Source organism: Grampus griseus (assembly GCF_964374135.1).
Source record: "Grampus griseus genome assembly, chromosome: 13".
NCBI classification, from domain to species: Eukaryota; Metazoa; Chordata; class Mammalia; order Artiodactyla; family Delphinidae; genus Grampus; species Grampus griseus.
In genome coordinates, this window is record NC_139007.1 from 21,058,422 (window position 1) to 21,130,510 (window position 72,089).

The 72,089-nt window shown below is 38.9% G+C and overlaps 1 protein-coding gene across 1 annotated transcript; it reads left to right on the forward strand.

Moving 5' to 3' along the window:
* Positions 1-40,701: 40,701 nt before the first annotated feature.
* SPACA1 (sperm acrosome associated 1) lies at positions 40,702-56,977 on the forward strand (the record flags this gene model as incomplete). Its single annotated transcript, XM_082669276.1, has 7 exons — positions 40,702-40,945; positions 43,453-43,509; positions 48,299-48,400; positions 49,150-49,256; positions 50,226-50,361; positions 56,168-56,288; positions 56,818-56,977. The coding sequence occupies 7 exons, from the start codon at positions 40,702-40,704 to the stop codon at positions 56,975-56,977; spliced, it is 927 nt and encodes a 308-aa protein (XP_082525402.1).
* Between the last annotated feature and the right edge of the window lie 15,112 nt (positions 56,978-72,089).

A 72,089-nucleotide genomic window follows, 5' to 3' on the forward strand; every position in this document is an offset into this window, starting at 1 on the left:
AAATGACCCTTATTTAACGCCCATAAAGGAATGAAGCTTTCCACAGAGAGCTTTGTGTGCACACTTGGTTGATAATCAGATCATCTGATTCCCTTTTCTCCTCTTCCCTGAGTTTTCTTTTCTTTTATCGCAGCCTGGCAAGTGGCAAAGAACTGCTGTTTTTCAGCTCACTGCAGTGGAATAATGGGCAAGAGGAACGTACCCTATCAACAGATCAAACAGACAGTCATCTTTGGTCCTTCACTGGATGGGTAGAGCAGATGTTGCAAAGGAGACCCTGCTCTCTTTGTGTCATCAAGCCTGTGCTCAGATGGCCCAGACTCTGGGATAACTTAATTTGGAGTCTGTTTCCCGAGTTATAGTTGCCTGTAGGTACAAAGTTCTCTAAAGGGCAAACCTGGAAGGTGAAGCCTGGAATAAGGTCTTTGTTTTGGGGCTTTTAAATCTCTAAGTCATTAATACTTCATTGACTACCTGTGGAATAAGAAATGTTTGGGTAGGCTGGTTCTAGCAAAAAGTATCTTTTCCCTTCAGATTGGTCTCAGTGGCGTTGCCATTTCCTGCTGACTCGGAGAGACAAGACAGAGTGCCAGACTGTCATTTAGTTTAACTCCATGGAAATGAGGCGAGGGAATCTGACCATGACTAAACCTTTGTATCCAGCAAAAGAACACAGGGCAATCAAGGCAGCCTGCTGCTGTCCTAGGAGGACGGACTGTTGCTGGGTTCGCAAGGTGTGCTAGGCAGGCAGAGAGGGAGTATACAGACACACGGAGGTGACCAAAACTCTTATAATTCATTCATTTAGGCCTTTCCTTATGCCAGCATTGAAGCACTTCCTTGAAGGAGGCTGCCCTAAAGACAGCTGTGGCTAGCTTTCATCACCAAGAAAAGGTAAACAGAAAAACTGACCCACCAGCCAGTGGACAAATGACTACAACTCTCCAGGGAGGACTAGCTCAATTGACTATTCCAGCTGCTTTCCTTTCCCAGTTTCTGTGTGGGTGTTGTCCACACACATACACACACCTTCGTCCCCATAGGTATTGCAATTCTTCTGCTAAGTTGCCCTGTACAGGACTTAGAGGAAAAACACAAACTAGCGTCCAAATAAACTGAGCACTCTTGCTCTCTTTCCCCACCCGCCCCTCCCTCCCTCTAGTTAATTCTTAAATTGCCTAGTTTAAATGAACTTATTTAAAAAGGTATCAATAAATTTATTTCGAGTAATAATGGTAACACTTTTTATTTTCATTTCTAAAACAGATTCTCAAGTCCATTATAAAGGCACATTTCATATGTCAGTCTTGCAGATAGATGGTAGAATTTCCTGGGCTAACAAAAAACATTTTTGTTAGTCTTCTCACATTTACTATAGTATGAGTAACATGTGTCACAATGTGGACCAGTCATCACGTGCACGCAGCCCTGAAGGTGTAGAATATGGCTCTGGTTTCATGGGCTAGATTTGAAATTCCCAGAAATCTCCTTGCTCACAGTCCAATTTGTATCAAGCACCAATTTAATTTCTTTCAGGTCTCAGGCCTGTGGCTTCACGCTAATTTGCCAGGCTGCTGGTGTTGTATTGATCAAGTAGTTATATTCTTAAGGACTTTTCAACTAATAGCAAATTTATACTTATTAGTTAGCTCCATGGGGTAAGAATACTCAGCGTGTTGCTCAAGTTTCAGTTTAGCACTTCATTTTGCAAACTCTTTTACGGTGCTATCTTTAGAAATTACTTCTCACAACAGTCCTGGGAGATGGGCTAATGCTGTTGGCCGGCAGCTATTTAGGTTTTAGAAAGGGTCCATGATGTGTCCCGAGACAGCGTCAGCGCCAAGGTTAGAACTCGCAGTTCCTGGGGCTCAGGCAGCCAGGCCTTGTCACCCGTCGGACATATACACCCCCTTCCTTTTTTTTTTTTTTTTAACATCTTTATTGTAGTATAATTGCTTTACAATGGTGTGTTAGTTTCTGCTTTATAACAAAGTGAATCAGTTATACATATACACATGTTCCCATATCTCTTCCTTCTTGCGTCTCCCTCCCTCCCACCCTCCCTATCCCACCCCTCTAGGTGGTCACAAAGCACAGAGCTAATCTCCCTGTGCTACGCGGCTGCTTCTCATTAGCTATTCACTTTACGCTTAGTAGTGTATATATGTCCATGCCACTCTCTCACCTTGTCACAGCCTCCCCCTCCCCCTCCCCATATCCTCAAGTCCATGCTCTAGTAGGTCTGTATTCCCATCTTACCCCTATGTTCTTCATGACCTTTTTTTTTTTTCTTAGATTACATATATATGTGTTAGCATACGGTATTTGTTTTTCTCTTTCTGACTTACTTCGCTCTGTGTGACAGACTCTAGGTCCATCCACCTCACTACAAATAACTCAATTTCATTTCTTTTTATGGCTGAGTAATATTCCATTGTATATATGTGCCACATCTTCTTTATCCATTCATCTGTTGATGGACACTTAGGTTGCTTCCATGTCCTGGCTATTGTAAATAGATGCAGAGAAAGCTCTCGACAAAATTCAACACCCATTTATGATAAAAACCCTCCAGAAAGTAGGCATAGAGGGAACTTTCCTCAACATAATAAAGGCCATATATGACAAACCCACAGCCAACATCGTCCTCAATGGTGAAAAACTGAAACCATTTTCACTAAGATCAGGAACAAGACAAGGTACCCCACTCTCACCACTCTTATTCAACATAGTTTTGGAAGTTTTAGCCACAGCAGTCAGAGAAGAAAAAGAAATAAAAGGAATCCAAATCGGAAAAGAAGAAGTAAAGCTGTCACTGTTTGCAGATGACATGATACTCTACATAGAGAATCCTAAAGATACTACCAGAAAACTACTAGAGCTAATCAATGAATTTGGTAAAGTAGCAGGATAAAAAATTAATGCATAGAAATCTCTGGCATTCTTATACACTAATGATGGAAAATCTGAAAGAGAAATTAAGAAAACACTCCCATTTACCATTGCAACAAAAAGAATAAAATATCTAGGAATAAACCTACCTAAGGAGACAAAAGACCTGTATGAAGAAAATTATAAGACACTGATGAAAGAAATTAAAGATGATACAAATAGATGGAGAGAGATACCATGTTCTTGGATTGGAAGAATCAACATTGTGAAAATGACTCTACTACCCAAAGCAATCTACAGATCCAGTGCAATCCCTAGCAAACTACCACTGGCATTTTTCACAGAACCCTTCCTTTAATTATGTTAAGTTCTGGTGCCATTGCAGAGTCACAGATTAAGATAAAATCACACTGTCTAAATGGAAATGGAGTCCAGTCCATAAAGGCAGCCTGGCATTCAGAGGCCTGAGTGGCACCTCATTGGGGTGGATGCTCCCATCCCTTCAGGGTCTCTGAGACAAATGGCTCTCCCAGAAGCTATTTCTAGTCGTCTTCTGAGTCTGGCTGTTTGAACTGCAAGATCATTTAGTTCAAACTCTTGTTTTGCAGAGAAGGAAAGTCAGGTCTGGAGAGGCTGACTCGTCCGGGCCTCAGGACAAAATCGGGTATCCTGATGCTGGCTTCAGCACTCCACCCCCTAGACACCCCGGTTTCTCAAGACTGGCTCCCAAGCCACTGTCCATGGAGTTAGAAAGTGAAGAGCGGTATCAGTCAAGGTCCATACAACATGAGTTTGGGATGTTTCCTGGTTCAGGTGAAACCCAGAGGTTGACATAGCTTGTTGGTGAGATTAAAGTAAATAAACTGGGGAGTAATGGTCTCTATTTCACCAAGTAATGCTACTTGTTGTGTAACTAGAACTAAGTCTACAAAACTCAAAATGAGATGGACACTTCAAATTGTTACTGTAGATAGCCAAGCCAAACCAATTGTCCAGGCCTCCAGTGGAGCTTTGTGGTCTGAATGCCAGGGATAATAATTTGTTTTCTAAGCAAATTCTGCTTTTTCGTATCGTTCATATGTAAAAATGTTGAATGAGACGACCCAAGTTAGAAAAAATAAGCCTATGCAATATACACTTTTGAAAACATATTCTGGGAACCAGGATTTCCCACACTTCAGTCATTCACATACAGCCATCACCATTTTTGTGTGTTTCCATTAAACTGATTTTGAAAAATATAAATAAATGTATGAAAAGAGGAAACTTTATAAAATTATAAAAAATGGTAAGCCAGTATCATTTGCCATAAAAATTTTAAATAAATTTGGAGTTACAAAATTTTTTAACGTTTACCTGTGCTCCCATTAGAACCATCTCATGTATGATCAACAGTGTGTCTTAGGAAACACTGAACTACATCAGCAGTTAACAATATTTGGGAGGATGGAAAGACATGACTCAGGAGCCATTTATACTCTTTAAAACAATTTAGAACTCTTAAAGAGATCTTATTTATATGAGTTATGCCTATAAATATTTGCTATATTAGAAGTTAAAACTGAGATGTTTAAAATATATATGTATTAATTCATTAAAAAAATAATAACCCATCATGTGGTAACATAAATATCATATATATTAAGAATCATAGCATTGGGACTTCCCTGGTGGTCCAGTGGTTAAGACTCCGCCTTTCAGTGCAGGGGCCGTGGGTTGGATCCCTGGTCAGGGAACTAAGATCCCACATGCCTCAGGGTGAGGCCAAAAAATTAAAAATAAATAGATAAATAAAACTAAATTGCACATCTCAAAAGAAAAAAGAATCATGGCATTGTTTTACATTTTTGTAAATTAATGTCTTGCTTAATAGACACCTGTATCTGCAATCACTGTTGTGATACGTTGTTTTGGTTGAAGTATATGACAAATATCTGACTTTACACAGATATGTAGCTGGAAAAGAGAAGTGTATTTTAATAGTGTTTTCACATAATTGTAGATATTCTTCTTTGATACCGCACCAAAGCTCAACAAGATACAGAATCTGAAATCAAATCAATAAATTCTTACTTTAAAATCTACTGGTTTACCTTCTATCTTGAATGAATTTTTTACCCATGCATGGTTTTGAAAGCATACTTTGGTCAATTGGAAAATATTATTTCACTAAGTTATGCAGATCTTCCAAATCTTGGCACATTTCCTCATATAATACTTTAAAAATTGCATTTTAAAATATCATCTCCAGTCACATCAGGAAAATCTCTCAGCCCTGAAAAGCTGTTAAGCTCATGATGGCAGATACGAGTTTTCCAAAATTCCAATTTTTCCCTGATAGTTCCAATTTTATTATTGGCAACAAATACTGAAAAACATAGTTTTTTTCCTCTTGAGTTGAGAGGTCTACTAGTTGATTTTCAAGAAAATGTCATGAAATACCAATGTCCCAATAACCATTGTTTGTCTGTAAGTCAAACTTCATCAAATCAAAGTTGGCAAGTGTGTAAGCTGGTGTTCCATGAAAATGGCCACCAGGTCAGCTCACACCTTAGCCATACAAGACAACCATCGTACTTTAGTACGAGGCATACATACTTTATGTGTGCATATCCCATTTCATCACACAAAATATTAAAAATGCATATATTCAAGATTTAACAAAATTAATAACTCTGACTTCTTCATCCAGGACATTCTTCTGAAGGTGGCAATTGTTTTTACCATGAATGCATGAAAAATACAATGACTACAAGCAAAGTTTGGTGCCACTGCCTTGACTGGTACTAATGGGCTGATGGTTTTACCTACCATTGCTTTAATACCATCAGTGCAAAAGTCAACACTGAAAAAAAGGCAAATAATGTCTCCAGTCTTAGTATTACTATGAAAATAGTTTTGATCTCACAAATGCCCTTGAAAGAACCTTGTAAACTTCAGGATCCATGGCCACACTTTGAGATCTGCTGATCTAGAACAACTCCTAATTTGTGAAGGGTAAGGGGACGGAATCTGATATTTATTAAGTACCTTATAGACACTGTGTTATGGACTGAGTTGTGTCCCCCCAAATTCATCAGTCGAAGTCCCAACTCCCAGAATGTAACTGTATTTAGAGATAAGGTCTTTAAAAAAGTGATTAAGTTAAAATGAGGCCATTAGGTTGGGGCCCTAATCCAGTATGGCTAGTGTCCTTATAAGAAGAGAAAGAGACACTGGTTGGTGATCCACATGTGCCCAGGGGAATGACCATGTCAAGAGGCAGCAAGAGGATGGCCACCTGCAAACCAAAAAGAGAGGCCTCAGAGGAATCCAGCCCTATTAGCACCATGACCTTAGACTTCCAGCCTCCAGAACTGTGAGAGGCTTCTCTTGTTTAAGCCACCCAGTCTGTGGTATTTTGTTATGGAAGCCCTAGCAAACTAATATGCGTTGCTATTTAGTTATCATAAAATCTTTGATGTACATATTGTCATCCTCATCTTATGGAAGAGACAGCAGAAGCTCAGAAAAGATGGGTAATTTCCCAAAGCTCATGCAATTAAGAGAGAAAAGAGCCAAAATTTGAATCCAGGTGTGACCAGGAAGTCAGTGGCCACAGAGCCAGTGCATGAGTGAGCATATAGGACCCATGGTCCAGGGCTCTGTCTATGACAGAGGGCTGCCCTGTAAAAGTGAGGATGTTATTTCCTACTAATGATCCTAATAAACAAGAAACCTGAATTGTAATGAACAATTTCTACTACTAGCTCAATATAAATACTGCCCTAATTAATGAGTTTGCAAAAATTTTCTCTGCTCTATGGACGCTGTAGATTTTTAAAAAATTATTATTAAAAATAGATAGAGACTAACGTGACACAAACACAGGATCTTACTACAACTAAGAACTACAAAATCAACCAAACCCTACTTCCTCTAATAAACATGTCTGTAGGAGCTAACACCGACAACCCAAAGAAATAAATAAATGATCTAACACCTCCTCCTTGAACCTGTGGCCTCTTTCTGCCTGTTCCTGTAATGTGTTATCGATTGGTGAGTTGGAAGGGAGGCTGATTCAGCAGCCTGCTGTCTACGGGAGGATGACTTCTTTCCCCACTTGGTGTCTCTGTTGACCCCTCAGGAGGTGTGGCTGAAAGTTCAGCATCAAATGGCTTTTAACACCTAGGTTTCATCCTGCAATCTCCCTCATGTCTAGCAGTAATGAAGCAATTGGGTGTCCTGCCATAATAAATCTGAGTCAAAGTAAAGCTGATGCTCCCTTCCTTCCCGTGAGCACAGAGTGCACTGGGGTTTAGATGAGGAGGAGGTTTTTGTGCCGTGCCCTGATCGGAGGACCGGAAGCTCCATCCTCTGGCAGAGAGCATCTCTAAGTGCTTTCCCTGTGCTTCTTTCCATTTGCATTAGAATTCTGACTGCCAAGGATTTTAAGCTTTGTCCGTGAATTTCTAATCCCTTCTTTCAAAATTCCTGCTTCAGTTAATGTCTTATTTTTGATGCATTTTGAATTAATTCGACAACGGTTAAAGGGGGAAGAAATGTGCACACCTACCAAGTACCAAGCATAGCATTAGACTCCAGGGGTCTTACGATAAACAGGACACGGACTTCTGCTCTCAAAGAAATTTTACTGTTTTTTTTTTGTTTTTTCTTCACACACACACACACTGCATTTTATTTTTACAAGATAAATAAACTGACACCAAGCATTGTAAATGGATGACCACAACAAAAGCAACAATGATTGCAATTACCAAACACGAAACACACTCATACTATGTCATAATATTGACATTCAGTCCTTTACTGGTTTTTTTTTTAAGGTTCTTTTAATTCAGAATACCACTGCATTGCTGTACTCTATTTTATTTATAGTATTTATGAGTATCAAATAGTATTTATTTATTTATTTATATGCTTACTGTCCATTTCCCCAGCCAGCGTGAAGCTCCACGAAGGCATGGATCTAGTCTGCTTTGCTCACCACTGTGTTACCCGACCTGAAATAGTGCCTGACACATTGTAGACATCCATAAAGACTGAGTAATCTATAGCTAACAAGCATTGGTACAGTGTACTGAATAGGTCTGAGAACATTACATCTTTTTCCTCTAAGAATACTAGTCTAATGACTGAATTCAAAAGAATGGACAAAAGCTCACCTTGTACACTTAGATTTTCTTTTCTTTTCTTTTTTTTTTTGGCTGCATTGGGTCTCCATTGCTGAGTGTGGGCTTTCTCTAGTTGTGGTGGCTACTCTTTGTTGTGGTACGTGGGCTTCTCATTGCGGTGGCTTCTCTTGTTGTGGAGCATAGGCTCTAGGCACACCGGCTTCAGTAGTTGCAGCATGTGGGCTCAGCAGTTGTGGCTCGTGGGCTCTAGAGCGCAGGCTCAGTAGTTGTGGCGCATGGGCTTAGCTGCTCTGCCGCATGTGGGATCTTCCCGGACCAGGGATCGAACCCACGTCCCCTGCATTGGCAGGTGTATTCTTAACCACTGTGCCACCAGGGAAGTCCTGCACTTTGATTTCTCTTAAAAGAGATTTTGGAATATCTGTTGAAACCCATCTGAAGCTGCAATGGTTTAATGGTTGGAGTGATTTCCACAAATTCTCAGTGGAGTAAAATGCTTTCCCAAGAATCCTTCTGACTTAGTTCATTTGGGCTGCTATCACAGAATACCACAGACGGGGTGGCTTAAACAACAAACATTTATTTCTCACAGTTCTGGAGGTTTAGAAGTCCAAGATTAAGATGTCTGCAGATTCTTTGTCTGCTGAGAGCCCACTTCCTGGTTCACAGGTTCTTTTCACTGTGGGTTCACAGTGAAAAGTTCTTTTCACAGTGGGTTCACAGCCCACTTCACAGGTTCTTTTCACTGTGTCCTCACATGGTGGAAGGAGCAAAAGAGCTCTCTGGGGCCTCTCTTATAAGGGCACTAATCCCAACCATGAGGGCTCCACCCTTATGACCTAGTCACCTCCCAAAGGCCCCATCTCCCATCATCCCAAATCACATTGGGGTTTAGGTTTCAACATATAAAATTTGGAGAGACACATTCGATTGCACCCTTTGTACCACCTCCTTGAGTTGAAAAAGTAGAAAATGTTTTCTTGTGGGTTCCATACCAACTCTTTATAACCTGGTATCCAAAAACATCTGCTATGACACTCTTACCCTGAATGACACAGAATTTAAACAATTTGTCAAGTGGTTCTTGAGGAAAACCTCTGTGGAGATTATCTTTACCATTTTGAGAAATCCTACAATCAGAATTGGCTTCCCCCTTGCCCATGACTTCTGTGGTAAAAATTCTGTCTCCTGAGGCACCTCCTCTTCCCTCTGAGGAAGATTCATCTCCCCATGATTTATGGTCTTGGACTAAGAAAAACATCTGTGTCGAGTGGCTTGATTCTACACTCCTGGACCTTTGATGTATAGCCTTGAACGCACACAGAACAGGCACGTGCACGTTCGTGTGCGTGTGCACGTTGTGCAGGTCAGTGGAGGAGTGGGGGCTGGCCCTTTGCAGAATTTGAATCTGCACTGTAGTTTTCCTGTGTTTGGCTGACCCAGGTGGCAAGAATACTTTGCATTCATGATGGCTTTGATTGCTGAGAATGTTACTGTTGAGTTTTATTAACTATGCCCTTTTCTTAGACTGTTATGTGTGTCAAATTTGGTGTAGTTAAGAGGCACTCATAGAAATTTTTTTAAGGTCTCTTCATAGAAGATGCTTCCATAGCATGTCATATAAAGATTTCCCCAAGTTTCAGTGTTGACAGATGGTGCTGCTCTGCAGTATAAGCAGCAATGTCCTCACGAGACTATTGATTTTTGTTTGTGAAATATAAATCCCTAAACAGTGACGGATGGGCTGGCGAGAAGTGCTTCTTTAATAATTCAATAATTTCATTAAAAGATCTGGTCCTAAGTGAAACAGGAGTGGTGACAGGCCTGACTGTGGACTGCATTTTAGTCTTGTATAAAAAACAAGACCATGGTTTCCTTTGTTCATGCTTAGCTATGTTGTTTGCTTGAAGATAAAGTCGTTCAGTATATGAATTCCAAGAAACAGCGCAAATAACATCAGTTCTTCAGTGTGTCTCAGGGCAGCCATTTTAAGCTCCATCTGCCCCAGTTCAAGGCAGTGGCGTGGTTCATTTGCTTACTAGGTAGACTTGAACATTGATCTATTTTGCCTGCTGCTCTTTAGTCTTCTTTTTTCTTAGCAGGCTCTCACTTCAATAGAGAATGGATTGTTTGTAGGGAGTAGAAGCCAAGATGATTCCAACACAGAGCTTCGTTACAGCCAAGAAAGACATATTAACCAACGTTGTCTTCCTCTAATGTGCCAGAAGCAAAGACCAACAGAAACTCTAAGAAACAAGTAAAGAACCTGTAACTAAATCATGGAAACTCCTAGAAACACAATTAACCCTAGAGTATCTTCCTGCATTTTTATATTTATTATCTAAGCAAGACAAAGTCCTACAAAATCAAATTGATTTATTGTACCTTTATTTACTTCAGAAGAGATTTAAACCATCAGCAAATTCATGTATTATGCTTATATTTACAAAGGAGTTACACACCTAATGTTTTGTACATGTTGTTATCTTATTAGGGACTCCCTACATCGTCGTCAAACGGATGTAATGCCTCTTAAAGTAATACAATTAAGAGTCACAGAGTAAACACATGTACAATTTATTCTTTTTGTTAAGTCTCAGAAAAAACAATTTTGATATGTTAATGGATTCTCATGGGCAAGTAGCTATTAATTAAATAACCCATGAGACTGAGCAGTGAAATGTCAATGCAAGGACAGTCTACTAACATTGTTGAAGAATGGTAATTAGCTTACAGTCTTTAGCAGTGGCATAGATATTTGTATTTCATTTTGTAGATATCTGTGTCAGCTATACCAAATTAGTTAAATTAAATCAGCAATTATTTAGTAAATCTCTACAGTTTGCACAGTGCTGGGCTAAAAATTTGGGCTAAAACAAAAAAGTGGAAGACATGCTCTAGATTCTCAGAGAAAATACAGTGTAGTTTGGAGAGGTGAGATATAAGTAAATTTAAAATATAACTGTTGTATGTGTCAACATATCAGGAGTGTTTTAAGGCATTACATCCTCAATTATTTACTATTTTTCTCATGATCCATCATGACTTATGATCATTTGTTAAGAAATATTAGGTAGGGAAAAACAGTGCTGGGGTAGGGCCTAGGGATATGAAGGTGTAAATCCTGGCTTCTACACAGGAAACCAATGATTTAATTTGGTAGGTTGATTGTTAAGTGAAATCTCTGCCAAAGCAGAAAGTCCCACGAATGGGAAAGGGAGGGAGAGAGCGCTGAGGCCTAGGATGTTCTGACAAGTTTTGTGGAGGAGGAGAACTTGAAGTACAGGTAGCATATGACTACACAAAGGAGGGGGAGGTGATGGCTCAGGTGGTGACGAGGCTGGAGCCAGCATCATCCCGTGGTGTGGAGGGCGAGGCTGGAGAAGAGGTTATGTAACTGGGACCACATCACATAGATTCTAACAGCTGAAGAATCTGGACTCAGCTGTCCTGTGGAGCATAAGAACAGGATCAGAGTAGTCTTAGGAAGACTGATCAGGTGGAAGCGCACCAGGTGGATCTATGGTAGGGAGCAGAGGCTCGAGGAGGCAAGTCTGGCTGGGAGGCCCTTATGAGGGGATAAGACACCCACATGCCTTCCCAAACCAGATCACAGACTTCATCAGGGACAGGACAGCACCTTGCTTTCGTTTGTTTGTTTTCTTGTTTGCTTTTCCTGATACATGCAGTCCATAAAGTATAATGCAATGTAATAACCCCTTGTAGGGTCATTAACTTATGAGCCATCTAAAGACAGGTGCTGTCTTTCGCCACTGAAAACTGTATTTGGCCTCCTGGAACAAGGGTGCCTCGGGCTTCCCTGGTGGTACAGTGGTTGAGAATCCGCCTGCCAATGCAGGGGACACGGGTTCGAGCCCTGGTCTGGGAAGATCCCACATGCCGCGGAGCAACTGGGCCCGTGAGCCACAACTACTGAGCCTGTGCGTCTGGAGCCTGTGCTTCGCAACAAGAGAGGCCGCGATGAAGAGTGGCCCCCCCTCGCTGCAACTAGAGAAAGCCCTTACCCAGAAACGAAGACCCAACACAGCCAAAAATAAACAAAGAAAGAAAGAAAGAAAGAAAAAGAGTGCCTCGTGAATAAGGCAAGTCAGAGAAGCCTAAGGAAATTGAGCAGAGGTCACTCACTAGTGAGGCGATAAATTCTGTGACTATCAGGGCCTAGTCACAAGCAATCATTATTGAATTACCTGGTAATTACAACCCGGGGAGAACAAAATACACAGTCTAAGCACAATGCAAATGCAAATTACTAGCTTCCTGGAGAGCAGATCAAAGAAAACAGGTTTTAATTAAACTGTGACCAAGTTAATTGAAAGTTACTGCATTGTGTGATAGATAAAATTATCAACTAGAACGGTATTTATTTTGCTGCAGTATTCTGACTTCTTTATCTCCTTTTCCTTTTCAGAAAATGTACAAGTCCTTTTAACCTTTTAGTTACAGTCAGGCCAAAAAATTATGTTAGCAGAATGTATTAAACATTCATTTAATTAAAGCACAATTGGGGAAGGCTGAATTCTTTTTTCTCTAACTATATTTCGAATTCTCAAGATAAGTTTTACTGTGGCACATCTACTTTTTGTTTTCCACATTTTGTAAAATGTGATAATAATAGTAACTAATGATGGTAACAATAGTAACGATAGCTGTCATTTCTCTCCATCGTCTCAGGATCATTTTGTGCTGAGTGTTCACAACTGAGTCATAACTGTCTATGCGAAAGGATTGTTCCTAGGTTTTATTTATCTTGTTCAGCAAATAAAGAAGCCTTTTAATTCAGTTGGGTTCTTGGCTGATCTGTCTCTCAGTGTGACTAATCAATGGGAACTAGGGGCCCGATTTGCATTTTCATTTAAGTCGATAGAAATGTTGAGCACAACTGTGGTTGTTTAGAAGGGGTTAAAATGGGGTCACTGACTTAAAGATTATTTCTTCTTGTTTTTGTCCCTTAACTTTATTTTCCCCAGCAGGCTTTCTGGTAACTGATTCTCCTGGTTATGAAAGCGTACAGGGAGCAGAGAGGTAGGTAGCAATTTCTCGTCAGTGGACAGTTTCCATTAGTTTTGTTATTTCTCATCAACTACTGATGTACACCCAAAGGTGATCTGAGTGAAGGTAAACGATTAGCAATTTGTTTCACTTCATGTCTAATACTTTCTCTTGTGACCAGTATCTAATAGAAGTTTAATAGACGTCTAAAGTGGGAAGAAAATGTGGGGGCTACGCCGCTTACCTCTCAGTCCTTCCCTCCAACGCCCATCTAGCATTAGACATGATGGTACCACTTCTCTCCTTCAAGGTGTCCAAGCAGGAAGATCCTGCAACAGCCTCTAGGAAATTCATTTCAAGATTAATATCCCTCCTGGCCAAGAGAAGCCATTTGGTTCATATATAATCTGGTTCCTCCTCCTTGTGTTGAAAGCCCTTAAGGACCACACGTCTTCCTTCAGCAGGGCTGACAGTATTCTGGCAAGATGCCATGATGGATGATACACTTGGTGACCTTCTGGGACTTTTCGCAAGGCAGAGAAAGTAGAATGAATGGATGGCAAGGAGGCACGGAATACCTCTATTTGCCACGCCTGCGGTGGGAAGAAGACTCAGGGAGGAGATGCTGAGTGATGCTCCCCCCTCCTGCTTCCCCATCCCCACCCCCAGGGCCCCTTCCTCCGGGGAAGCAGCAGCCAGCTGACACTGAACTTGGGGCAGTGCTGGTAGCGGGGGACTGTATCCTCCACTTTGAAATCTTCACAGAAGGAGAAATCATTTAGGGAAAGAAGGAAAATCTCTCTCCTCTGTGCTTAGGAGTCTTTTCAGGACTCTGACCTCATTCTTGCCCATTGCCTGAGGTACCTCCTCTGACACAGACATGATACAAATTAGGGTACACTTCGTGTTAAATACTTGTGGGCATTTTTCTTATTTGTGTGTTTCCCAAAAAAGTTAAAAAAAAAAAAGAACTCACTACATTTAAAGGGATGTAGTAAGAAGCTGTGACAGGTGAGTCGGGTGCTGGCTCACCTGGAAACTGCTCAGGTGACGGGCAGTTTCTCTTCACTGTAAAGGAGCCTTGCTTACCAAAGCCACCCCCGTAACAAAGGCCACTTTCAGTTTGTGCAGAAGTGACCTGAGAATCACAGGCAGGGGAGGGCTGCAAGCAACACTCTGTAGCCAGAGCCCAGTCAGCATTTGTAACACATGTATCTGCAAGACACAGCGCCGCCGTCAAATCAACGAAACAGCATAATTTAAATCATTATAAAACTTTTAAGCTTCCATGTTTGTGCCATTTTACACTGATGTTCCTATCTGTGAGGCGCCCTAACTACAGTGTACTGTGCGTCCTATCTTCCCTTCTAGGCTGAAAGCCAGATCACGCCACTCCTCAGAACCCCCAGCCCCCGATAGGGTGTGTGGAAATGACAAGGCACTGGTTAAACAACTGAAGAAGGAATAACAGAGAAACTGCCTCTTTCTAGTAGGTTTACCTAGAAAGACTAGTTGATCCTTCTTTGTAAGAGTTTTTACTCCAGTGGTTTCTTGGAGAAAAAAAATGAAGAAAAAAAAATATAGGTTTTATTGAAGACTATTTCTAATGAAAGCTATAGCAATTTTTGGACTGAGAAAGGCAAGAAGGCGGGATGAGAAATATCTCATAAGGGAAAGAACATAATGAACCTCTCTGGGGTTTCGGGGGCTTTTATACAGATTGGTTTCTGTTGGGCGCTTATGAGCCAGTGTTTGGGTGGGTTGCTGAAAGAGTCTAGAAAGAAGCTCATTTCACTGCTTAGTGTGCAGGAGATTAGGGGTGTGAGGTACAAAGTCAAACCAAGGGGAAAATGCAAATGAAAATCACGTTTCCTTGAACACATGCTATTGCTCTTCATTTTTCTGGCCGGCTTACACTTACGGCAGTTTTCTCTCTGGACCAATATGTCATTTATTTTGGTTCTACTAAGTCACACGCCACTGGAATGCGAGTGGTATTCTTACCAACTGAGAAGCATCTGCTCTCTTCTAGACAACAGCTATTCTGTTCTGTCTCTCTCCACCTCCTGCTTCTTTCAGTTTTCTCCTATATTTTCAATCGTATGCATTCTTTTCTCTGTGAATAAGAGACAGTAAACGCCTGAGGAATTATCTCTTTGGATACATTTTTTTTCTCAGGCATTGGAATTTTTTTTTAACAACTTTATTGAAGTATAATTGCTTTACATTGTTGTGTTAGTTTCTGCTGTATAACAAAGTGAATCAGCTATATGCATACGTATATCCTCATATGCCCTCCCTCTTGCATATCCCACCCACCCTCCCTATCCCACCCCTCTAGGTGGTCACAAAGCACCGAGCTGATCTCCCTGTGCTATGCAGCTGCTTCCCACTAGCTATCTATTTTACATTTGGTAGTGTATATACGTCCATGCCACTCTCTCACTTCGTCCCAGCTTACCCTTCCCCCTCCCTGTGTCCTCAAGTCCATTCTCTAGTAGGTCTGCGTCTTTATTCCTGTCCTGCCCCTAGGTTCTTCATGACCACTTTTTTTTTTTTTAGATTCCATATATATGTGTTAGCATATGGTATTTGTTTTTCTCTTTCTGACTTACTTCACTCTGTATGACAGACTGTAGGTCCATTCACCTCACTACAAATAACTCAATTTCGTTTCTTTTTATGGTTGAGTAATATTTCAGGCATTGGAATTTTAAATTGTTATTTGCTCCCTTTCAGTTTTGATCTTCTATATGTAAAATCAAATGTTTATCTGTATGCCGGCAAAGGCAAATGTAGTCTTCTGGAAAGTCTCTCCATATTCCTTAGATAAACCATGAGTCACTTTTTAACTGCTGATCATTTCCTGTCATATTCCCTTTAGTTCTCAAAAAAATCAGGTAAAAAGTGGTAAATAGTTTCCAGAGAAAGTGACAGGTAACACAGGAGAAAAACAAAGCAGTTTTAATGTAAACTTCCTGTCTCACCTCTGCTCTGAGAGCCCAAGGATAGACTCCTCAGCAAAATTCAAGGCATTTTCAGTTACAGCTTTGGAGGCGCAAATTCATTCCTGGGCTGCTGGTGTTTACTTGGAGTTTGTGGCTTTGACACCCATGTTCAAGTTTCGTTTCTCATTTATTTGTCCATATGTTTTAGAGGAAACTGTGCGGGACTTAAAGTAACAGGGTGTGGGTTCAAGTGCAACTCCATGGCAAGTTATAAACCTCCGTGAACTTGAGTCTCCTCATCTGTAAGATGCAATTGATACCTATACTACAAAGGTGTTAGGAAGATTAGCTGAGACAGCATATGGGATACCTTGGAATCAGCTGCTGTTCAATAAATGTCAGGTGAATTTTAACCTGCGATTACTAAAGCAAAGTCCAGAAATGAGACCCTAACCAGGATAATTCATCCTCGCACATCAATTTTTTGGATTCCTTGCATAAAGAGAAAGTTTCAGGATTCAATTATCTGCATAACAATTCAATTTGGCTCTGTATCTTCTAAACAAGCTTAAAATTTAACAGGCAATCACATTCTTTCTGTAGGTAATTACTCGTAGGGAAAAAGGGGTTAAGGAACTGCTTTTCCCATTTTATCCAAAGATGTTTTTTTTAATGATGCCATTAGAAGAGACAGGATCTAAAGTAACATGTCAGCCCCACATCAGAATAAACCTGCTATTATTCCAAAATTCTCTGGGCTTATTAAGATGTTATGAATTTAATTAGCAAAATTCCATCACCTCTCACTCTATTTGTAGACACCAAAGCATAAAACCGTTGTTAAAACCATCTATTAATCGATATGCTCTTCTACTTTTTGGTAATTGAGTTTCCCAGATGAAACAGTATATCAACTTTAGCCGTTTTCTATTCAATCAAAGCCTTTATTTTACTAGCTGGGACCATTTATGCCATTTTGTATTAAGACTGTTCATGCTTATAATGTTAATCATTAAAATAATTTTACAAATTTTGAATAGCATCCTTTAGTTTCCAGACTCTTTAAAGTCTGCATGCCCTAATAATTCTTGGAGTCATCTAAGGTCTTCTGTAATCTTATAATCGAGCATTTTAATTCTGATATATATATTTGCTATTAACTTATTAGTGACATAAAGGTGAATTATAAAAATGCCCCCCTCCCCTCCCAGCATCCATCATCCCTAACACATCACCAATCTTCCCGGCCTTCAGACAAGTTCCCCTTTGGCCTAATTTCATTACTTCATCAATTTTAGGTACCATGATCCATTGAAATTAAATCCGTTTGGTTGAAATCAATAAAATGCTATATAGCTGCTGTCAGATTTTCTTTTAAAATGGCATCTTTTATATTTAAAAAATTTAAGTGGTATATTTCATATCTTTGCTTTTTCCCATGTTTATTGTAAAGTCTCTTGAGGTCCAATATTGTAGTCTTTTGGAAACCCAGTAGAAAAAAATAATAACACTCAAATAAGGTAACTGAAAGAGTTTCAGTAAATGAACTCATAAAAAGGTGCAGGCAGCGTTGAGGGAGAAAAAAGATTTGGGAATGCATTCCAGGGCTAGCCACAGTGGGAGCCATCACCATCACAGGCAGGAGGACGCAAGGCAAGGAAACAACTACTGAAGCCTGAAGAGCGTAACTGTGACTAGGAGACAGGACTGACTGACGAGAGCTTGGTCTTTGTTGGGGACACATTCAATCCAAGGTGACCTTGCAGGGAGGGATTTGGGGGAGTATATACCACATTCTCCTCCTGCCCTTCCAACTCCTACCGGGAGTGGCCCCCGACCAAGCCCAGCTAGAGGCTAGAGGCAAGAATGCCTTTTGGTGCAGCTCATACAAGTCAGCCTCTGGGGCACAAACTGAAACACAGTGGCGGAGCATGACTCTGAAGGGGCCAAGGGGCAATACCAGATACAGGTGCTAAACACATAGGTCTCAAACACGTTTTGTTTGTGATCCTTTAAATTCTATTCATTTTAATGGAAAAAAACATTGGTGATCTACTAGACGAGAGCCACCCTAGCGGGTTCTGAGGATATAAAGATAAATAAACAGGGCTGGATGAGGGTGAGGCAAGCAAGGCACCTGGGACACCTGCATGAACATGAGAGTGAGTGCCTCCTTAAATTTTGCACCCGAGGCGCTTCAATTGCTTCAACCTAGTCTAAGCCCTATACATAAGACTCCATCCCTGCCTTCAGAAATTTTTCAGACTAGTCAAACAAACATGAACAAAAAGAATTATAACACAAAAGGTTCAACTCCAAGAGCCATGCTTAAAGGATAAGTATTATGAAAGCCCAGATGCCTAAACACTAGATCTCAATTCCAGGGATCTGGTATGGCTCCTCTGAAGGCTGGGTAAGCTGGATCTTGAAGGACAAGTAAGATTGTGAGAGATTTGTTTGCTCAACTTGTATTTACTGAACTTCTACTATCTGCTAAGTGCTGTTTTAGACAGTAGGGGAAAGAGCAGAGACCGAGCAGAGAAGGTCCCTGTTCTCAAGGAGCTCATGTTCTGGTGGGAGCAAAAGACAATAAAAAAGTAAACAAATAAGAGAATACTGAGAAGAGAGAGGTACTGGATGTTGGGAGGCAATTCTCCATGGGTGTTTTTCATGTTCTGCATTTCTTGTGAGCAGAGGCATATCTGCCCTCCTGTTCTGAACTGTCTTTTCAAGCATGTGTGTATAGCAAACAGCCTCGGAAGAGAGTGCCCTCTTCTGGAGCAGAGGGGATTTGCTTACTGTCCAATACAAATGCTCAGGGTTCTTCAGTTCTAACACCACCCAGCGTGTGTGCAGCATTCACTGGGGCCCCTCCGCGATGTTCTCACTGGATGCGAGAGGCAGGGAGAAGTGACACCAACATGGAGCTCATGCCATTTGCTGCGCTGTGAGTATAGTAGTCCCCCCCTTATCCGAGGTTTCACTTTCCCTGGTTTCAGCTAGCTGCAGTCAACTGCAGTCTGAAAATATTAAATGGAAAATTCCAGAAATGAACAATTCATAAGTTTTAAGTTGCATGCCATTCTGAGTAGACTGATGAAATACCGCTCCCTCAGCCTGGGACATGAATAATCCCTTTGTCCAGCGTATCTTGCCCTTTAGTTACTTAGTAGCTGTCTGGATTATCAGCACTTTTTAAATTGTTTTCGATTTCAAAAGAGGTCCTCTAATAAATTATGTTTTGCTTAGTTCCAGACTACTGCTGTTCTTTCAAGGTTAATGTCACATTCTTTTGCGTGGCTTAAAAGAAAAGTGTATTTTAGCTACATTCATTTCTATTTAATGCACTCATGTTTACTAATGTCCATCTACCAAAATACTTTGGCCAGTCACATACTTGAGGCTCTGAATACTTCTTAAATTTCCTGTGGTATCAGATCCCTGGCTTGGGTGAAAAATATTCGCTCACCACAATGAGGTGACAGTCACATTAGCTATGTGTGGCAAGGGCCATCTTAGCCTACCCCAACCTCAATGTCCCTTTGCTCCTGATCCATCAGAGAAGGCAATGTGCTTAGCTATTTCCCAGCCTCCTTGCAGCCGGGTGTCGCCATGTAACCAGTCCTGGAGGATAAGTGTCACCTCCTTGTGGGAAGTAAATGAAGAAAAACAGGTAATATTTTGTTGTTGTTGTCAGCATCTTCAGGCCTGAGACAAATGCCAATGGTCACCTTACACGTATTTAAAGGTTTACTAGATGGTATGTTTTTGTTCTTCCCTTTGTCCCTTCACCCTTCTCTCTTCTCCTTTCCTCTCCCTTCCTACCTTTCCCCTCTCTCTCTCTCCTTCTTTCTCATCTCTCTTGCCCCTTTCTCCAAAAAAAGAGCTTTATATTTTAGATGTAAGCTTTTAACGGATGGTTGGACTAGAGGTAGTCAGCCGGTCTTGAGACTGGGGGGTGACGCAGCGGAGTAGTTTCATGTTCATGGAGAAGCCTCCTTCAATTTCCATTCTAGGTTCTTTTTTATATCCTCTCTGGCACTTCACTTCACTTGCTTTTAATAATCCACTCTTCTGTGGTTTTGACTTTGCATTGCCTCCTACACATCTGTTTGGATTGATATTCTGCTCTTCATCACGCAAGCATGATTTCACTTTGAAAATGATTTCCTTTTCATGGATGCTCTGGTTGTTCAGGCAAGCGTGGTCTCATGTTCTTAACATTCGCTGTTAGCTGGTCTCAGCACTACAACCGTCGTCCCTCCGGGTCTTGGGCATTCACTCATGCTCGCTCCGGACTTCCTTGTAATTGAATGCCAAAAATGTTGTATTCCTTGGATTAATCTATATCAGGGCTTGGCAAGCTACAGCTGGTGGGCCAAATCTTAGGCCTGCGAGCTAAGACTGATTTTAACCTTGTTTAAGTATTGTAAAAGCAAAAAAACAAAGAAGAAAATGTGAGAAACTGTATGTAGCCCACAGAGCCTAAGATATATATATATATCCTATTTGGCTCTTCATTGAAAAAGCTTGCCTGTGTCTGACCTATATTAATCAAATAGTTTCTATGTGACACCCACCCCATCATGTGAAACAAGTCATATGTCCTTCCAAGGCTCTTTTAGGTATGATTTGACTTTAAGTATAAGCCATGTAGACTATATAAAATACACCCTAGGGAGACCCAGGGAAGATATCAGGAGATAGATAGTGATCTCCCAAGGCAGCCAAAGCTGAGAGTCAGTGAGAGATTGTGCATGATCGAACAAGACATACCAGACAAACAATGGTTGTAAATGTGAGCCCCAAACTGAAAATAACAAGAACCAATGCCCCAGATTATATGAAGACTGAGCTTCTTCTCATCTGGCCTTCTCTACAGCGAGCTGCATGGGGAGTTGTAGCACCAAGGGCTTGTTTACCTGATGACAGGCAATAATTTGCCCAAAAAAACTCAGAGGGAGGTCAGCCAGTATTAAACAACCCTGTCCCTCATTCACACCATTCACAAGTCACACTGCTCATTATACAGCAGAAAGGAACAAGCCTTGGTTACTTGCCTTTTGTACTATGACATTTGCAATAAACCTGAACACAATACTAGTTATTTTTACATCGAAAAACTTTGACCCTATGGTCTCCCTAATCTACACATTTCAGCAGTTTTTCTCACTCCACCCACTTCACAAACTCCTTGCCTTATGCCACGTGCTCCCTCCTGTGCCTCTGTCCAGGTAGGTCTCCACCTGGACTGGCCCTCCCCTAATTCTGCCTATTGAAATTCCGTTTACCCTTCAAGCCCCGACTCAAACACCTTACTAGGAAACCTTCCCAGATCCCCTCAGTTGGAACTCCTTCCTCTGGGCCCTAGGATTCCAATGGCCCTGGGCCAATTATAAGCTTGTTTCTTGGCCTGAGACTTCCCCATCATGCAGTTAGTATAAATCCAAGTTGTACACCCAAATGCATCACAGAACTTGGGTTTTGATTTCTGGTGACTGTTTTCCAACCCAAAGCCCAAGGAGGACAGCAACCTTCGTCAAGGTTTATTCAGACTAGTGGGGAGTTTTCCGGGCCCCTCTTCCCTAGAGCAGGCAGTGCTTCAGGGCTCTGACCTTCATGCCCAAGGTCCGGTTAGGTTCCCAGCCTCATGGGGCCCAGGCTGAACTTCCTGTCCATGAGTCAGCAGTGCCTAAGGCCTCCATCCCGTCCAGTCTCTTTGGGCTACTGCTAGAGCACACTATCCATTGCACGCTGCTCTGGTTTTGGCTCCTTTCTTTGGATATGCTTCCTATATTTTTAACCCTTCTTTTGTGCTGGGCTTGTATTGTGGTGTTGTCCTATGTTATCCAGCATTTCTGTTTGGGGAGCTGTAAGTGAGGACAGTGATGCACGTTGGAACCCTGCTCACGTCAGCTCATTCTGCATGCTGCCTGATGGTCACGGAGCAGTGTAAAGTTCTGTTTAATTATGGAAGCTGTCGTGATTATTCATTCCACTTAATTTGAGCAAACAGAAAGATCCTGAATACGCTTCTTATGTAATATCACTACTTCTCTAACATCTAGCTATCTAGGAGTCCCACACAATATTGTTTCTGACTTTTTCCAACTAAAGGAATAGCTCCTGCTGAGGAAAGGTTAAGTGGCCAGAGATGGCTGGGAGAAAAGGAGCAGGCCAAGAGAAATTTCAGACTAATGAAAATACGGGGGCTTCCCTGGTGGCGCAGTGGTTTAGAGTCTGCCTGCCAGTGCAGGGGACACGGGTTTGAGCCCTGGTCTGGGAAGATCCCACAGGCCGCGGAGCAACTGGGCCCATGAGCCACAATTACTGAGCCTGCGCGTCTGAAGCCTGTGCTCCGCAACAAGAGAGGCCACGATAGTGAAAGGCTCGTGCACAGGGAAGAAGAGTGGCCCCCACTTGCCACAACTAGAGAAAGCCCTCGCACAGAAACGAAGACCCAACACAGCCATAAATAAATAAACAAATAAATAATTAAAAAAAAGAAAATACAGTCAATTTTCAATTACCTGGGCAGATGGCACTTTGCCACATGCAGATAACCAAGGATTCACCTAGCAGCACAGTCAACTCTATGCCAAATAATGTATAAATTATAATTTAGCATTCTGAGCCCACACTTCGAGCACTTTTCATATAACTAAAGTGACCGTCACAACCAGTCAAACAAAGAATGGTTTATACTGAAAATAGTTTGCATTTTAAAGGCTGCATCTTATTTTACAGGTCAATGGACTAACTTCATGCCATTTCTATCAAGTCCACAATGGGGGAATCATATAGGACTGATGGCTAGAAGCCATATATAGCTGGACTTGATTTTATTTCTAAGTTTAGATCTATAGAAAATTAAGGCAACTTGATCAATTACTTGACAGTGCTCACTTGATAATGTTATATATATAACATATATGTATATATACATACATATACACTTAACGATTGAAAACACAAGTGTCCTCTCTGAAGTTATAGCTCCCAAAGTGAATTCTTGAATTTATTCCTATAATATGTATGACTGGGAAAACACTGAATTAAATCTTTTTTAAAAAAATTAATTTATTTTTGGCTGTGTTGGGTCTTCGTTGCTATGCGTGGGCTTTTCTCTAGTTGCGGCGAGCGGGGGCTACTCTTCATTGTGTTGCGAGGCTTCTCATTGCGGTGGAGCACGGGCTCTAGGCGCGCGGGCTTCAGTAGTTGTGGCTCTCAGGCTCTAGAGCGCAGGCTCAGTAGTTGTGGTGCACGGGCTTAGTTGCTTCACGGCATGTGGGATCTTCTCAGACCAGGGCTTGAACCCATGTCCCCTGCATTGGCAGGTGGATTCTTAACCACTGCACCACCAGGGAAGCCCGAGCCATAGAGTTTTATAGTCAGATGGGAACTCAGAGATCGTGAAACGCAGCTTCATCTTTTTCACACATGGGAAGCCAGGCTCAGGAAAGGTGAAATGACTTGCTCAGGGTCACACGGCTGGAAGCAGGGCTACAGCTGGAACCCAGGCCTCTTGTTCCCCAGCTCCTCAGAAGCACATTCACTACTGGGTTAATGTGAGGAGCTCTGTGCAACAGCACTTGAAGATGATGGGCTCTTTTGGAATAAGTATCTACATCTTGACATAATAAGCACTGCCCATGTATGTGCAGCTTTGTTACAAAAGGAAGCAGACACATAATTGGTATATTTTTTTCTTCTAGCTCTTGATTCTGAACTATCTGAATGTTTCTAAACATTCTGTAATATAAGGAATTGCAACTCATTTCTCATATTTTGTGCAGGGGGCATGTGGTACTTATGTGGTATTTATGTGGACAGGTTGGCAATTGTGATGGGAAGCTAAAGATGAATAGGACAACGAAAAAAGAAAGATATTTATTTTCCCTATGTGAACTAACAACCATAATATGGCACATATCAGAGTGTGCATTTAAGGGACAGCAGGGATCCTGGCTCCTGGTACAGTCGGCACTGCATTTTTCTAGATTGGCAGAGCCAAAGGCTCTGCATTTGACATGTTGTATTTTAGTGCCTTGCACAGTCAGTCCTCTGCTTGGGAAGCATTCACAGGACACTTGTTGGTTGACTGACTCATTCTTCACATCACAGAACTGGCCAGTAGTGAGGAGTGGCTCAAATCCTTTTTTTTTTTTTTTTTTTTTGTGGCACGCAGGCCTCTCACTGTTGTGGCCTCTCCCGTTGCGGGGCACAGGCTCCGGACGCGCAGGCTCAGCGGCCATGGCTCATGGGCCCAGCGGCTCCACAGCATGTGGGATCCTCCTGGACCGGGGTACGAACCCGTGTCCCCTGCATCGGCAGGCGGACTCTCAACCACTGCGCCACCAGAGAAGCCCAGTGGCTCAAATCTTTATTCCACAGTTGAGCAAATAAACAAGAGTGAGGGTATAGCTTTAGACTCAAATTGCATAGCATATTTAAGATACTTTCTGCTGTTCTGATATTGACCTAGGAGTGTTTTTAAAGCATTACTATGGCAACAATTCCTATTCAGTAGGGGAAAGCAATGCATTATCTATGCAAAGGAAGAAGCGAGAAGAGTATTTCAGACGCTGCCTCTTTACACCCTGCAGATGGGCCCTGACCTCTCAGCATTATATTTGCTGAGGACAGTGTCTGGAAAATAAAATTTGTTGATAGTAACTCACTGACTCTGGAAGATATTATCAATTCAAGCACTATGTCATAGAAAACAGAATTTCACTGATTTAAGATTTTCTACAAAATGAATACTTTCATCAGAGTTGATGTCGATCAGGTTATCATGTGAGAACACCGTGAAGAAAAAAAAAGATAATGTTTTCAGCCAGTAGCTGAAAATTACTGCATGGGATACATTACAAAGACATAGCTGTAGGTGTTCATGCATTTGTTCATGTGGCATTCACTGAACAAATATTTATTGGGCATAGTCTATGAGAAAGAAAAGCGCTAAATGTCAATTTCATCAGCAAGCGTTACAAAAGTCTACTGATGCTTTTTGAACATTTACAACCAGATTTTGCTTTTATCACTGAACGAGTCAAGCCTCTGCCAACAATGATCTAACTCCACAACACTCCTTTCTTTCTTCCACAGAATTCAGGAATGGTAGGTAACCCACTTTTTATTATTTTTGTTTCAAAAATGAGAAAACTAAGGATACTAGGCTGTCTATATAGCATATATTACAGTGTAAACTGGGCAGTTTCCAAAATTTGCTTGATGTTGATGGCCAAACCTGACAGAACGCTTTGAATATGTGTCTGTGTGTATGCCTATGTTGCACATATATGCATATGCATGCATAGGTATACACACATATATAAGTACATGAATTATCGGGATTCACTAGATAAATAAATTACTCAAATGCTATATGATTGTTTACTCAAGTATGGTTGTTGGACCAGCAGCGTAGGCATCACCTGGGAGCTTGTTAGAAATGAAGAAGCTCAGGCCCCACCCACCCTAAGCCTACCAAATCAAAGCCTGCCTTTTACTAACATCCCCAGGCGATTCCTATGCAATTAAACTTTGAGAAGCATTGCTGTAACAGATTGTAACCAGCAGCAAAGTGAGTTGAGAGTTGAGACAGTTTTATCTAAAGGAAAAAAAACCTGTTTTAATTTTCTGTATGATTTTTAAAAAGTGATAATTTTGGGGGTGGGGTGTAGAGAAGGGGGTCGGTCAGGATGTTGAATTATGTGGATAAGTACCTAAATTCTCAAATTTTTCTGCCAGTGTAGGTACTGCCATGATGACTGTTCAAGGGTGATCATTCTTAAATCCCTACTGAATTAAAAGAAGCGTAGCACTGCTAGTCATTAAAAGATCAATTATTTATTATACAAACAATGGTAGGAATTTAAAATTTAAAAAAAGGAAATCCTAAATCTCACCATGTGGCTTTTACATTTCAGTGCCTTGCCAGAATCTCTGTATTCGCATATGATGTTTACGTAGGTGTATCTGTACACCGATCCATTTATTCCAAGTTAAGGAGCGAGCATGGACAAAACTGTGGAGGTCAAAAGGAAAGAATGTAATGTTTGAAGCTTTTGTATTCCGTCGTTTTCACAGAGTGCTATGTTGAGCTAATTGTAATCACGATTATTAACAGCAATTCAAACTATAACAAAACTTCCTAATCATGATTTGTAATGGCTGCATCACATCCCATTGAGTTGATGAACAAAGATTATTCAATCATTTTCCTATTATATGGATATTCAGAGTTTTCATGTTTTGTTATTATAAATAATGTAGTAATAAACATCTTTGTACAATAATTTAATTCATTAAGTTCATTTCCATAGTGTAAATTACCAATAATAAATTATTGTATTCAAGTATATGTAATACTATAGGGTTTTGAAAACTTATGGCTATGTTGTTTTAGAAAAACTCTGTAACAATTTATTTTGAAACCCACATTGTTAGAGCATTCCAATTTCACCACATCAGGCCAGCAATAGAAATAACTATTTCCAACTTGCTAATTAGTCGGTATACAGCTCATGATTTTTCACAATGACAATAATTAAAACTACCATTAAAATTCACTTTTTCTCTCTTGTTTTCTTAGAGCAAAATCTCCCAACAGGTGTTCTGTAGCCTAACCTGTAAATGGGCTGCAGATATGTTGCTATATTGTGCTCTGTAATCTTCCGAGTAAGTCTGGAGGTAGCTAAAGCCTGGATGGTCACTTCCCACCACGAAATAGGTTGAAAAAAGTTTGGGAAGTGTACCCTTCTGCTCACTGTTTTCCCTGCTTCAGCTCTCTTTCTTGCTCTTTTTTTTCTTTTAATTAAAAAAATTAATATACTTTATTTTTTGAGCAGTTTTAGGTTTACAGAAAAACTGAGCAGAAAGGAGAGATTTCCTGTACGGTAAATGGAAACCTCCACTCTTTCCCCTGCCTCCCTTCCCCAGTTTACCCTATTATTAACATCTTGCATTAGTGTAGTACATTTGTTAAAACAATTGATGACCCAATATTGATACATTATTATGAACCAAAGTCCATAGTTTACATTAGAATTCACTCTTTGTGTTGTACATTCTGTGGGTTTTGACAAACTATGACAAAATCTACTATTACAACAACATACAGAACAGTTTCCCTCCCTAAAAATCACCTGTGCTCCACCTATTCATCTCTCCCTTCCCCAGACTTCTATCACCATTAATCTTTTTATTGTATACATAGTTTTGCCTTTTCCAGAATGTTATATAGTTGGAATCATACAGTATGTAGACTTTTCAGATTGGCTTCTTTCACAAAGCCATATACATTTAAGGATCCTCAATGTCTTTTCATGCCTTGATATCTCATTTCTCTAAAACTGCTGAATAATACTCTGTTGTATGGATGTACCACAATTTGCTTATCCATTCACCTCTTTGTTGCTTTCAAGTATTAGCAATCATGAATAATGCTGCTGTAAATATATGTGTGCACGTTTTTGTGTGGTCTTAGGTTTTCAACTCATTTTGAGTAAATATCAAGGAGCTCAACTGCTCCTTGTTTGACAATATGGTAAGATACTGTATGATAATATGTTTAGTTTTAGAAATACTGCCAAATGGTCTTCTTTGCATTTCTACCAGCAATGAATGAATTTTAGGTATGTAGTGATATATCGTTGTTTAATTCACAGTTCTCTAATGATATTTACTGTTGAACAGGTTTTTTTTTTTTTTTGCGGTACGTGGGCCTCTCACTGTTGTGGCCTCTCCTGTTGCGGAGCACAGGCTCTGGATGCGCAGGCTCAGCGGCCACGGCTCACGGGCCCAGCCGCTCTGGGTATGTGGGATCTTCCTGGACCGGGGCACGAACCCGTGTCCCCTACCTCGGCAGGCGGACTCTCAACCACTGCGCCACCAGGGAAGCCCTGAACAGGTTTTTGTATGCTTATTTGCCACCTGTATATCTTCTTTGATGAGGTATCTAGTCAAATCTTTGGCCCATTTTAAAACAGCTTGTCTTATTACTGAGTTTTAAGAGTTCTTTGTATATTTTGGATACCAGTCCTTTATCATATATGTGTTTTGCAAGTATTTTCTCCCAGCTTGTGGCTTGTCTTTTCATTCTCTTAACATGTCTTTGACAGCAGAAGTTTTTTATTTTAATGAAGTCCAACTTATCTATTTTTTCTTTTGTGGATCAGGCTTTTGGTGTTGTATCTAAGAACTTATTGCCAATCCCAAGGTCCCCTAGATTTTCTCCTATGTTATCTTCTATTAGTTTTATAGTTTGTATTTTACATTTAAATATAATTCCACTTTGAATTAAGTTGTTATTTTTGTTGTTTTTATTTTTGCATATGATGACCTGTTATTACAGCACCATTTGTTGAAAACATTATCCTTTCTCCACTGCATTGATTATGCTCCTCTGTCAAAGCTCTGTCGACTGTATTTGTTTGGGTCTATTTCTGGGCTCTCTGCTGTTCCACTGAACTACTTATCATTTTTCTTGGCAGGAGGAGGGGCAATATCACATTGTCTTGATTATGTAGCTTTATATTAAATCTCAAAGTCAGGTAGTGTCCTCTGACTTGTTCTTCTCCTTTAAATATTGTGTTGGCTACTCTGATTCTTTTATCTTTCCATGTAAACATTAGACTCAGGTCGTTAATATCCACAAACTAGGATTTTTATTGGGACTGTGTTAAATTTACAATCAAGTTGGAAAGAACTGACAAATTGAAAATATTGAGTCTTCCTATTCATGTACATGGAATATCTCTCCATATATTTAGATATTCCTTGATTTCTTTCATCAGAGTTTTGCAATTTATCACATATTTTGTTAGATTTATACTTAAGCGGGTTTTTTGGTGCTAATGTATATGATATTGTGTTTTTATTTCAAATTTCAATGTTTCATAGCTAGTATGTAAGAAAGCAATTGACTTCTATATATTAACTTGTCTCTTGCAACCTTGTTATAATTGCTTATTAGTTCCAAAAGATTTTTTGTTGTTTAGTCTTTCACATTTTTTATATAGGCAATCATGTCATCTGCAAACAAAGATAGTTTTATTTCTTCTTTTCCAATCTATATACTTTTTATTTGCTTTTCTTGTTTTATTGCATTAGCTAGGATTTCCAATACAATGTTGACTAGGAGTGGTGAGAGCAGACATTCTTGCCTTCTTCTTGATCTTAGGAAGAAAGCATCTAGTTTTTCACCATTAAGTAATGTGTTAGCTGTAGAGTTTTTGTAGATGTTCTATATCAAGTTGAGAAAGTTCTCTACTCCTAAGTTTTCTCAGAGTTTTGTTTTTCTTTTTTTAATCACAAATGGGTGTTAGATTTTGTCAAATGATTTTTCTGCATCTATTGATGTGATCATGTGATTTTTTTTTTAGCCTGTTGATAAAATGGATTATACTGATTGATTTTTGAAAGCTGAAGTAGGCTTGCATACCTGGAATAAATCCCACTTGGTCACAGTGTATAATTCTTTTCATACTTTATTAGATCTGATTTACTAATACTTTGTTGAAAATTTTTACATCTATCTTTATGAGAGCTATTGGTCTATAGGTTTTCCTTTCTTGTAATGTCTTTGTCTAATTTTAGTATTAGAGCAATTGTGGTCTCACAGAATGAGTTAGGAAGTATTGTCTCTGCTTCTATTTTCTGGAAGAGATTGTAGAGAATTGGTATAATTTATTCCTTAAATGTTTGGTAGAATTCACCAATGAACTCACCTAGGCCTGGTACTTTTGGGTTTGGCAGCTTATTAATTATTATTAATTTTCTTAATAGATATAGGCCTGTTCAGATTGTCTGTTTCTCCTTGTGTAAATTTTGGCAGATTGTGTCTTTCTAGGAGTTGGTCCATTTCATCTAGGTTGTCAAATTTGCAGGCATAGAGTTGTTCATAATATTCCTTTACTATCCTTCTAATGCCCATGGGATCAGTAGTGATGCCCCCTCTTTCCTTTCTGATATTAGTTGTATCTTCTCTCCTTTTTTCTTAATTAGCCTAGCTAAAGGTATGGATTTTATCGATCTTTTCAAAGCTTTTGGTTTTGTTGATCTTCTCCACTGATGTACTGTTTTCAATTTCATTGATTTCTGTTCTCGTTTTTATTATTTATTTCTTCTGCTTTCTTTGGGTTTAATTGTTTTCTTTTTCTAGTTCCCTAAGGTGGATGCCTAGATTACTGACTTTTTAGATCTATTTTATCTTCTAATACATACATTCAATACTGTAAAATTCCCTCTAAGCACTGCTTTTGTTATATTTCACAAAATCTTGATAAGTAGTGTTTTAATCTTCACTTAGTTCAAAATATTTCTAAGTTTCCCTTGAGATTTATTGCTTGATTCATGTGTTATTTGGAAGTGTGTTGGTCAATGTCCAAATATCTGAGTGATTTTCCAACAATATTTTACTGATTTCTAGTTTAATTTGATTGTGGTCTGAGAACATACTTTGTATGAATTCTGTTTTTAAATATCTCTTAATGTGTGGCTTATGGCTCATTATATGATGTCTTGATGAATGTTCCAGGTTAGCTTGAGAAGAATGTGTATTCTGTTGCTGTCTGATGGAACATTTTATAAATGTCAGTTAGATCCCATTGATTGATAGTGCTACTCAGGTCAACTGTATCTTTAAATTTTAAATTCTGCTTACTTGAACTCTCAGTTACTTCAAAGAAGGGTATTGAAGTCTCCCACTATAACAGTGGATTTGTCTATTTATCCTTTCATTTCCAAAAATTTTTTCCTTTTATATTTTGACACCAAGTTGTTAGGTGCATACAGGTTTTGGATGGTTATGACTTCTTGGATACAAATATATTCTAATTAGTAAGTCAAGAGTAACTGTGTAAGACTGATTCAAGATTTAACAAATCAAATATAAGATGACCTTTCATCTATAACCTCAAAATAATATTCACAATTCCATCGACTGTATACTATGGATAGTAAAACAGGAGATGTGCCACTATTTGAATCAACTGGTCCTAAATTTGGAGTGAAGACTTTCTTATGAAACACTTGGAAAGAAGGGATAATGATTCTATCATGATACACAATGCTCTGACAGGTTGCACTGATAGGGTAGCAGCTGGTGCTATTTACAAATAAAAGCATTTTTATTAAATCAACTATTAATTTAAAACTCAGGTTGTAAGTGTAAATGATTCATTTATTTTAAAGGTACTTAGAATTAGTTATCACACAGTAATTGCATGAAAGCCTGTACAACCCAGATATACTGGGGGAAAAGCCATCTTAAACTTGGAAAGCTATCTAATGTCTAGAAATGATGACTAATAGTGATGTCTATTGGATACTTCCCCCTAAATACTTGGCTCTTATAAGGAAATTATGCTACCTACTAGTCAATTAATGATAAACATTCACAGAAGAAGCTCTAGAAGAGTTGTCTGAGGTGTAGAAAATGTGGACTCAGAGGAGCTACAAAACTTGGCTCTCAAGAGAAAGTCCCAGAGATCTAACCATATCATTGCACTGTAATGTAAAGTTAGACAACACCTTATTCATAATTAATTGGAGCTTTCTGAAGGTCTGAATTTCCTAGATAGTCATTTAGAGAACAGAAGCACAGAGAACGAGTCACTACATCCAATACTAATAAAACTCATATTGAGACTTTGGCTTACACCAAAGATAGAATAAGAGGGGCCAGTTTTACCCTGCCATCTCTAGCAATTCTTCCCCCCACCCCCCGCAAAAAAAAGAAACAAATATATGAAACAACAGTTTTCAAGACACGGACAATCAGGCAATGAAGTGCAGTCATTCCTGAATGATGAAAAACAAATGAAGTGAACCTACAGTAGCCCCAGTATATTGCCTTGAGAGAGTTTCCAGTCTGTGGCACAGGGAAGGTAAAGCCAGGCAGAGCCTGATGGACTCTCTGAGTTGAGGAGATGGAGCTGACATTACATAATGATAAACAGGTCAATCCACCAAGAAGACACTACAATTCTAAATGGGTAGGCAGCAAACAAGATTTACAAAATGTGTGAAGCAAAAACTGATAGGACTGAAAGGAGAAACAGATGATCCAAAATTATAGCTGGAGACACCCACAACACCCTTTTAGCAACAGATATAACAACTAGGTAGAAAAATCAGCAAGCATATAGAAGAACTCAACAGCACCATCAACCAACAGGAAACAATTGACATTTATAGAATGTTCCACTCAACAACAGCTGAATATAGATTATTACCAAGTGCCAGTGGAACATACCAAAAGAAACCATATCCTGGGCCACAGAACAAACCTCAACAAATTTAAAAGAACTGAAATCATACACTATGTTCTCTGACCACAATGGACTTAAATTAGGACTCAATAACAGGGAGATAACAGGAAAATCTCCAAACATGTGGAAACTAAACAATATGCTATTAAATAATCCATGGGTCAAAGAGAAAACCTCAAAGGAAATAAAAAATAATTTAAACTAAATAAAAATACAATATACCAAAATTTCTGGGGCACACCTACAGCTAAGATGAATATTTATAGCACTAAATGCTTACAGTAGAAAAGAGAAAAAGTCTCAAATCAATAATTCAAGCTTGCACCTCAAGAACCTAGAAAAAGAAATGGAAAATAAACCCAAAGCAAGCAGAAGAAAAGAAATAACATATGAATAAAACTCAATGAAATTAAAGACAGAATATAGAGAAATTAATGAAACAAAAAGCTCACTCTTTGAAAAGATCAATAAAATTGATAAACCTCTAGCAAGGCTGACGAAGAAAAAAAAAAGAGAAGACACAAATTATCAATATTAAGAATAAAACAAGGGATGTCATTACAGACACTTCAGACAGCAGAAAGATAAGGGGATACTACAAAGAACTCCACACCCATAAATCTGACAACGTAGACAATATGGACCAATTCCTCAAAAAGCACAAACTACTAAAACTCACCCAACATGGAACAGATCATTTGCATAGCCCTACAACTATAAAGAAAATTGATTTGTAATTTAAAAATTCCCTCAAAAGAAATATTGAGGCCCAAATGGTTTCACTAGAGAATTCTACCAAGTGTTTAAAGAATTAACACCAATTCTATACAATCTCTTCCAGAAAATAGAAGGGTAACACTTTGCAATTCATTCAGTGAGGCCAGCTTTACCCTGATACCCGCCCCCCAAAAAAGAAACAGTACAGAAAAAGAAAACTACAGACCAATATCCCTCAAGAATTGAGATTTTTAAATCCTTAACAAAATACTAGCAAATAAGATTTAGCAGCATATAAAAAAGAATTACACACTGTGATCAAGTGGGTTTATTCCAGGGATGCAAAGCTGGTTCGATATTCAAAAATCAATCAACGTAATCCATCACACAAACAGGCTATCAAGAAGAAAAATCACACATGATCATATCAACTGATGCAGAAAAAGCACTTGACAAAATTAAACATCCATTCATGACAAAACTACCAGAAAAATAGCAATAAGGAGGACTTCCTCAACTTGTTTAAAGAACATCTGCAAAAACCAATAGCTAACATTATACTTAACAGTGAAAGACTCCACGCTTTCCTCCTGAAGTTGGGAAAAAGGCAAAGATGTCTGCTCTCATCACTTTTATTCAACCTAGTACTGGAAGTTCTGGCCAGTGCAGGAAGGCAAGAAAAGGCAATAAAAGGCATTCAGATTGGAAAGGAAGAAATAAAACTGTCCTTATTTACATATGACATGACTGTCTGTGTGGAAAATTCCAAGAAAGCTGCACAAAGTCTAGAACTAATAAGTGAGTTTAGCAAGTTCATAGGATACAAGATAAACATACAAAAATCAATTATATTTCAATGAACACACAGAAACAATTTAAAATACAACACCATTTAAAATCACCAAAAAAAGAGAAAAATACTAAGGAATAAATCTAATGAAATGTGTACAACACATACGGTAAAAGCTACCAAATATATAAATAATAATTGGAAAGAATACCATGTTCATGATTGGAAAATTCACAGAGTAAAATCGTCAATTCTCCTCAAGTTGATATACAAGTTTAACATAATTCCTATCAAAATTTCTTGTAGATACAGGCAGATTATTCTAGAATTTATATGAAAAGGTAAAGGAACTAGAATAGCTATCAATTTTTTTGAATAAGAAAAAGAGTGGAAGAAAACAATCTACCCCATTTCAAGATTATGTGGCTACAATATCAAGACTCTGTAGTGTTGGCAAAGGGATAGACACATAGATGAGTGGAACAGAACAGGGAACCCAGAAATAGACCTACACAAATATGACCAACTAATCATTGACAAGGGTGCCAATGCCATTCAAAGGAGGAAGAACAGCCTTTTCAACACACTATGCTGGAATAACTAGATATCCATAGGCAAACCTGCCCCCTCCAAAACCAAAACAAAACCAAAACTCTAAGTCTCACACCTTACACAAAAATTAACTCAAAATAGATCATAAACTTAAGTATAAAATATAAAACTGTAAAACTTTCAGAAAAAAGCATAGGACAAAATCTTCAGGATAGGGCCAGGCAAAGAGTTCTTAGACTTGACATCAACAACCTGATCAATCAAATGAAAACTGTTAAATTGGGCTTCCTTAAAATTAAAAGTTTTGCCCCATGTAAGACTTTGTTAAGAGGCTGAAAAGACAAGCTACGCACTGGGAGAAAATATTTTCAAACCACATATCTGACAGAGAACTAGTAGTTAGAACATAGAATACACCATCAAAATGGCTAAAATTTTTTTTTTAAGTGACAATACCTAATGTTGGTGAGGATGCGAAGAAACTGGATCACTCATACGTTGCTGGCAGGAACATAAAATGGTACAGTTACTCTGGAAAACAGTTTGGCAGTTTCTTTAAAAACTAAATGTGCACTTAGCATTACAGCCCAGCAACTGTACTCTTGGCATTTATTCCAGAGAAGTAAAATTTATGTTAGCACAAATATCTACATACAGGTGTTTGTATCAACTTCATTTGTAATAGCCAAAAACTAGAAACAACCCAGGTATCCTTCAATGGGTGAGGTTAAACAAACTGTGTTACATTCATACCATGGAATACTAAACCATAAAAAGGGGCAAACTCTTGATATACACATCATACTGAATAAAAAACGGTAATCCCAAGAGATTACATACTGAATGATTCCATTTATACAGCATTCTTGAATTGACAAAATCATAAAAATGGACAACAGATTAGTGGTTGCAAGGGGTTAAGGAGGAATTTGAGTAGCAGAGAGTGGGTGTAGCTATAATAAAAGGGCAACATGAGGAGTCTTTGAGATGAAGCAAATGTTCTGTATCTTGACTGTGTAAATGTTAAATCCTGGTTGATATTTTACTACAGTTTTGCAAACTATTGGGGAAAACTGGGTAAAGGGCACATGGGTCTTCTCTACATTACTTCTTACAACTGCATGTGAATCTACAATTGTCTCAAAATAAAGTTTTATTTAACAAAGAGCAACTATATGTTTCCTACCAAAGCCACAATTTAAATATAAAGCCACAATTAGGTTAAAAGTGAAAGGACAGAAAAAGATATACCATTCTAACATCAGTCAAAAGATAGCTATTTTTTCCACTCTATCTTGGATTAGCTATTTTACTGTAAGAAAAAGTAGATTTCAGAGAAAAGGATATTACCAGGGATAAAGATGGTTATTTCAGAAGATAAATGGGTCATTAATCATGAGGACATAAAAATCTTAAATATGTATGCCCATAATAATGGAACTTCAAAATACACAAAGTAAAATTTGATAAAGTTGCAAGGAACAATAAACAAATCCACAATTATGGTTAAAGATTTTAATACCTCTCTTTTAATAACTGATAGAGTAAGTATACATAAAATTAGCAAAGATATAGCTGACTTGACATATATGATCAATCAACTTGACCTAACTGACATTTATAGAACAAGCACCAAACAAGAGAAGAAGGGACTTTCCTGGTGGTGCAGTGGTTAAGAATCTGCCTGCCAATGCAGGGGACATGGGTTTGAGCCCTGGTCCGGGAAGATCCCACATGCCGCTGAGCAACTAAGCCCGTGTGCAACAACTACTGAGCCTGTGCTCCAGAGCCCGTGAGCCACAACTACGGAGCCCACATGCCACAACTACTGAAGCCTGTGTGCCTAGAGCACGTGCTCCGCAACAAGAGAAGCCACTGCAATGAGAAGCCCGTGCACCACAATGAAGAGTAGCCCCCACTCGCCACAACTAGAGAAAGCCCGTGTGCAGCAACAAAGACCCAACGCAGCCAAAAATAAAAAAAAACGAGAAGAATACATATTCTTTTCACATGCACATGAAACATTTACCAATACAGATCATATTCTAGACCATAAAACTAATCTTAATAAAAGGTTTCGAGTCATAATACAAAATATCAGTATGTCCCCAACTGTAATCAACTAACTAGAAACCAATAGAAAAATATTTGGGAAGTTCCCAAATATGTGAAAACTAAATGTCACACTTCTAAACAATCCACGAGTCAAAGAAGAAATCAAAATGAAAATTAGAATATATTTTTAATTGAATAAAAATGAAACAACAGCAAATTAGAAACTGAGCTAATGCTAAAGCAGTACTTAGGAAGAAATTTATAGCACTGAATGCCTATATTAAAAAGTAAGAAAAGTCTCGAAACAATGACCTCATCTTTCATCTTAAGGAACTAGAAAAAAAAGAGCAAATTAAATCCAAACTAGACACAAGAAGCAAATAAAGATCAAAGCAGAAATCAATGAAATAGAAAGTATAAAAACAACTGAGAAAGTCATTGGAATCAAAAGCTGGTTCTTTGAGAGTATATCAATAAAATTGATAAGCTTTTAGCCTGACTGAGAGAGAAGATATAAATTATCAATATCAGAAATGAGAGAGGTATCACTGTGGATTCCACAGATGATAAATGGATAATAAGGAAATTTTATAAACACTGTTATTATAAACACTGTTGTTATCCCTCTGAATTTGACAACTAAGGTGAAATTCCTTAGAAGACACAAACTACTAAAGCTCACTCCAAAAGAAGCAGATAACCTGAACAAACCTGTATCTATTAAAGAGATGGAATTTGTAGTTAAAAATCTTCCCATGAAGAAATATTCAGGATGATAATTTACAGGTGAATTGAACCAAATATTAAAAAGGCAATAATGACAATTTAAACAAACTTTTCCAGAACACTGAAGAGGAAAGAATATTTCCCAACTCATACTATGAGGCCAGCATTGCACTGATACCCAAACAAGACAAAGACATTACAAGAAAACTACAGACTAATATCCTTCATGAATAGAGATGTAAAAATTATAAACAAAATATAAGCCAAATGAATGCAACAATATATAAAAAAGATAAATCATCAGGACGAAGTAGATTTCATCCCAGGAATGCAGGGTTGGGTTAACATTAATCAACCAATATAATTCATCATATTAATAAACTAAAAAAATCATCTCAATAGACACAGAAAAAACATCTGAAATAATCCAACATCCATTCCTGATTAAAAACCAAAACAAAATGAAACTAAGAATAAAACCGGAGCTGGAGTTGGAGATGCTTACTGCCAGGCAGGGTGAGGAGAGCTGAGTGAACTGAGGCAAGGAGGTCAGAGGTACAAATCAGGGATTGAGGTTGTAATTCCTGGTACTTGGTACCTGTACGGTCAGAGTAGGGTCAACCTCTCTTGATACTATGCCCTTAATGTTTGTTTCACTTATTTATGCTTCAACTAGAAGTACTGTAAGTTTGTTGAGTGCAGATACTTTTCTTATAACTTATGTGAGGAACACAATATTTTATAAGGGACTAGTATTGCTGCTATTACAGATATTATTTGAATATTCTTTATTTAAGAGTAAAATCTTTCAGCTCCTCTTTGAGCCCTTAATTTCCATCCGGATTCTCTTTGGAGCTGTTTATTTAGTCATTAATGGTTCTTTGAATTAAATCACATGTCTTAGAGTTCACAGGACTTCCTCTTCAGGAAAGAGGATACCAAAAGATACCATCTTCAGGAAAAAGATGTGTCCTAAATATGAAGAATTCAACAATGTTGCCATGAAATACTACAGATGTTCTTTTTCAAGTTTGTGCTTGAAAGCATAATGGGTGACTTATTTTTCTTAGCATTTAAAAAAGAAAAAATTTGGACTCATTTGGCCATGAAACAAACATCTTTGTGCCTCAAGATCATCTCTTAATTTCTCATTTTAATTTCCCTCACAATCTTTTGAGTTGCTCTAATATTTTATGGTATTTTAGTTGATATAAAATATTATTATGGCCTCCTTACCAATACCAATTTGAACTTTAATACTGACCATTCTTAGCAGTTCTTGTCTCACTATTTTCAAAACTAAAAGCATTTTTGAAAGAAAAATTCAAATAAAAATTTCATTTTTGTTTCAAGTAATCTACTTTTGCTACAAATAAGTGGCTCTGAAGACCCTCCTAATAGGTTTCTCAGTTACTTGCTTTGCTGTTAGTCTGCTGAGGCTGGTGGTACATATGTTCCAAAAGCCAGTTTATTGTAAGGTAGATAGCTAGTAGGAAGCAGCCGCATAGCACAGGGATATCAGCTCGGTGCTTTGTGACCGCCTGGAGGGGTGGGATAGGGAGGGTGGGAGGGAGGGACATGCAAGAGGGAAGAGATACGGGAACATACGTATATGTATAACTGATTCACTTTGTTATAAAGCAGAAACTAACACACCATTTTAAAGCAATTATACTCCAATAAAGATGTAAAAAAAAGCCAGTTTATGCCTGAAGTTCACTCTGTAGTAGATTACTCTTCAGCCCATGTGTCATATGGATTTAGACATTAAACCTCAAGGTAGGGGATAATATTATATAGAAACATAGCCAAATGAGCTTTGTTTCAAACCCGAAACAGAAATCCATCAAACCATCTATTCATCAATATTTTCTTAATACCACATTATAGCTATTAGATCAAGTCAAATGTGGAATAACAAGATAAAAAAACTTTAACCCTAATTTGTTTTCAGTCCTTGAACTCTTGACTACCCACTGACTGCTTCTTCATTGTTAATTTTAAATCATATGAAACACTAAGCATTGAATGAGCATTCAGGAAATGTGGTTGTGAGGCCCTGCACTACAGATAATTTTCTGGATGATCTTGGGTGAGTCATTTAATCTCTCCAGTTCTTTTTATTTTATTTTTTTATACAGCAGGTTCTTATTCATCATCAATTTTATACACATCAGTGTATACATGTCAATCCCAATCGCACAATTCATCACCCCCCCCCACCCCTGTCTCTCCAGTTCTTAATCTCTTCACCTAAAAATAAGGAACTTGGAGTGTTAGATTATTTCTAAGCTTTCTTTGACTCAAAAAGCCTATGAGTCTATTCTTCAAGAAATTTTAATTAATTAGAGCTGACCTCTTGAAATTAACACCATTAACTGAAGGAACCTAACTGAATTTCATTTCTTTCTATGACAAAATTGGACACAGTGATACTACTAAGTACCATCAAGAGGACAGTGGGGAGTTACACTTACCTCTAATATTTTCTACTGATTCAAGTGGGAATGCCAAGGTATTCTAGCTTCCAGTCTGATTCAACCTTAGTAAAAGACAGAACTCTTTTTTAGTAAAAGAATTGATTCTTGGGTTAATCAACGTGTGGATTAGTGGATCATTGTCAGAGACTGACTTTTTAGTGCTCTATTCTTGGCCTGTTGCCCTTTTAAACATTTTGTTAGTGATCTGAAGGAAACTTTTTCCAAATCAAACTTGGGAGAAATATTTAATATATTAAGGCAACAGAATCAGATTTCAGAAGAATCTCAATGAGACCTTAAAAAGTAGGCCAAAAGCACGAAGACAGACATTCACAAGAGACAAAGGTTAAGTCCGACATTTGGTTCCCAAAACATCAGCTATCCAAGTAGAGAAAGGAGAACTAGTTTGACAGTAGTTGCATCTTCCCCTCTCCTTTCCTTTACCCCCACCTTGCAACGAAGCCCCACGCGGAGCTGATGGCACTGCACAAATTCTTAAAACGTGAGTACATGCCTGAGCTGCAACAGCAATAGTGTTCAGATCAAAGAGAGAAAGTGCACCCCTATATCCTCTACAAATCAAGCCTCACCTGCAGATACGGATCAAGTTTGGGGCAACCTACTTAACAAGGCCATGGTGAATCATTCTTGATACATGCCGAGTTGGCTATTGTGCATAAGTAATTTGAAGCCAAGTCATATAGAGAGTGCTTGGGCTCTAGGGAGTCTGGTTTGTTGAGGCGTAAATGCAGGAAGGACGAGCACCTTTTAGCACAAAGCAGGGTGAGGGAAAACGGCCACCCCCAGCAGTTGGCTGGCAGCTCGCCTAATGAGGAAGTGCGAAGGCATGGACCCGCCCAGCGTGCCGGGTTGGCCTAGAACGCCGGAAGGGGCGGGGTGTACCCGAGCGCCGTCGGAAGTGGCCCTTGGGACCCCTGTGGTCAGGCCAACGCGCGTTCAGTGGGCCCAGCGCGATGGTGACGTTCCGTGACGTCTCAGTGGTTGCCGGGGCACGGTGTGGGCGTTCGGAGTCGGGCTTCTCCTCTCTTCGAAGCACCTCTCATCTGGAGCGGGCGGCTGCGACTGCACCTTGGGCGGCCGTCCGGGCCGAGAACCATGGGCCCCGGGGGCGCAGGCTGCTCAGACAGGCTGCTGCTGACAGTCGGCTGGCTGCTCCTGGCGGGCCTCCAGTCAACGTTCGGGATCAACGTCACCGCGGTCCAGGATCCCAGCTTGGCCAACGAGGGCGAGGGCGAGGGCGAGGGCGAGGGCGAGGGCGAGGGCGAGAACGAGGCCGAGGAGGAGGCTGAAAACGACAGCGAGGCCGAGAACGAGCCCCCGGCTGAGGCCAGGACGGATGGTAAGTGTGGGCGGCTCCTTGGCGGGGACCCGCAGGCACCCTTTGAGGGTCAAGCCTTCCCTGCTCTTTGAGGACGATGAGAATTATCCAAGTTAACATCTGTAGAGCTCTCTCTCAAAAACAACCCCGAATTTATACATTATCGCACACCTCATGGCCTTAAAAAAAAGATGTGCTAATTCTCCAAGACCAGAGCAAGATAAACGAGCACACGTATAGAAATTGCTACAGAAATACTGCAAAATATTGCTCTGGACAAGGGAATAGGTGATTATTTTTTTAAACATCAGAGAGTAGCTTCCCACCACGGGGACCGATTTTGACTCCCCTTGCAGTTATGTTTTTTCCTTTCCATTGCAGATTTTTTTTTTTTTCCTTGAAGTTCCAAAGTGCCTGAGGTCTTCCTCCGTTTTTCACATTTGCACTTTGGGTTAGAACTCAAGGGAGTTCCCAATTCCCCTCACGGTGACACATCTAGATAAAACAAGATGCTGACAAAATTCCCCGGAAGCCCCGTGTCAGCTTCATGCAGCCTCCACCCTTGAGCACCTCTGCAGTGTGATAGTGTTTTATTTGTAAGTTCAACTTTGAGTCACAAAGGAACGGTGGCAGTAGAAAACACCAATAAAGGGATCCAACTAGAGGCTTTGTTAGAGGATACAATACATGTTAACCAACAAAGACTGAGCCTGTGTTTGATACATAAATTTGCCTTATTCTCCTGGCTCACTAAGCAATAAAACTTGACAAGCTGTGGTACATGTTATATTGATTAGTAGCTCACGTGCTTGTAGGTAAAAGGTCAGTTGCAGGTTTTCAGCCATCTAAAGGAGAATACTTCTCTTCCCTCCATAAATTGACCCATCTGAGATTCTTTTAAATATCCTTGGCAGTCTTATGTCTCCTATAAGTACAGAGTAGGTGCTGTATTTATCAGCCATTCTTTTGCTTCCTGATGACGGATAGTGACCCTCAGCGACATAAAGAAATTGACTATCTGATGTTAATGGTGGAATTGAGGTTTGTACTGCCTTGATAACATTACATTTCAGAGAGCTTGGAGAAGTCCTTGACTTTGGAAATATGAAAAAGAGGACTAGGGTAGAAAAGAGCATGTTCTAAAGCGTAGTGGCTATTGCTTCCCTCTAGTTTTAAAAGTAATTAACAATTTAAACTGGTCAAGGGATAGTTCTATCTGTAAATGCTAGAGTTCAGGCTAAACCCAGGTGATGGAGTTATAATGCCTTAGATTCAAATTTATGTTTCATAATGTACCAGCAGAAGGTATCCAAGCGTTTCAAGCAAAAATGTCAATTCATAATTGATCAGAGTCATAGTCCAAATTATTTTACGAAGTCAATATTGATTTACTTATATATACATCAAGTGTATATTTGCTTCCTGTATATTCAAGGCACTGTATTTGGTGCTTATAAGTATAGAAGTGTTTATGAAAAATTACAATAATCAAAATAGGAAAAATTCTTAGAATTATATGAAATTAATAAGTGCAAAATGAATGAAGTGTGAATGAGGTTATGCTATCTTAAGAATGCTGGTAGGGCTAAACAAGTTACAGAATGCTTGCATGTACTTTATCATGTTTAATTCTTATGATAATCAGATAGGTTCTCCTTTCCAAATTTTGCAGAGGGGTTAAATAGGCCTGACACAGTTGAAGGAATTTGCCCAAACTCAGAAAAGCTAATTAGTGGTAGAGTAGCAATTTGGACTCCAATTTTGATGCATAGTCCCATGTAATATTGTTGCCTCAGGACATAATGCCTTTTAAAAATTACCTTCTAGCACCTCATTTAATATTTATTTTTATTGAGCTTTTAGTCCTAATCTGAGTTATGAAGAATTGATTATATGCTACAGCTAGTGGAATTCATGTCAGATTTCAGAACAATTAGAAAAAGAGAAACTTGAGATTTAAAACCAACAATATTTAGCTACTCGAATACTTATATATTCCTAAATTATCCTGCTAAATAAAGTGTCGAAATAAATTCTTAGGAATAATTTACCATCTTAACCTGAGAATGAGTAGAACCAATCTATAACATAATTTTAATGAACACTTTGCATAACTACTTCTTTTTGGGTAGAAATAACACACTCAAATTTTTTTGGAAAACGGAGAATAGAAAAAATTGGGCCCTATAATTGGCAGGCTTTTTTGTGTTTTTCTGACCTCCTATATAACTTTAACTCACCATGTATTACACTGATGAAAAACATTATTTTTAAATTATGTACAAGGTTTAAACATAAATCTTTGTAAGTTATTTCCTAATTTAATTCTTCAAAGGTTTAGTTTTCTTTTGATTTAAACAGTAATAGAAGATGTACTAGGAATGGCATTGCTTTTCTGATTTAATAAAACTTTAAAAATGTCTGCTTCCCATATGATAAGTGCTTGTATCCTCCATCCCCAAGTAAGAGTTCTTCACTTAGAAAAGTTTTCCTATGATTAAATAATGTATTTTTGCATTTATGTTTAGTTTCAAATAGGACAACAGTCAAAGAAGTAGAATTTGGGATGTGCACCGTTACATGCGGTAAGTAGCATAGAGCAGATAAATAACATTGTATTGGGACGGGGCGGGGGGGTAAAAACAATGTGTACTCTCATTCATCTCTCACTGATTTCTATTTCTAATATCTATGATTTACACACAAAACTCAAACTGATTGCTTTACAAGGTAGGGTATTTTCAGTTCATAACCTGTAGGTCTTACTTTAAGCCAACTCCCTATATGTATATATTTTGGGAGGGGGGGCACATAAACTGCTTTCACCAAAGTAAAACTTTATCTCACAGATGTTCAGAAGATGAAAGATCTTCTGATGCATCTCACAGATGTCTTCCACATACTGTGCTGGCAAATCTATCAAGAAATTTACTTTATTTATAATAGTCTATTCTTAATGATACATTTTCCCAATTTATATGTCATGTTTTAGAGAAAAGAGGTATTGGCTTTGTGGGGAAAATAATATTCAAAAACTATAACTTATTTTGATCATTCCTTGAATAGAAATTGGACATAAAAATCTCTTACGTGGGGGTGGGATTAAGACTACACATGCTATAATAGACCAGTGTTTCTCAAACTTAAGTGTTCACCCTAGGTGCCTGCAGGGCTTGTTAAAACATGGATTGCTAGGCCTACTTCAAAATTTCTAACTCACTAGGCCTTTGAAGGGGTCTAAGAATTTGTATTTCTAAACAAGTTCATAAATGAAGCTGATGCTGTTTTTTAAAAGACCATCTTTTGAGAACCACTATAGACTAGTGTGCTAAGAAGACAGTAGATAATTCACAATGAAATTAAGTTTATTCTAAATAGAATCTGCCTTGGAAAAAAGACAGTGACAGGAGGGAAGGACAAAAACCAGAGGATAAGAAGACAGAAAGTCCATGCAGGTATGGATCAGAACAATATGTACGTTTTTTATTTTTTGGTCAAAAATTGTGCCTGAATTGTTTTTGAGATAGCATTTTTTAAATGATGTTAAAATAGACTTAACAAAAAATTTACTACTTTAACAATTTTTTGAAGGTACAATTTAGTGAAATTAAGCACATTCACATTGCCATGCAGTCATTACCACGATCCACCCCAGAACTTTTTCATCATCCCAAACTGAAACCTCCGCACCAATTCAACAGTAATTCCCCACTCCCCCCAGCCCCTTGCAACCATTATTGTACTTTCTGTCTCTTGAGATAGTTTGAAACCTGTTTTTTACTTTAACTTCTTAGTGTGTCAGAGTCAGAAAATTAGAGGAATTCTGTGTAATAAACCTGTGTTTATTCATTTGCAAATTACATCTTCTGGCTGCTTACTTGAGAAATTTTCACAGGTAGAGAATTATTTTTATGACAATTCTAGTAATTGATACTGTCCTACTCTATTATTTAAAGATGTGCTTCAGGGACTTCCCTGGTGGCGCAGTGGTTAAGAATCCGCCTGCCAATGCAGGGGACACGAGTTCGAGCCCTGGTCCGGGAGGATCCCACGTGCCGCGGAGCAACTAAGCCCGTGCGCCACAACTGCTGAGCCCACGTGCCACAATTACTGAAGCCCGTGTGCCTGGAGCCCGTGCTCCGCAATGGGAGAGGGCCCCGCTCGCCACAACTGGAGAGGGCCCATGTGCAGTAACAAAGACCCAAAGCAGCCAAAAATAAGTAAATAAATTTTTTTAAAAAAAGGTGTACTTCAGAAATTATATATTATATTTGTTTATTCAGCAATTTTTTTTTGTTTTCTGTTTTTTTATTCTTGCCTACTCTGTGTCAGGTATTGTTATAGGTGCTAGGAATAAAGCAGTGAACAAAGAAGTGGAAACTCTCTGCCTTCAAAGAACATATTTTTTGGTAGGGGCAAAGAGATTAAAAGTGCCTTCGGTTTTTTACGTAAAAATAAAAGGCACATTTTTCATTTTCACCACGAACTTTATTGAACAACGTATTCAACCTTTTGCTCCAATACCTTCTGCCATTTTTCAGGCAACTTCATAATTCCATCTTCCCAAAACTTTATCTTTTTGAGCAAAGAACTGTTCCAGGTGCCTTTTACAGTCTTCCAGGGAATTGAAATTTTTTCCATTAAGAGAATTTTGTAAAGACCAAAATAAATGGAAATCTGAAGGTGCAACGTCTGGTGAATATGATGGATGAATCAGAACTTCCCAGCCAAGCTGTAACAGTTTTCGCCTGGTCATCAAAGAAACTCACAGTCTTGTATTATCCTGCTGGAAGATTATGCGTTTTCTGTTGACTCATTCTGGACACTTCGTCGAGTGCCGCTTTCAGATGGTCTGACTGGGAGCAGTACTTGTTGGAATTAATCGTTTGGTTTTCCCGAAGGAGCTCATAGTAGAGGACTCCCTTCCAATCCCACCGAATACACAACATCACCTTCTTTGGATGAAGACCAGCCTTTGGTGTGTTTGGTGGTGGTTCATTTCACTTGCCCCATAATCTCTTCCGTTCCACATGGTTACAACGTCCACTTTTCATTGCCTGTCACAATTTGTTTTAAAAATGGAACGTTTTCATTAAACGAATGTTTTCATTACTTTTCAGTAGAGAATCGCATGCAGAAATATGGTCAAGAAGGTTTTTTTTGCTTAACTTACCTGGAACCCAAACATCAAAGCGATTCACATAACCAAGCTGGTGCCAATGATTTTCAACGCTTGATTTGGATATTTTTGAGTATGTCGGCTATCTCCTGCATAGTATGACATTGATTGTTCTCAATTACTGTTTCGATTTGATTGCTGTCAACTTCAACTGGTCTACCTGACTGTGGAGCATCGTCCAGTGAGAAATCTCCAGCACAAAACTTCACAAACCACTTTTGACATGTTCAGTCCATCACAGTACCATCTCCATACACTGCACAAATCTTTTTGTGCGTTTCAGTTGCATTTTTACCTTTCTTGAAATAATAAAGCATTATATGCCAAAAAATGTTGCTTTTTTTCTTCCATCTTCAACATTAAAATGGCTACACAAAAATTCACCAATTTTGATAAGTCTTTTTTTAAATGCACGCTGATAAGATAGCTGTCACATACTATCTAACAAAATTGTTTCGAATGAAGTTAAAGACAACTAAGTGCTACTAGAACCATCTTACGGAAAAAATCGAATGAGCCTTTTGGCCCACCCAATAATATGTAAAACATGTAATATGTCAGATGGTGATAAGTTCTAAAAAGAAAATAAACCATAAAAGGCAATATTTCACATCTATAATTTTAAGTATTAAGAAATCTTTTCAATTTATAACAACTATTTAAAGGAAAAAATGCCTTAGTGAAAATTCTGTTGAACCCCAAAACAGTATTTTAGCAGTCAAAAAGTTTTCTTTTCTTGGAATACACAGGCAGATTTTTAAGTATGGACTTACAGAAAATCTCACATCTACACACATCCTTGCGATAAACTGTATCTGGCTAAGTAAATGCATAAAATACCTGCTTGGAAAATATGCATTTCAGAATAAGGCTATGCCTCTAGAGAAGTGCCATTCATAAATTCAAGGGGAGCCATTCTGCAGCCATTCTTAAGCATCTCTTTTAATCAAGAGACCTTTCCCCCTCCAACCTTCCTTCTCTTTATCTTATATGGAGTACTCTCCTTTGTGCCTCAAAGTTTGGTCCACAGACTTGCTATATCAGCATCGACTGAGACCTTGTTAGAAATGCAGAACCTTAGGACCTGCTGCAGACCTACTTACTGAATCAGAATTCACATGTTAGTATGTCTCCAGGTGCTTTGCAATCACTCTGAAGTTTGAGGAGCGCTGTTATAAGCCATCTCTAGACTTCAACTTTCCCTTGCCTTAAGAATGGGTTTTATGATTAACATCTTGCAGGGACTGAAAGAGGGAATCTGGTAGAAAGGATATCAAGATGGGCTATTCCTTAGCCTGTGACAACAGAGTCTTAATCACAGGTCATTTATCACAGGACATGTTCAACACGTCACTGAACCAGCTTTTATCATTTCCTTCAATTTTGGTGATGGTAGGGCAAACTCAGTGGAGATCAGTCAGTAAAGACGTGATTTCTTGCTCTGAAATGTATTGCAATTCTAATGAGAGTATCTTTTTGGAAATGGAGATTTGGTCATTAATAGTCTATCCTGATGTATTTAATACAGGGATTTTTACCAATTTAGATATTAAAAAGCATCATTTATGTTAAAATCTAATCTTTGTAATTTCCTCTGCAAGCTCAACCCACCCCACCCCCCAACAAAAAAGTTCCATGGTCAAATAAATTTAGAAGATCCTGTGTACTACTGTATTTCATCAAATCTAAGACTTTCTTGGCTGTGATAATCACATTTTATGCAACTCTAAGAAAGGAAAAATGCTGCCATTCTTGACACACTGTCAATTCTAAGATGCATTCTGATTTCAAAGATGTTAAAATGTAAAAATTTTACATCTTAGATCAATGAAAGTTTCCACATAAAAGCACATTAATTTACTAGCATATTAAAAGTTCCCCTAAAATTCTGAGGAAAGAGGTTCCTTTCATTTTAATGTAATGTATAATTTCCAAATGTATATAATCATGGAATCCTTTTTCTTATGGTAACAACCAGAGGAAATAGTGTTTCATGTAACTCGCTTTGGAAAATGCTGTTTTATGAAATAATTCAAAATGAGGGACCTAAAAATATCTAAATGTTATTACCCTGAATTTAGGAATTTAATTTCTGAAATTAGGAGAAAAGTCTCAAAAAGACCTAGGTGCAAAAGTAAAGGAACTCTGGAATTATTATTATTATTTTTAACATTTGCTGATTTCTTTTACCAAAGGTGTTGGTATAAGAGAAGTTATATTAACAAATGGATGTCCTGGGAGTGAATCCAAATGTATCCTACGGGTGGAAGAATGTCGTGGACCAGTAGATTGTGGCTGTGAGTTGGCCTATGTATTGGAGGGAGACTGAGGAAGCATTTACTCTGGGGAAATACCCTTAACCTCAGGTTGCCGTGAGTGGAAGGAGGTGATCAAATGATATACTGAAAGGAATTCATAAGAAAACTTAAGCTTCCGCTTCTCTAGACAGTTACAACTCTTTCTACTTTTGCTTCACATTTTTTCAGTGATGTGTAAATTTAACATACATTCTCTAGTACACTGGAACCATATTGCACTCAGGGTCTGTGGTTGAGGCTGTCCTCAAGTGAAATGCTTTTGAGACTTTGGTCGTGACAGCTTATCAGTAGATTGGTAAACCCTACATTGGGAACTTCGAGAGCCACTCTATACCACCTTTCACTAGTCAGATTCCATTATCTTTAAACATGGAAGGGGCGGAGTGTATGGGGCGGGAGGGGGGTTCTGACCCTAACCAGTAAATTGGAAGCCACTAGTAGATCTCAAAGTTTAATAGATCACTAAGTAGTTTGCCCTTGCTATCTCTTCTTCACGATTTATTCTGCTGAAGGAACAGACAGGTATGGTGTTTTCTACCTGCCTCTTTTGGCGACTTAATCTTTGACGCCTCTCTGCTCCTCTACAGTCAGACTTTCAGTAATACATTTGCTAACTTCCAGCATGTAATTGGTTTTAAAGTTGGAAGTGACTTTTAAAAGTAGTATTGTGTATAAAGCAGTTTACAGTGCCCATTGGTATATATGTATTTAATTTTTCTTTATTTCAGGGGGTAAACCAATTTCAGAAAGTCTTGAAAGTGTTAGGCTAGCATGTGTTCATACATCTCCTGTAAACCGTTTCAAATATATTTGGAGACTTCTAAGGCCAGACCAAGTGAGTAATGAATGTATGTAATTTGGTGCTTTCTAGTGAGGGATAAAATTTGTTTCCCAGTGCTTGATGACTCTCAGAAAACTTTCTCTTTAAAAGCAGTTTGCAAAAATGAAGTTAAAATCATGCAACTTTATTATTATTGGGATTTAAATTTTTTCATTGCTTAGGGAGGCTAAGACTTTACATATGCCTTAGGGCCAGCTACTATCAGAACTTAAAAACACCTATTTTATGTAAAGTGTTCTATTTTGGAAGCAATAGTTTCATTTGTATATATAGTACAAACAGTACTGATAACAGTAGCTAACATTAATAGGGGACTTATTCAGTGCCAGACATACACAAAGTGCTAGAGTTTCTTTTACTCACATAAAAATCTATGAGGTAATTCCTGTCATTATTCCCATTTACAGATAAATACAGCTGTTGCTTACTATGCTCAGGGGATTGATTCCAGGACCCCTTCAGATACCAAAACTGGGGATGCCCAGTTCCATATGTAAAATGGCGTAGTATTTGCATATAACATAAGTACATCCTCCCATATACTTTAAATCATCTCTAGATTATTTATAATACAATGTAAATGCTATATAAATAGTTGTAAATAAAATGTAAATGCCAAGTCAATACTACTGTGCAACCAATTCAAGTTTTGCTTTTTGGAACTTTCTGGAATTTTTTTTCTGAATATTTTTAATCTCCGGTTGGTTGAGTCCACTGACATGGAACCCAAGGATATGTAGGACGAGCTGCAGCTGAGATGCAGAGAGTAACTTGCCCTGCTTCACACAGGCAGGAAGTTGGTACTTGTTATCTGGATTATCTGACTTTAAAATACATGTGCATAATTAATTACTGTACTAGAATGAGAGAAAGTGACTCTTATTTTGTTACAAGAAATAAATTGTTTCCTGATCTTAAGTTTTCATGAAGAATGTTGATACCTTTTTTTTTCTTTTAAAATAGCAAGCCATTATACTTGCAAATGATTCAGCAATCCTGGAGGTTCACAGGGATACTCACCCCAAGGCGTTTGAGTGTGAAACGTTGGATAATAATGAAATAGTAGCATCTATTAAATTCACAATCTATACAACAACTGGTAAGTACCCGGCAATGTTTTGGTTTGCTTATATCTCAAACTTCAAAGCACATCAAAATCACCTGGAGGTCTTGTTGAACCACAGATCATTAGCCCAACCCCTATAATTTCTGATTCTGTAGATCTTTAGTGGAGCTGGCACAAGAATTTCCATTTCAAACAAGTTCCTAGGTGCTGTTGGTCCAGAGATCACATTTTGGGAACCACTAGTTTTATACCATTTAGACTTTTCTACAAGGTAATACTTAATTCTTATTTTTTTCCACAAAGAGAGTCAGATGTACCTCACTTTGGGAAACTGGTGTATTCCTGAATTATCTCCAAAGAACAGTCCTTTAACTTGAATTATATTCTTACTTTTACTTCTATCGCAGAGGTGAAAATGGATACATAGAATTCTAATGGATGCTTAACAAAAGTTTTGATACAGTAAAATAAATAAAATTAAGAAACGTTATGTCAAAGCACATCTTTTTAAAAATTATTCATTCGAAGACATTTTTTTATGAAACAATACAGTCCTCAATATATGTCACAAAACACAAATCTTGACCCGAACATAATTTTACATGTTAGAAACTGTGCTTCCCTTGCAAAAAGGATCCATGTGCATGTCTTTTCAATTTAAACTATGATGTCTTCTATATCCAAATAATTATTTCCTTTTGTTGAGTTGCTCTTAACCATTTTTATTGTTGTCATCTGTGTTTTTGGGTGTGTGAGGGGTTTGGTCACAAGTTCTTTTGAGAATCCAATCAAGGCTCAGGAGGCTTTTCCCAGAAAAATACCCACATATACTAACATGCCAAAAGTTACCCATAATTTTAAGAGAGTTCATGGATTTCTTGAAGCTATTTCTCAATCCCAAGTAAAGAACTCAAGATGCAGTCTAGAGATACCATGAAACATAACACCCTTTATTGAACTGGAAACAAGATAAGGTGTTTTGGGGGTGATTTTAAAAAATAAACTATAACTTTCTTTGATGTGTTGTTCAGTGTCCTTAAAAAACCATCTTTATGGTGAAAGCTAATAACCTTACTCCTATGTTGGGATAACAGGTGTTATTAAAAGGATAATTTCAATCAAGTGCTATAAAAGGCAAAAAAGGACCAAACATCATCAACTAAAAAGTATCTCAGTGAGTCATAGTTCAGGATATTAAAGGATTCAAAGGCCATTCTCAGTTATATTCCCCACAGCTTGGTCCCTGTTAGGACAGCTTAGTAGTGGTTAGCTCTTCCTATGTTAGAAGGCAACATGTGTAAGCTAAGGGCTGGAGCACAGACCCCGGTGTCAGCAAGTGAGACAAAGTTGATTTTTCTCTCTTGTAGCTGTCCAAGGCTGGTGGGGTAGCTCTGCCATCTCAGCACATGCACTGGTTAAATGACAAAATGTTTTCAGAAAACTTTGGTATTTATTAGTTTCTTTTAAAAAGGACAATTGGGCATACCACTGTGACAGACCCTTTCGGCTCTTTAGACATCAAACAAGTATTTTGGCTATAAATGTTCACACAATATGGTACTGGCTTGAAACGAATGCATGATTGAAATATTTTCAGGGTAAATATGGTTTAATTAATGAAAATGTCCCATCCATTCTCTCATATAACAGGTTTTTCACTTCCACAATAATTGTCTTTCATAGTTAGGCATGGTTTTGATTGAATTATGTCCCCCTGAAAAGATACTTTCAAGTCCAAACTCCTAGAACTTCAGGAATGTGACTGTGTCTGGAAATAGGGTGGTTGCAGATGTAATTAATTCAGTTAAGACAAAATCATACACACTAGAGGAGAGTGGGCCTTTAATCCAATATGACTAGTGTCCTTATAAGAAGAAGGAAATTTAGACACAGCCACACAGAGAGACAGGAGAATGTATGTGAAGACTCAAAGACACGCGGGGAGAAGACAGCCATGTGAAGACACACGGAGATTGGAGTTGTGCTATCACAAGCCAAGGAACATCTGGGGCTACCAGAAGCTGGAAGAGGAAAGGAAGGATCCTTCCCCAGAGCCACTGGAGAGAGCATGGCCTTACCATCACCTTATGTTCAGACGTTTATCTTCCAAAACTGTGAGACAATATATTTTTGTTGTTTTTAAGCCACCTAGTTAGTGGTACTTTGTTATGGTGGCCCTAAGAAACTAATATAAACATAAACTTAGTTTTTCTAAAAAGTGAGAGCATCGAAATTCAGCCTGTTTTTTATCAGAAAATTTCAGTAGAAATGCAGACTATCTTTTTATTAGATACAAAAGTAATCTAAGGGACCCTTGCAAGAAGACTACCATTGAAATGAACCAAAATCTTTATACCTCTCATTCTCCATCTTCTCTTGGCTAGTATTGCAGGGTAGTAGATAAATGGAAAGAAATTTTGCATTTCTTCTCAAGTTTTAATCCTAAAACGTTTTTTTAAATTTGAGCTTTAAAAATCCCACTGCTTCTATAAATCTAAAATTATCAAAAATAAAAAGATTTTTAAAATCCAACAATGTTGGAATATAAATATGATATAAATTGTCTACCATACTTGGAACTATTTAGCAAGATTACTAAGTTGAGTTTATAGCTCTAGAATTACCAAGGAAAATGGAAGATTATACTGCATGGTGTTTAAAGAACAGGAAGAAAATCCAGATGAATAAGCAGTTGGGATTTCCCATATATGAGACTAATTCTGTTAGAGTGGTACTTACCAAAATACTAAAATACATAAAACATAGCTTGCACAAATCATTATGTCTCCCTGGATGTTGGTTTGCTTATCTGTATAAAAGTTGTATAAGATGACCTTTCTGGCCCATCCCCACATGAATCTTTTATGAGTCTACGATTAAGGGGCCAGGAATAGCCAAAAGAAAGCTACATAATTCACTAAGTAAGTAATGCTTGATATAAATTGAATTTTTATCAGTTTACAATGTAGCAGTGTTATAATGCATATGGTAAACTGGTCATGTCTCCATAATAGCATTATTTTCAGGAAGAACAGAAAGATATGGGAGAGAATGCTGATTTAAAAGTGGTGTTTGGCTATTCGTATGAAGAAGAATGAGCTTCAATTCCTACTTTACAATGTATACAAAAATTAGAGATGTATTATAGTCCTAAATGTAAAAGCTAAAACCATCAAGCTTAAAAAAGGAAACATAAGAGAGTATCTGTATGATTCAGGAGTAGGCAAGTTTCTCTTTAGACATGACAAAAAACAATCACCATAAAGGAAAGATTGCTAAATTAGGCTTCATCAGAATTAAAAACTTCATCTTCAAAAAATGTTGTTGAGAAAACTGGACAGCCACATACAAAAGAATGAAAGAAGGTCACTATCTTACCTCATACACAGAAATTAACTCAAAATGGATTAAAGACTTGAATGTAAGACCTAAAACCATAAAATTCCTAGAAAAAACATAGGCAGTAACCTTATTGATATAGGTCTTAGTGATATTTTTGTAGATCTGACTCAAAGACAAGGGAAACAAAAGCAAAAATAAACAAATGGGACTACGTCAAACTAAAAAGCTTCTGCACAGCAAAGGAAACCATCATCAAAACGAAAAGACAACTTATGGAATGGGAGAAGACATTTGTAATGATATCTCTGATGAGGGGTTCATAGCCAAAATATATAAAAACTCACACTAATCAACAACAACAAAAAACAAACAACCTGATTGAAAATTGGGCAGAAGATCTGAATAGACATTTTTTCCAAAGAAGACATACAGATGGGCAACAGGCACATAAAAATATGCTTGACATCACTAATCAGGGAATTTCAAATCAAAACCACAAAGAGATATTACCTTACACCTGTTAGAATGGCTATTATCAAAAAGGACAAGAAATAACAAATGTTGGAGAGGATGTGGAGAAAAGGGAGCCCCTGTGCATTGTTGGTGCAGCTACTATGGAAATCAGTATGGAGATTCCTCAAAAAATTAAGAATAGAACTACCATAAGACAGCTATTTCACTTCTGTGTATTTATCCAAAGAACATAAAAACACTAATTCAAAAAGATAGATGCACCGCTATGTTCACTGCAGCATTATTTACAATAGCCAAGATATAGAAACCACCTAAGTGTCCATTGGTGGATGAATGAATAAAGATGTGGTATATATACATACAATAGAATACTATTCAGCCATAAAAAAAGAATGAAATCCTGCCATTTGCAACAGCGTGGATGGACCTTGAAGGTATTAATCCTAAGTGAAGTAAGTCAGTTGGAGAAAGACAAATACAAAGATTTCACTCATGTGGAATCTAAAAAAACAAACAAAATAAAACAAAAACACACTCATAGGTACAGAGAACAGATTACTGGTTGCCAGAGGGGAAGGGAATTCAGGGGTGGGTGAAATGGATGAAGGGGGGAGTGCAACTGTATGGTGATGGATGGTAACTAGACTTGTGGTGGGGATCACTTTGCAGTGGATACAGATGTCAAATTATAATGCTGTACACCTGAAACTTATGTTAGAAAGTTTAAAACTTCAGCTCTTTAAAAGGAATCATTAGAGGGCTTTCCTGGTGGCGCAGTGGTTGAGAGTCCGCCTGCCGATGCAGGGGACACGGGTTCGTGCCCCGGTCCGGGAAGATCCCACATGCCGCGGAGTGGCTGGGCCCATGAGCCATGGCCGCTGAGCCTGCGCGTCCGGAGCCTGTGCTCCGCGGTGGGAGAGGCCACAACAGTGAGAGGCCCGCGTACCGCAAAGAAAAAAAAAAAAAAGAAAGAAAAGGAATCATTAGAAAAATGAATAGGCAAGCCAAAATCTGGGAGAAAAAAAAATTATAAAACAAGTACAGCAAGTACAATCAGTTTGGGAAAAGATCTTGCAGTTTCTTGGAAAACTAAGCATACCTCTACCCTATGACCCAACAGTTCCACTCATATGTATTTACCCAAGAGAAATGGAAATGTATGTTCACAAAATGACTGGTGTGAGAATGTTCATAGCAGTTTATTTATAATAACCCCAAACTGAAACAGCATATGTGTCCATCAGTAGGAGATAGAATAAACTAATTGAGGCATAGTACCCAGTAATAAAAAAGAAAAAAACTATTGATACATTCAACAATATGGTTGAATCTCCAAAACATTACACTGAGTAAAAAAGCCTTACACAAAAGAATGCTTAATGTATGTTTCCCTTCCTATGAAGTTCTAGAACAGGCAGAACTAATCTATGGTGGAAAAGAAAATCAGGACAGTAGTTGTCCCTAGAGGTTGGGGCAGGGATTAACTGGGGGGCCTCGAGGAAACTTTTGGGGTATAGTAATATTCTGTGTATATTCAGGGGTTTGAATTATATATGTCTGTTTGCATTTGCCAAAACTAAATAAATGCACATTTAAGATCATTGTGCAATTTGGTGTTCATAAATTTTACCTCAAAAGAAAAAATATAAACGAATGTTGAACTCTAGTTAATGATATGCCTGTTGAAGAATTTTGTAGGAAGTGTGCAGACATCAGCAAATTATCTTGAAATGCATCAAAAAATAAGATGAATCAATGGATTGAGAAGAGTATGGATAGAGGGATAGTTAAAATGTTGATGGTAGTGTCTAGGTGGTGGGATGTTTATTGTCAAATGCTTTCAACTTTTCTGTGTGTTTGAAAAGGACACTTTTCAAACACGCAGAGCAAGTTCATTAATAACTTTGCTTCCATTAATTCTTTCTGTATTTTTCTAGAGTTTTTCAAATATAAAGTTTCCATTTAGATATCCATTTTCTTTTATTTTCCAGTAGTAATAATCATCAGGTGTTTTTTTCTCTAGAATTGCAGATGAAAAGATCAAGCCGACCAGACATTGATGCAGTCCTAGTTTTGGTTCTGACCATGGGAGTTATTATGTGTATATTCGTGGTCTTTGTACTGATCTTCATAATTATAAACTGGTAGGTGAAGGACTGAAACTAAGCCATCACCCTTGGTTGATGTCCTCCTTGTCTGCCCCTCCCTGTCTGTTGAATCCAAGGCCCTGTCCATGATGCGTCTCACATGGGTTTTGAAACTGTCCAACTCTCTTCATCCCTCCTGAGACTCTCCTAGTTCAAGCTACCTAATCTCATGACTTGATCCCCAACCATGAGAAAGCTTTTCAATGCAATTTTTACAATTTTACGTAGTAGTTGCTAAAGAAAAACGTTTATTGAATTAATATTTGTGTTGTCTAGTTGTAGTTATCACAACTTTAAAAGTTGGTTATTGTAACCTACTAATTCATTTATATGAGAATATTTCTGATACCTACATAAGTATCACCCCCTGGTACATCTGAGGGCTCATCTACTATCACAATGCAGCTGGTGCACCACACAGTAAAAATAAATCATGACTAAGGAGGCACTTCTATATATAGAAAACTAAATATAAATCTATTTAGTTTTCATTTCATAAAAGATTTAAAAAATGTTTTTCTTCCAGGGCGGCAGTCAAAGATTTCTGGGGGGCAAAAGCCTCGACACCTGAGATACAGTCTGAGCTGAGTTCAGTGAGATATAAAGATTTATCCAGTCTTGACCAATCACCAACTTCAGAAATACCTGGACATGAAGATGATGCTTTAAGTGAATGGAATGAATGATGTATGGATGATGTATAGCAAACCAAAGGAGATTAGAGCATATCAGATTCATTATTATAAAAATAAAATATATAGTGAAATACTTTAACAATATTGTAAGTGATTTATTATAGTCTGAAGGTAATGTAATATGAGAAGGGGCTGTTTTAATCAGTGCATCTTTGTGGTGGAGTTATCAAAAAGTTTTAAATTTGTTCTCAACATTTACCATTTCAAGTAATCACTTGGTAGCTTTTATCTAGAGGCACACACACAAAATCTTTTAAACACATTTTTGATCACTTTGATCACTTCTAAGGTGATTTGCCTGTTCTGTCACAAACAAGAAAATAATATATAGAAGATGCCTTGCATATTAGACTTTCTCCCTGCTGGGAGCACTGGATTGAACTTGCTTAAAGCAAACCATACTTTAGAATCTCTGCAGGGCATGTGACATACAAAGCATCACTTTTAGCACATGAAATAATACTAATGATAGCAACCGACACTTAGTAGCTACTATGTGCCAAGCATTGCTCAAAGCATTTTACATGTATTAAGTGATTTAATTATGATCACGTATAGGAAGTATATAAGGAGGAACTGAGGAGGAACTTGGGGATGGCTGAGTAAATGACGTGAATTTAACATGCCCTGCAATTCTCACAGAAACAGTGAATTAAGGAGTTTTGCATGACCACTGGTAAGTACCTTCATTGTGTTTGGTATGCGGGCGATAACATCTCAAAACTTATATCTGGATATCATCACTGGCTTTTTGTGCTGTGTCATTATGTGATACAGTTGTGGTCAACTATCAGACAAGATAACAAGACATTAGATAATTTGATTTGGTAGACTTCATCAGAACTTAATTTTCAGAGTCTATGATAGTAGCACAAAATACACTTAATTTTTTGTTTAGATGAACTGTATGCCAACTTTATTGCTATCACTATGGGATTTATCTGATGAAAGCGTTAACTCTGCACATCTGTGAAAAAGTCATTGTAGATGGGCATTTATGGTATACCTCCCTATGGTAGCCTAGACAGAGGCTGTGTTGTGGAATTATCCATGCTTTTTGTTATACAGCATTTGTATTTGAGAGAAGCAATGAAGAATTGGGTGGAAAATTATTTTGTTATCTGTTGTAGGAATTCCACTAGGGATTTTAAGTGAAAAGAAATTGTTTTCATAAAATCTTTCAAAAGAATTTGTGTGTGTGTGTGTGACACCCCTTCTTCCCCCCATATAAGTGTGGGGGAAAAAATAAGCCTTCTTATTCCTGATTAAGTATGGTCATGTAACTTCGGCATAGATGCTAGACATTCTTGAATAGTAATTACTATCAATTCTTATTTTTAAAACCATGAACAGCGGTCGTTTCCAACTATACTTCAATGACCACTAATGTTCAGTCAGGTTAACAGGTTTAGTTGTCAGTGCTGTTCACTGGATGTTCCTGGCTGTCTGCTTACCAGCCATGTGCTAGGGCAGTACCTCCTCCGCCCCTTGTGATTGGGTGGGGTCATGTGACTACTTCTGGCCAATGAGTTATGAGCCCAGATTTCAAATGTCACTTTCAGTCTAGAACATTTCACTGTGAAAACATCCAGAGCTCACCCTTCTCTCTGCTAGAACAACCAGAAATGTTTAGATGATGGCTTCTTTGACACCTTGGATCCCAGAGGGAAGGCCACATGGCACAGGATCTCCAGTCAATAAACAGTGGATATGTAGTGTGAGAGAGAAATAAACTGTGTTATTTTAAGCACTGAGGGTTAGAGACTGTTTGATACAGCAGCCTTAGTAAGACTATCCTGAGTGACACGTGTTTTCTGAAAAATAAGTTTTCATGGTCAAATGAGTCAAAGACCTCTTCAGTACAGGACTTCCCATCAAGGTGTTATATACATTGTGACTCTCCAACAAGGGGATATAGGTGCAGTGTTTTCCTAACTTATTGGTGGTCTGTGGAACAAAATTGAAAGCCTGCCATCCCAACTCAGAAACACACTTTTGAGCAGGACTCTCTGGCAGGTCTGTCTACGAGGAGTCAAGGCTCAGTGAGGTAGTCTTTCATAATGTATAACACACAACAAGTCAGCAATGCAGCTTGACAACAGTAGCACCTTCCCTCTTAGATCTTTCAGTGTTACTTAGACCTTTCACTCATCCAGACCCACCTTGATGGACTTTCTTGAAATCATCCTCCTAAGACCACAGCTCCTCTCTCAAGTCCTATGACCACACTGCATTAAGTTCAAATAATCGACAAATCTTATATTGAAGTGGATTATAATATGTTCCAGGGCTCCATGAACTCACTCCAGGTCTTATGAAAACCCTCTGTCTTTTGCCACTTGGTCATAGTCTGTGTGTAAGGGGATCTCTCGCTGCCATGGGCCATGGGGTCTCTGTTGCACATCACTAAAGATTAATGGGGCCAGTCACTTTCCTCTCCAGGCAGACCAGGCCAGAGGCATCTTCTAGTTCCCATCTACTCCTAAATTCCAGACATCTGTTACTTTTCCTGGTCACCAAAATATCCACAAAAAAAGCCTTGAACTTTGCATCTGGATCCAGGAGGTAAAAAAAATGTAAGCAATTATATACCAAAAAGAGACCTTCCTTTTGGACCCCAGGACATTGGTCTCTGCATATGCAGCAGCTGGATTTTGTGAAGCATTCGAATAACACCATACTCACCAAGAGAATCTTTCGTTTGTCCTTCCAATCAACTAACATTCATTGGGCTACCCCATGGGCCAGATACTGTACTAGGCACTAGGAATACAGTCTGTGCAAAAAAAGCAGAAAAGATCCTTCTTCTCTTGGAGTTGGTCGATTACCCAAGACAGCCATTAAAATTAACTAAAACTGGGATGAATAAATTGAAAGAAAACTGCACATTTCTATGAAGCTGTAGTAGGGGAAATGACATTTAAAGGAGCTGTAAATGTACACACTGCTATATTTAAAATAGATAATCAACAAGAACCTACTGTATAGCACAGGGAACTCTACTCAATACTCTGTAATAACCTAAATGGGAAAAGAATTTGAAAAAGAATAGATAATATGTATATGTATAACAGAATTATTTTGCTGTGTACCTGAAACTAACACAACATTGTTAATCAACTATACTCCAATATAAAATAGAAATTTAAAAAATAAAGGAGATGTAAGGCCCCCATAGGAGTTACTCTAGTTAATGGGGAAGAGGGCCTAGGCAGAGGGAACAGTAGTTGTGAATGCTCTGAGTCAGGAAGGAACATGACACATCCTGAAGAAGGGTTAGCTGAGCTGGAGTGTAAAGAAAGAGGAAAAGAGTGGTGGGAGATGAGGCTGGAGATGTATGCAGGAACTGGTGATAGTGTGTGTGTGTGTGTGTGTGTGTGTGTTTACAACACACATGAAAAAATATAGCTAAGTGACCTGAGAATACAAATCAAGGGAGTCATTGTTGAAATTGGCACTCCTGATTTTTTTTTGCTATACTGCATTTGCCTATGCCTTTCTGGAATTCATTTATTATCGGCCTTTTGACAAACAATGACTATTGATGCTCACCTAGATAGGGTAGTCTATACTTTAATTTGGGTTCCTTTGAGTCCTACTGAAATGCAAGATCTCATTAATCAGACCTTAATTCTTATCCATAACAGTTCCTAATTCACTCTCATATTATGAAGCTAAGAGCTAGATAGAGAAGATTAAGAGTTCACAACAATGACCAGGGCTGGTGGGTATGCCTCGGGGCCAGCAGCAAGCGATAAAGTGGTTGATAGACATAGTAGGCTGCGGTTTTCTGCAGTCTTGAACATGACCTGTAATGACTCATCCTGTTGAAACACATTTGAATTTTCTTTAGTTAACATACGCATAATGTTTCAATTCAAAATGGTTTTCTTCCCAGAGTGTTTCTAGTATAATCCATATATTCTCTGTTTCTGTCTCTTGATCTCTTGAAAATTGACGTGCTTTTTTGTTGTTGTTGTTCCACTTTACATTTTAAATCTACTTCCCCAGTCATTTTTGGTTATATTCTGGAGGACAATCTTTTTGGAATTCATAACCCATCACTGTTGTGATCCACCATCTGTCTCAAAAAACGTATAACCCATTCACATGGTTATTTAGGCTTTGAGGTCTGTGCAATTTTATTATCTGTGATCAAGTCATTTGTGTGATGGAAAACAATTTGCCTTTGACAGTTTTCTGTTCTTGTTGAAAACGAAACTAGGATGTTGAATATCAAGGGCTTTTTCCTTCACCATTTAAAGGAAATAAATTGCAAAAGGGAACGCATCTTTCTTTGATGTTCAACTTCTACATTTTGTGAAAATACCCAGTGTATTTAAGTACATGATAGGTATTCAAGTTTTTATCTTATTAAGAGGAAAATTTAGGATTAAGCAACAATTATTTAAATCGTGTTCTTAGAGACATGTGTACTAGTTGGTTATTTTTTGTACCTGTCCATGTATTTATAAATATAGACCTTACTTGAAATAACAAGAGCCTCTAGGCTCTGTAGTGAGTACTTTCACTACATGAAAGTACATGACTATCTCTGCTAAGTGAAATTTGCATGAGAAAAGGTCCAAAGGTGGCAATGTAAATGGTTGCTTTATGTGATGATAGTAGGATATGTCCTTGAGGAATGTTTCCATCACTGTAGAGAATTTATCCTGAGCTACGTACAATGCCCACTGAGTTTCTTCTTCACTCAGATATATTTTTTGGGGGGTGTGCATTATTTGTTGAGGACAATAGGAACATCACAGCTTCCTTTCTGTACATTAATCTTCATCCCTTTTCTGACAGATATGGTTTTAGGTATTCCTGAGATAAAGCTCAAGGTGATTTTGGACAAACTGGTTGGGTTTAAGCCCTCTCATTAGAAAGGCATGTGAGATTTGTATCTTTTACGCAGTACCCCAAGGTAACACCAATAAAGTGATTTACAAGGAACAGAAATCATCTGACAGTAATGAAATCATGTTCTTCCAGAGCAAACAATATAAAACCCTAGAGGTAATAGGGACAGGAAAGAGTACAGTACAAGCAATACTCTTTTGTATGCTCTGGGGTAAAGCAGCACACAGCATACAGTTATTAGCGTGAGCAAGCTTCATAAAGGAAGTGGATGTGCTGGGTTGCTTTGCAGCAGGAATAGGAGTTGTGTCGATGTGCACGAGTTGGGAGCTCTGTGGGGGAGGATGACGTAGAGTGTTGGCCTGAAGTTATGAGTGCCTGAATCTGATGGCTAAAGATGCCAGAGGAGCTAACAGGGTCAGAGGAAGGAGTGCGGGTAGGGTGCGGCCTGGGGGCTGCAGGAAGGATGAGAACGAGTTCTAAGCAGGTGCAGAGTCGTGGGGAGGCTGGAAGGTGAAGAGAAGCCAAAGCAGAGTGGGAGAAACAGAGTCTGAACAGCAGGAAAGGAAAGTGGACTTGGCAGTCACAGTTGGCAAAGACTGTAGTAGGGAACCAATGAGAAAGAGGCCAATGAGAAGGAGTTTGTGTAAATCAAGGCAGGATGTGATGAGTGTCTTGGCAGCAGAGAGAAATAAAAAAGAACATTTTAGGGAAAAAAAGATTTTAAGTAAAGCTAGATATGAGGATATACAGAAAGAACATGAACACAGAAGCCAACTTTAATCTCTCTATCGTTACCTTCCCTCTCACCTACTCCTTGTTAATTAGTCCCTATTTTATCAAAAATCTCCTTTGACCTTCAGTAACAGTGCTTTCCATCTACCTCCCTGTCATCCCCTTTCTTATGGCTTAATATCTTAGTCTTCCTTATCTCTCTTTTGGATGCCTCTAATTATATATCTCCAACCTGAACAGATCCCCAGCGCTTTAATTTTGTATTTCTGCTGTTGGATATTTCCTCATGGATGCACTGCTATTATCTTCAGAAATTGAAGTTTTCTTTATATACATATTTTTTAAAGTACCTCCTCTGTGATATCACTATCTTCCAGTCATTCAGTCTCAAAACCTCACCTCTACATATCCAAATATTTTCCAAGGCCAGTAAATGTCTCCCTAGAATCTGTTCTTCCTTTTCATCCAAGTTCAGACTCACCTTTCCCTAACCCTCCTCGGGGATTATCTCTCCCAGCTGTCTCTGGCCATTCAGTGCCCTTCAGGCAGGTTTTCTATTAATACACTGGTCCTTTTTCCTACGTGAAGAATTTTATTTTAGTTATTCAAGTGCTTCCACAATTCGGCCCAAAACCCAACTTGAACTTTGTCCCTTATTCCTCCTATATGTGTATCTTTAGCTTCAACAAGATCAATCCATCAACTCCCCCTCAAGCATGCCGTGTGCTACATCCGCAGCTTGGTCCTTATTCTTCTTCTTCAGGTGGGAATTTTCATTTTCTTTCTTCCTCCATCTCTCATTTTCACTTCTCTTTAATCTAAATCTTAGCCACCCTTTAAGCCATTCCATCACAAAGCTTCCCTTTTACACTGTACATATTAAGCCCCCATATTAAAGAGACCAAAGCATTTAACAACTAAATAAGTTTATTTTCCTCTCCTACGTAATAATCTAGAGGGAGGCAGGCAGTTGCCTATGAGTTGATTTGGAGATTGTCTATCTTGTTGCTCTACTCATTCCCGTGGTGAGAGCTTCAGTAAGGGCAAAAGGCACAGTTCCAGACTACAGTAAAGGCAAAAGAGAAAGTTGAGGATAAAGCAGCTTCCTTTGGAGGGTGTGACCTGGAAGTTGCACACACCATTTACATCTCACTGGGTGCCCTTAGTCACATGACCACGCTTAGCTGCAAGGGACGCTGGGAGTCTGATCCCAGTTAAAATTCAGAATCGTATTTCTAAAAGGAAGAATGTAAAATAGGGGGTGGAAGTTGCAGAGAACACTGGGGGGAGGAGAGGAGGAATTAGCATCCTGTGCTACAACCACCAACCCCACAAGGAGCTCTACTGCCTCTAATCGTCTGTACTGATCTGCTTACATTGAATTTATGCTCTTTTCTTTATTTCTTCTTTTACATTTTTCTTAGCACTCCACCTAAAATATAAGCTCCTTGAGGACTCCAACTGTGTGATATAATCTTCGTGTCTGTGTACCTAACACAGTACTTGGTACACAGAGGGTGTGTAAAAATGATCATTCTTGCAAATTATGGTGATGATGATGCCTTTTGGATCTGAACATGATTGGAATTTGTGGTTCAAGCTGAGAGAGAAGAATCTATGCTACATTATTCTTTTTTTTTTGCGGTACGCGGGCCTCTCACCGTTGTGGTTTCTCCCGTTGTGGAGCACAGGCTCCGGACGCGCAGGCTCAGCGGCCATGGCTCACGGGCCCAGCCGCTCCGCGGCATGTGGGATCTTCCCGGACTGGGGCACAAACCCGTGTCCCCTGCATCGGCAGGCGGACTCTCTACCATTGCGCCACCAGGGAAGCCCCGCTACATTATTCTTAATGCTACATTAAGACTCTTTGGTAGGAAGAGCATTACAAACTCCAAGAGAGCTGAAGACTGGGTATGCTGCTGCTCTCTAGAGCTGAATATTCTCATACAATGAGGCTTAAAATGGGAAACTGACTTACTCAAAATTCTTTGTGTGCTTCTCAATTTCCCTGTGTTCACAGGGAAGGTTTTCCTACACACTTAGCAAGTGCAAACATAACGCATTCTTTTGGCTGCCATGTCCAAGGGCTGCCTTGGGTGGTCTGTTTAATGGCTGTCTTCACAAAGTAGAGGTGAAGACCTCTTTTCTACCCAACGGGTGGTAGAACCAAGGCAAGACTCAGGGTGGGGAGGGGTCCAGTGGCACTTTAAGATCCTCATAAACTTCACAGTCTCATCAATTCTGTGATATGAAAAATAGAAGACTTCCAAAGTATGCAAATGTAGCTTTCCTGATCCCCCCACCATACTAGAATGCTGCCCCTAATTTTTGCTTTTGCAGAAACACTAGAGTTATTATGTTCAGATAAGCAAGGTATTAGAGCTTTCTCAAATGCAATGGATGGGAGGATAATGGGACGACAAAGATCTGATTGTATAACATATACTTTGTGCACATATTCAAGTTTTACCTAAAAGTGCTTCAGCATCACTTGGCTAATTTCCCTCCTTCCATGTGAACATATTGGGAATCAACAGGCCCGAGGAGTTTACGTCCAGACTCATGATCTCATTGAATCCTTATAACATCTGGGTGAGGTCATTATTAGTCTCCTTTTAAATATGAGAAAGTGAAGGCTTAGTGAAGGTTGAAGAACTTACCCAATACTATGTGAGTGTTAAGGGATAGACTGTTAACTCTGGTTTTGCTGACCTCAAACCCAGACCCCTTCCTACATACAACCAATTTATGAGCATGCTACATTAAAGATGGCAATAAGATAAGCAGGCATTCTGAACGTGAACAGGGGCGATGTTTCAAAGGAGGAAGGCAAAATTTCATAGGCAAACCCGTGGAAACCAATGAGATCATGCAGCTAACTGTACTTTTAGGTTAGAAATTGGGTGACACCTCACAGAAGCCATGCTGTAGTATGTTAATGCAAATAGAGTAAAAATTCTCCATCACTTCAAAAGGTTAAATGTTGTGACTCCAGATACTAAACTGCTAGAGACAAATTTCAGACCGGTACATTGACTCTGTCAGCTATCAGAAAAGCTAAAATGAGCAGTGCAAGGTGGCCATGAGAGCAGGGTGAGGGTGGGAGGATTTCAGAAAAAAAGAGGAAAGGGATTACATGTGAATAGTCAGGAAGCTGTCATTGGTAAGGGACTAGGTCAAGATGCAAAATCCTACAAAGAAAGGACAGGGTGTGTGTAAAAGGAGTCACATAAATAGAAAGAAGTGACCTTCTCAACAAGGGAAATGGAAGCTAGGAGCATGAGAAAAGAACTACAGATGGCCAAGAAGCCATTGACGTCAATTATAAACACTGCCACACTGAATGAAATTGGCAAAACCGAATTCCAAGCTCATTTCATAAAGAAGTAAAAGAAACATGGGTACAGAGATAATCACTTAATGATTTAAAGGCTTCTGGCAAATGGAGGGGTCAGAAGAGGATGGGTAACAAAAGAAGTTTTTGAGGTAAGAATTTTAAACACTAGATCATGGCTTCAAGTGATGCTAATTTCACTGAGGGGACACAACTGGATCCCAGTTCTTCTGAAGTGGGAGTGGGAGCACACACAGCCTTCCAGTGTGTGTGATTAAGAATGGTTGAAAGTACGCTTCAGGGCTTCCCTTCCCTGGTGGTGCAGTGGTTGAGAGTCCGCTTGCCCATGCAGGGGACACGGGTTCGTGCCCCGGTCCGGGAGGATCCCGCGTGCCGCGGAGCGGCTGGGCCCGTGAGCCATGGCTGCTGAGCCTGCGCGTCCGGAGCCTGTGCTCCGCAACGGGAGAGGCCACAACAGTGAGAGGCCCGCTTACCACCAAAAAAAATAAATAAAAAAAGTATGCTTCAGTTTTTTTCACTAGGAAAAAAAAGTGCCTTTATGTTATTAAATTGTTTATTAACTTATTGATATAATTCCATAATAATGTCGGAAAACTGACATTATTCTGGTCCAAAGGATCTCCCACGAAGATTTTTCTTTCCAGAAAGGAGAATATTGGGAAAAATGTAACCAACAACATTTTTTTAAAGAAAATTTGATAGGATCAACTGCCTTTTGTCTTAACAATGGAGATGATAACTTATATGGTAATGTTGACAATATATTGTCTATGCCTCTTCTTACAGGATGTTGTATTCAACACTGGACTCCCCATATTTTTTGACAGAATGGCGGATAAAAGTCCAAAACTTCAACTAGAAGCAGAGATATGCATTCAACTTTAAGAGAAAATTGTCCTTTATTTGTATTAGGAAAACATCTATTTTAGCTAATGGTTAAACAAAGATGAGCAAAAAAAATTTTCTTTTAAGTCAGGGGGCTGAGTTCCCTATCCCAATGACAAGTTTGTCCCCTTACAACAGGAATAGCAGACACTGCTCTGAGCCTGGGGGTGAGAGGAAGCTTCTGAGGGGTTGAGGGCTTGGATTGGGTGAGAAAGGAAATTCAGGTTGGCACTGGCACCTGGAGAGAGGTCATGGGCTAAGGAGAGAGACACCAATAAAGGCTCCTACAGGGGCATAATCTGGAGACCTTAGGCAAAATCTAGTTTTATATCAATTTTTAAGTTTTCTGTACTTTAATTCCCTTCTGAGATTTCTAAACCAGCAATAAGATTTGGTTAAACATAATCATCTGGTCGAAGCCATGCTTTGGAGGACTGAGGGATAGATCTATAATAAGGTACAGCTGGGACAGGTTTGTAGAACTTGCAAACATTCCTTGTAGGTTCTAGAAATAATCAGTGAGGCAAGCCTTGTAAAGGGCTGGACTTCTGCAGTAAAATAAATCGAGAGTGGAGCCATGGTTGTCCAGGCCTTAGAAAGAAATGCCACCATGGCCAAAAATGTTTCCTCTCTGTAAAAATTCTAGGCATCAATTAAATAAATACTAATAATTATTTGTTCCTGTTGATTGGCTCACACAATGTCTTGAGACAGCTCATGTCCCATTCTTTTTCTTTATTCTGCTCTGTTCAAACCAAAGCACTCATTCAGGCATTGGCTGGAGTCAGTCATCTCCTTCTCTGCAGCCTGGAGTACCTTCTCCTGGAAATGATGGGTTTCCTTGAGGTTAAAACAGACACTAGCAAGGCTGAGATCTCCCAAGCCTGGTTCCTCCTTCACTATAATCCCTAAACCAATATAGCCCCTTATCTCTCCTTTGCCATTCTCTCAACATCCTAGAGGGCAATCAGACATGATCAACAAGGGAAGGTAGTGTGGGAAAGTGGGCATTCAGAGACGTATAACCCAGGAGAGATGGAGTGGGAAAGTGTTGCAATTTTAAAGACTAATCTGTCACTTAGTAGTCATGACCCTTTATGAGAACCTGGGTAAACTTTTATAAAAGATAAAGCTTCCTCACTGAGTTAATTCTTGGGAAATTTTACTGGCCAGATGGCATCTTCCATGTGATGTTCTAGTTCAAGGGCAACTTTAAAAAGGAAGATCTTCTAAAGGAATTGTCAGCCAAAAATGTCACCATATTTTGCCCTGATGTCCCAGTTCCTCAGCCCATTACCAAAAGGGACCAGCAGAGGGGGGTTGTCTGATGCTACCGAGGTCAGGAGCTTCTTTCTTTGTGATCATCTGTGGTTGATATCATCACAGATGGGTTCCTCACTGTGCTTTGGAGAAATAAATTTCCTAAATTTTACCCACCAGTGGGACTAGAAACCTAGAAAAGAAGAAAGTCATTCTAGAGCAATTAATTGGGATCAGCTGAAAGAACAAGATGATGAAAGGAAAGTCATTATGGAAATATCAAGTAATCCAATAAACGTGAGGTTAAAAACAAACAAACGAACCCTATCTTGGGGAAGGAGGCAGTCTCAAACATTTTTTAACAAAAATTTACTTCCTATGCTATTATTGCCACTGCTGTTGCTTTTAGTATTTCCTGTTCTCTATGGATAATAGAAAATAACAAGCTTCTGAAACCTTATTAACATTTATCAACAGAAATGATATGGGATTTGAGGTTAGAGAGACATGGAAAGGTATTGTGTCTCTGTCACTTATTTTGTGTGTGACCTTGGGGAAGTTATACACACTCTCCAAGCTTATAATTATCTATAATTATACCGACCTCACTGGCTTTTGAGAGAAGTAAAAGAGACCCAAGTATAGATCACTTAATGGGTTCTCTGGTACATACTAGACACAATAAATGGCAGATGTTATTATTACTACAACTATAATTTTTGTAACTAGGGCAGTATAAATCCCACACTCACAAAAGTAGAATGGCAGATACATAGCATAATAAAATCTTGGAACCATGTTTGCCTGTTATAGCAACTTGTAAGTTATCAATTTTATTTACAAGTTCCTAAGGAGTACCAGAATTTCCAAGACACAGTACATAGACATTCATATTCACAACACAACTCTCTGCTACAGACAGTAAAGTAGGAGGATGGCAGCTCCTGACCCCCAGGACCTGGCCTGGCACTCACAACTAGGCTATGGCATTCCTGCTGCTGAATATAAACAACTTCATAGAAAACCATTTTCACACAAAAACATGAACATTGTCCAAACCACAAAAATGATCCAACATCTACCTATTCTGTAAAACAAGAGTGATTGTTGATTATTTACCAATCACAACATTAGCCTTGCTTCATTCTTCTCACCTTCACTAATTATTAGAGAAATGCAAATCAAAACTGCAATGAGATATCACCTCACACTGGTCAGGATGGCCATCAGCAAAAAATCTACGAACAGCGGCTTCCCTGGTGGCGCAGTGGTTGAGAGTCTGCCTGCCGATACAGGGGACACGGGTTCGTGTCCCGGTCCAGGAAGATCCCATATGCCGTGGAGCGGCTGGGCCCGTGAGCCATGGCCGCTGAGCCTGCACGTCCGGAGCCTGTGCTCTGCAACGGGGGAGGCCACAACAGTGAGAGACCCGCGTACCGCAAAAAAAAAAAAATCTACGAACAGGACTTCCCTGGTGGTGCAGTAGTTAAGAATCCGCCTGCCAATGCAGGGGAAATGGGTTCAAGCCCTGATCTGGGAAGATTCCACATGCCGCGGAGCAACTAAGCCCATGTGCCACAACTACTGAAGCCCGTGTGCCACAACTACTGAAGCCCACGCACCTACAGCCCGTGCTCCACAGCAAGAGAAGCCACTGCAATGAGAAACCCATGCACCATGATGAAAAGTAGCCCCTGCTTGACACAAGAAGAAAAGCCTGTGCGCAGAAACGAAGACCCAATTCAGCCAAAAATAAATAAATAAATAAATTTATATTTAAAAAATCTACAAACAATAAATGCTTGGAGAGGGTGTGAAGAAAAGGGAACATGCATGCACTGTTGGTGGGAACGTAAATTGATACAGCCACTATGGAGAACAGTTCCTTAAAAACTAAAAATATAGCTGCCATATGACCCCGCAATCCCACTACTGGGCATATATCCAGAGAAAACCATAATTCAAAAAGACACCTTCACCCCAATGTTCATTGCAACACTGTTTACAATAGCCAGGACATGGAAGCAACCTAAATGTCCATCAACAGAGGAATGGATAAAGAAGATGTGGTACATATATACAGTGGAATATTACTCAGGCATAAAAAGGAACGAAACTGAGTCATCTGTAGAGACGTGGATGGACCTAGAGACTGTCAAACAGAATGAAGTAAGTCAGAAAGAGAAAACACAAATATCGTATATTAACCCATCTAGAAAAATGGTACAGATGATCTTATTTGCCAAGCAGAAATAGAAACACAGACATAGAGAACAAATGTATGGATACTAAGGGGGAAGTGGGGGGTGGGAGGAACTGGGAGATGGGGATTGACATATATGCACTATTGATACTATGTATAAAATAGATAACTGATGAGAATTTACTGTATAGCAAGCACTGGGAACTCTACTCAGTGCTCTGTGGTGACCTAAATGGGAAGGAAATCCAAAAAAGAGGGGTTATATGTATTGTTGATTCCTTTTACTGTACAGTAGAAACTAACACAACATTGTAAAGCAACTGTACTCCAATAAAAATTAATTTAAAAGAAAAGAATTATTAGGTGCCCAACCCCAAAGTTAATGCTACTTCCTACTTCCTGACAGCATTCAATTCAAAGAAAAGCCCCACTTCCTCTCAACCTCCTCCAATTCTTGACTATACTTTATCTCCTTTAGAAGTTTACAGGCACCGATCGGCTATTTACAACATTAATCACTACTGAAGAGAAGTCTCTGGGATCAACTGAATTATTTCTGCCTCTGGAAACTTATTTTTCTACTTGGGGTAAAATTAAAATTCATTGTTGTTGTTGCTTTCATTGCTGAAGATCAGTAGTCTTATTGGGATACAGCTCGGTATTGATTATTCTGTATCATTTTTTCTGGGTTGAGGTTTTTCTTTCAATCTGTAGATTCATTTCTATCAACTATTTCAGAGTTTTCTTCTATTGTACTGTTGAGTGTTTTTCCCTGTGTCACATATTCTGTTCCACTCTTCAGAAATTCCATTCATGGGTGTGTTGGGTCTCCTCAGTTTGGTGGTTTGGCTCTTACATCTGTTAACCTCTGTCAATCATATTACCTGCTTTTCCTGCAGCCGCTCCCAGCTGTTAGATCTTGCTCTAATCACAGCATCCTTGGATGAGCCTTTTCGGAAGTGACACTTATTTTTAGTTCATACGTGTTTTGCCAGTGATCTGAGGAAGTATTGTACGTGTTATCTTTCAATGTCCTTATTTATCTTGATCCCAATTGTATAATATTTTGCAGATATTTTATAGTATGTGATTTGGGATTGTAGCCCCAGTCCTTGTATCCTTTTTGTTATTTTGGGTAAGTTTCAAAAGAAAGAGATGTCATCTTTATCTAAAAGCTTCAGAGTTGTTTTAATAGTTGTTATATAGTCCTGGCACAATGATGATGTGGTTGAAAATGATGGCTTTCTCCTTGATGCCTGTTTCATGCCTCCACTTTGTATAGAAGTCATGTGACTGGGGGGATGACCTCAGTTACAGGGCATGATGGCATAATCCCTGAGTAAGAGGTTAGTTCAAGATGGGCATGTGACAGTGAGATGTGAGATAATGTTTGCAAAACTTCTGGAAAGTATTTTTTCCATCTTAAGAGAGGACACAGAAAAGGACAGATTTTTGTTCCTCTGTTACTACCCTGCATGGATTTAAGGCCCAGAAGTGATGCAGCCACTTTGATTTCATCTTAAGCATGGGGCTAGCATACAGTATACTTGGAGACAGAAACCTAAGTCCAAAGAAATTGGATCCACTAAATTATGCTATTTCTCAAGCTGCCCTACCTTTGGACTTCTGTATTCCAGCCAATGCCAACATATTTCCTATGTTGAATATGTTGAATTTTCTGGCACTTCCAGCTTGAAACCATCCTAACTAAAAGATACAGCAATGTGGTTCTTGTTCTCCCTCAACTGGGCATGCATTGTACAACTGGTGTTTCAACTCTGTAGGAAGTTCACCCGGAAATATGC